This window comes from Pongo pygmaeus, chromosome 12 (genome assembly GCF_028885625.2).
Source record: "Pongo pygmaeus isolate AG05252 chromosome 12, NHGRI_mPonPyg2-v2.0_pri, whole genome shotgun sequence".
In the NCBI taxonomy this organism is placed as follows: Eukaryota; Metazoa; Chordata; class Mammalia; order Primates; family Hominidae; genus Pongo; species Pongo pygmaeus.
Window position 1 is genome coordinate 118,028,849 of NC_072385.2, and position 71,247 is coordinate 118,100,095.

At 45.2% G+C, this 71,247-nt stretch overlaps 1 protein-coding gene, 2 long non-coding RNA genes and 1 other non-coding gene across 6 annotated transcripts; 1 reads left to right on the forward strand and 3 right to left on the reverse strand.

The window, feature by feature from the left end:
• Positions 1 to 7,750: 7,750 nt before the first annotated feature.
• Positions 7,751 to 14,199, reverse strand: MYCN (MYCN proto-oncogene, bHLH transcription factor). 3 transcript variants are annotated; one of them, XM_063648939.1, is made up of 3 exons: positions 13,996 to 14,099; positions 11,888 to 12,794; positions 7,751 to 9,249 (listed from the first exon to the last, which is right to left on the reverse strand). In XM_063648939.1, exons 2-3 carry the CDS (start codon positions 12,675 to 12,677, stop codon positions 8,645 to 8,647), a joined length of 1,395 nt encoding a protein of 464 aa, XP_063505009.1. In that variant the 5' UTR covers positions 12,678 to 12,794; positions 13,996 to 14,099; the 3' UTR covers positions 7,751 to 8,644. The 3 variants fall into 3 exon arrangements, with proteins under 3 accessions (XP_063505009.1, XP_054332487.1, XP_054332485.1); XM_054476512.2 differs by lacking the exon at positions 11,888 to 12,794 and having other exon boundaries at positions 13,996 to 14,199; XM_054476510.2 differs by lacking the exon at positions 13,996 to 14,099 and having other exon boundaries at positions 11,888 to 13,664.
• On the forward strand, positions 12,309 to 14,834 carry LOC129030799 (uncharacterized). The gene is made up of 3 exons (XR_008500754.1): positions 12,309 to 12,590; positions 13,643 to 13,766; positions 14,388 to 14,834. It is a non-coding gene; the product is annotated as an uncharacterized LOC129030799 (long non-coding RNA).
• Positions 14,835 to 18,700: 3,866 nt separating this feature from the next.
• Positions 18,701 to 34,484, reverse strand: LOC129027062 (uncharacterized). Its single transcript, XR_008498164.1, has 3 exons — positions 33,820 to 34,484; positions 33,186 to 33,315; positions 18,701 to 18,949 (listed from the first exon to the last, which is right to left on the reverse strand). It is a non-coding gene; the product is annotated as an uncharacterized LOC129027062 (long non-coding RNA).
• Positions 34,485 to 51,087: 16,603 nt separating this feature from the next.
• On the reverse strand, positions 51,088 to 51,191 carry LOC129030988 (small nucleolar RNA U13). The gene has a single exon (XR_008500877.1). It is a non-coding gene; the product is annotated as a small nucleolar RNA U13 (small nucleolar RNA).
• Positions 51,192 to 71,247: the final 20,056 nt, after the last annotated feature.

Genomic DNA, 71,247 nt, shown 5'->3' on the forward strand with positions numbered 1-71,247 from the left:
AGCCCACTCACTCCTGAGGTTGTAACCACCCAGTGGGTTTACCTTGTCTGCTGTTTAGACAGAGCCAATTTATAAAGACAGGGAAATTGCAATAGAGAAAGAGTAATTCATGCAGAGCCAGCTGTGCGGGAGACCGGAGCTTTCTTATTACTCAAATCAGTCTCCTCAAGCATTTGGGGATCAGAGTTTTTAAGGACAACTTGGTGAGTGGGGGGGACGTCAGTGAACCAGGAGTGCTGATTGGTCAGAGATGAAATCATAGGGAGTCGAAGCTGTCATCTTGTGCTGAGTCAGTTCCTAGGTGGGGGCCACAAGATCAGATGAGTCAGTTTATCAATCTGGGTGGTGCCAGCTGATCATCAAGTGCAGGGTCTGCAGAATATCTCAAGCACTGATCTTAGGAGCAGTTTAGGGAGGGGCAGAATCTTGTAGCCTCCAGCTGCATGGCTCCTAAACCATAATTTCTAATCTCGTGGCTGGTGTTAGTCCCACAAAGGCAGTCTAGTCCCCAGGCAAGAAGGAGGTTTGTTTTGTGAAAGGGCTAAACTATAAACTAAGTTCCTCCCAAAGTTAGTTCAGCCTACGCCCAGCAAAGAACAAGGACAGCTTGGAGGTTAGAAACAAGATGGAGTTGGTTAGGTCAGATCTTTCACTGTCTCAGTTACAATTTTGTAATGGCGGTTTCAAGGTCACTAATCCACTCCCCCAATAAGCACATTAATCCATTTGAGAGGGCGGAGCCCTCATGACCTGATCATCTCTTAATAGGCAACACTATTGCATTGGGGATGAAATTTCCATCACATGAACTTGACGGGGCACATGTTCCAACCAGAGGGTGTTGACAGACACTGCAGTCTTGCAGCCACCTTTAAAGCTGCAGCCATTGCAAAGGACCAATGACCCTGGATCCTCAAAGTTGACAGGGAGCCCCGGAGATCACTGACTTCAGCCCGTTCTACTTATAGACAAGGAAACTGAGCAACAAGAAGTTACTTTCCTATTTCAAGGTTGAAAATAGTCAATAACTGATCTAAGACCCAATCCAGGGGCTTCTTCCAAACGAAGTGTTTCTGTGACTCAGGATTGCCTCCCAGTGAACCTGGAACAACATTTTTCCAGTGGAGGGACTGCTCTTTTGTCCTCTCTCAGGAAGATGGCTGAAGATAGCCTGAGTCACAAAACAAGAACACACAAAATTCAACTGATGTCAAGCTTTGTGAAGGAGTGGGCCTGTTTCCCCCACCCTACCCCGAAGGCCTGCTGATGCAGAGAAAAGTCGATTTTGTGTTGCCTCTTCCGAGCGAATCCCATTGCAAATTGTCTGTAGCTATCGGAGGAGGTTGTGCTGTGTGTGCTCTCCAAATGTGCATTGTACCAATAGGTCTGTGTGCTTCGACCATAAAAAGGCTCTGTTACCTCTCCTGGTCAAAGGTTTCAGGATGAATGTCTTGTAGCTTGATACATCAATATCAAAAGAGATCAGGTAACCCTGGTCAGTGGCCTATGAAGAGATTTCCTTTACAAGTAAGGAAAACTAATAAACCATTGTAGAAGGCGTAGATGTTCTGCGGCACTCAAATTCCTAGGCTCCGTCTTAAAATAGGCTTCAAAGCTCACATTCATTTGTTTCCAAGGTACCCGTTTTCAGGTTTTGTAAGGCCTCTTTTGAGGAACAAAAGTCTGCAAAGTTCTTGTTAAACTCAGGCTTGTGAATTTGTTCTACCGGTAAATGTTTTTTTTTAAAGGTTCTTTGCCCTGGTAACATACTGAGGAAATAGAGAGAGGAAAGATCCCATCAACATCAAATCATATTATTGAGCAGACTTAAACCACACCTGTCACATGCCAGACACTGTTCTATGTGCTGTATATAAATTAATTGAAAGCGGGGTGCAGTGGCTTATGTCTGTCATCCCAACACTTTGGGAGGCAAAGGTAGGAGGATCACTTGAAGTCAGGAGTTCGAGACCAGCCTGGGCAGCATAGTAAAACCCCATTCCACTAAAAATGGAAAAAATTTGTCGGGTATGGTGGTATGCGCCTGTAGTCTCAGCTACTTGGGAGGCTGATGTGGGAGAAACACCTGAGTCCAGGAGGTCGAGGCTGCAGTGAGCCGAGATCAGGCCACTGCACTCCAATCTGGGCAATCAGAGTAAGACTGTTTTAAAAAATATTAATAATAATGATGCCATCTCGCTAATAATCCCAGTGTTATCCCCTCGTTGTACCAGTTGGGGAGCTGCACAACCCCGAACCTGTGAATTTAGGAATCAAATTCAAGCCCAGGGAGTCTTTAACTTTTTTTTTTCTTTGAGATGGAGTTTTACTCTTGTTGCCCAGGCTGGAGTGCAATGGCATGATCTTGGCTCACCGCAACCTCTGCCTTCCGGGTTCAAGCAATTCTCCTGCCTTAGCCTCCTAAGTAGCTGGGATTACAGGCATGAGCCACCACGCCTGGCTAATTTTGTATTTTTAGTAGAGACGGGGTTTCTCCATGTTGGTCAGGCTGGTCTTGAACTCCCAACCTCAGGTGATCTCCCTGCCTCAGCCTCCCAAAGTGCTGAGATTACAGGCGTGAGCCACCACACCCAGCCAAACCCAGGGAGTCTTAACTTCAGATTCATACTCTTTTTTTTGAGACGGAGTTTTGCTCTGTCCCCCAGGCTGCAGTGCAATGGCACACTCTTGGCTTACTGAGACCTCCGCCTCCTGGGTTCAAGCAGTTCTCCTGCCTTAGCCTCCCAAGTAGCTGGGATTACAGGTGCCCACGACCACACCTGGCTATTTTTTTTGTATTTTTAGTAGAGATGGGGTTTCATCATGTTGGTCAGGCTGGTCTTGAACTCCTGACCTCGGGTGATCCACCTGCCTTGGCCACACAAAGTACTGGGATTACAGGCATGAGCCACCACGCCCAGCCCAGATTCATACTCTTAACTACTACGCTCAATGGTTTCTCCTCGAGACAATGAATGGAAACTTGGTGGGGTACACTTACCAATGTCCAGAAGGAGATAAGGGAAGCTTTTTTATTTTTTATTATTATTTTTTGAGACGGAGTCTCGCTATATCACCCAGGCTGGAGTGCAGTGGCATGATCTTGGCTCACTGCAACCTCCGTCTCCCAGGTTCAAGCAACTCTCCTGCCTCAGCCTCCTGAGTAGCTGGGATTACAGGCACCAGCCACCACGCCCAGCTAATTTTTGTATTTTTAGTAGAGATGGGGTTTCACCATGTTGGTCAGGCTGGTCTCAAACCCCTGACCTCGTGATCCACCTGCCTTAGCCTCCCAAAGTGCTGGGATTACAGGCGTGAGCCACCAAGCCCAGCCAGAAATAAGGGAAGTTAAGCACTGAACCGAGAAGCCTGAGGCCTGAGATCTGGTTTCTGAGCAAGCACAAGAGTGCCCAGGGCAGGACGCTGTCCCCACAGTCCCTGCCCCTCAGCTCCCAGGACCAGATGCGCCTTCCCTGAGCCTCCTACCTCCACTGTTGGCATCCCTGAATTCCTCTAGCCTTTCTACAGCATTTGCCACCATATTAGATGCTGTTTAATTTATTTGCTTATTATGTTTATTTGTACAGTTGTCGCTCTCTCTTAGACTATAAACTTCAAGAAAGCAGAGAAGATTTGGGAGAGTTTGTCATTTTTGTTCATTGATGTCTCCCAAGCCCTAGAACAGTGCTTGATACGTGGTAACTGCTAAATAAATATTTGTTGAGAGAGAGAATGGGAAAGAGGGAAAGAAAAAAAGAAAAAAGGACGCTGCCAGGCATGGCAGTGTGTGTGCACCTGTAGTCCCAGTTACTCAGGAAGCTGATGCAGGAGGATCACTTGAGTCCAGAAGTTCTGAGCTATAGCACCCTATGCCTACTGGATGTCCACACTAAGTTTAGCATCAATATGGCAACCTTCTGGGAGCAGGGGACCACCAGGTTTCCTAAGGAAGTATGAACTGGCTGGCCCAGGTCAGAAATGGAGCAGGTCAAAACTCCTGTGCTGATCAGGAGTGGCGCTGTGCCTGAGATTAGCCACTGCACGCCAGGCTAGGCAACACGGCAGGACCCTGTTGCAAAAAAAGAAAAATAAAATAAAGGAAAAATAGAATTCTCACAAACAGACTGTAGGTGCTTCCCCTGAAATGGGAGAGTAAACTAGTTGGCTTCTATGCCTCTTCCAAATCAAACAACCTCTGATTTAGAAAACAACACAAATCAGAATTTCCAAACATAGCCACCATAGGGATTAATGAAACTAAAACTCAGAAGACCAGATTCCCTCACTTATAATGTGGGAATGTAATAAACTGGTCAAAAATCCTCAAGGATTTTTGAGACTCAAGCATACAAAAACTTGGGAAGCTCTGCAGTGCTACATAGGGGTGGGAGGCATTGCAGCCTTTTTCACTACGAGTGTAGACCATCTGTGGCCTGAGGCAAGTGTCTGAGCTGTCACAGGCCAGGCCAGGGGTAGGCTCAGTGAACCTAGGCAAAGGACACCCTTCCTCCGTCAGATAGCCGCAAACTCAGCCACGAGGCCCCTCATATGCTTTCATTCATCAGCCCCTCAACCCCAGTGCCTCTTGGTTTCTCTTCTTGCCTTCTATACATCCCCAGGGCTTTAACTCTCTTGTAGAGTGTGGGCTTCTTGTAGACAGTCCTCTATGAGCATTTTATCTTCACTTCCCCAGAACTACCAGCATAGTCAGTACCAGACACTCATTGATGTCTAAGGATGCCTTTTCTCATCTGAATTAGCCCGAGAGCTTGTGAACTGGGGTTGGTGGGAGACCCACCCATAATGGAAATCCTCACCTCGCTCCTTCCCGTTACCGTCTATACTGCTGGCATCTGCTAAGGCTCTGTCACCTGTCAGTCACAGGGCAGGTGCTCAGATTCAGAGGCAAATGAGAGCCCTATCTGCCTTAAGGGAGCCCACAATTTAGGGGGTCCAGGGGGTACGTAAGGCAGCTAGAAGATAAGTGCACAGAGGCCGAGGGCTGGGAAAGGCCTACCTGGGGGTACAAGATTGAGAAGGATTTCAATTAATGGAATCTGGATAACCTAGAAGGAGGGATGTGGTGAAACAAGTCACGGATGAGAAACAGCCAGAGTCCAGCACGTGGAGGGCCATGGGCAATGGAGCTGGTGGGACCGGGTAGAAGTGCCTCCGTGCTGGGCTGGAGAGTTGGGACTCGATTCTGTAAATAGCAGGGAACTGGTGGAAGTTTGCATAAAGAGTAGGTGGTTTAGAAGGGTTAATACGGAAGCATAATGTAGGTGGACGGGCAGGCCAGGAGGTGGGGAGGCTACAGTGTGGGCAATGAGAAAGTGAATGTTATGGGAAGGGCACTGGGTGGGTCATAGGAGACGCCGGCTCTAGTCTCCCTGGGTTAAGCCATTAATTCCGGGTGGGATCCCGCACCCTCATTCTGTGAAATGAATTTCAATGAGATGATCTCTGTGCTTCGTCTCAGCTCTATGATTTATTGATCTAAATGATGTAGAGCTCTTTCCCGGTCTCAGAACTGCTCTTGGAATGTAGAGATGGTTTCTCATGTTATTGAAACAACTAGTTCAATTCTTCTGTGACTACAGCAATTACTTTATAGATAATTGCAGAGCTAAATTTGGTGACATTCCCTCAGCTAGGTCAGAAAAGGCAAATATGGGATTTTTTCACTTTAGTTTTAATGCTTTAGGTGCATATTTGTGGTCCACCTAATGCAAAAACGTTTCATGTTACATACTACATTATATACATTAAAAAGATGACTAACCTAACCATGGAAAACAAGAAACCGTAAACATTTAGAAGAGAATGACCACTGGAGATGTTAGAGGGGGTGGAATTTGGCTCTGAGCTTCCCAGCAGCCAGAGCAAAAAGAGAGCATAGTAGGAATTGTAGTTTAGTGGCCTCATTCATATGAACAGTTTTCTTTCTTCACGGTTAAGTATTCCATTTCATTGGACACACTCAGGTAGGCTCCTTATGGGAATCACAAATAGAGAAATTGGGATGACTGAGCTGGGCTTCAAGAATCTTAGGTACACAATTAATGTGAGGTTGCTTAACTTTCTTTTGGCTCTTGCACACACAGAGGGGCAGAGGCTGTGAGTGATTTGGGGCCTGTAAAATGCAAATGAACAGAAGTTTTTTGAATGACAATTCAAAAAGAAAGGGTGCATTATTTTTTAGTCTGGCGTTGGGGACTAGGAGAATTAAAGGGCATTTTATCTCATTTTCTATATGGCGAGACCATTAGAAAGCTGTCCATGGTAGTATCACCAACCTCATATCTCAAGGGTGTGTGATAAGCAGGATAAGGAGGACTGAGTTCTAAACTCCTACTTGCCTTTATAAAATGACCAAAGCGGCTGGGCATGGTGGTTCACACCTGCAATTCCAGAACTTTGGGAGGTCAATGTAGGTGGATCACAAGGTCAGGAGATCGAGACCATCCTGGCTAACATGGTGAAACTGTCTCTACTAAAAATGCAAAAAATTAGCCGGGCGTGGTGGCACACACCTGTAATCCCAGCCACTCGGGAGGCGGAAGTTGCAGTGAGCCGAGATTGCACCACTGCACTCCAGCCTGGGCACCAGAGCGAGACTCCATCTCAAAAGAAAAAAATAAAAGTGACCAAATCAGACAAGGACACATGGCTTGGTGTCTCCCACATGGCTTGATGTCTCCCATCTCTGCCCCTGACAAACTGTGTCCAGGCAAGCAAAGCTGTCTCATCTCTGGACCTGCTTTCTTCTCAGTGAAGCAGAAGACCTTTTTCTTTTTTTTCAGCTCACAGTTAAAAATCTGAGATGAACAAAACCCTAGAGAAATAACCGAGTACAACCTGACACTCAAAAGAGAAATAGGTTATTTGTACACTTTTAGTTCTGAGAAGCTGCTTACAAGCAAGGGTCTTATGTCCCAACAGGTAAACTATCTCCTTAACACACAAGTCTTGGCTCTGTCTTCTGGAGCCTGCAAGATTGATCCCATTTCCAAAGGGGAGCCCAAGTAACCAAGACACTGCTGTGTAATAGGAATGGCAAGTAGAGAGTCATGCCACCCATATGGGGTCTCCACTGTGACCCCAGGGTCTCTCCTGCACCTGGTACTTGCTCTGGACTACATAATTGTCACTTCATGAATTACACTTTGGTGAATCAGGTTGAGTTCATTGAAGGGAGGAACCCATTTCCATCTGTTTATTCTGCTTACCAGGCTTAGCCTAGCACCTCCACAGATCCTAGTGAAGGTTTTTAACAATGAATTATTGGAGACAAACTATGCTCTACCTTAAAATAGAAGACTGTCTGCCAATGGGACGAATACTACCAAAGCCCAATACAAGCGAGTTAAACAACACTGTGGCTGTTTTTACTTTTCTTTTAAAGGGACTGATCTGAGGTCGCAGCTTAATTCCACCAAGGAGCCACAGTATACCGAAGTGCTCTGTAAATTATCAAGTGCCATTGCTACAATGCACACAATAGTCACTAATAACATCTCTATTCTGCATAATCTTGGAGAACTGCCTTAATTTCCCCAAACTCAGTTCCCTCCACTTTAAGTGGGGACAGACTCATGCCCCCCAACCAGGATTGTACAGGTACAGAAAGGGCTATTTACAGAAACCAAATTCCCTCTATAAGTTATGGATTATTTATGGTTGTTCCTTAAGGGACAGAGTATAATGCCATTAAGGAAAAGGTTGAGTTGCATCATTTAATTTTAAGCTATTTATTTTCATAAACATGAGGTATTTCAAAGTGCTATAAGATGCAGCACTAAATATATACATTTTGAAGAAATTAAACACAGAACTTTGCATTTACCCAGTTCTATGCACCAAACATGAACAAATACATTAACAGGAAGAAACAGGCTAGGAAAAAGGCATATATATATAGTAAATTTCTTTACAAAAGTTTCTTAGTTCAAAAAGTGATAAAGTAATATCTACTCAAAACTTTCACAACTCATTTTCATACGAAAATATAAGTATCAAATTTAGTTATGTATCAGCGTCATACTAAAGTATACAGGCAGTGTAAGAATTAGTACAGTACATAACAGAGATTAACAATATATTTGTATACAAAACATGCTCCTCAAACATTGAGGTATTATTACAGTACTTAGGTATGAACTTCCAGTCTAATACTGGCCACAAAAGCCACCTCTCATTACCCAGGATGTATACAAAAGGCGGATGTGTCAATGGTATTTACAGAAATGTTCCCCAGGGGTATCAAATGGCAAACCCCTTATGTGGCATCTGCTGGAACTTAAGCACCATTTTAAAAAGAAGGAATGACTTTCTGTTGTTTGGAAACTTGGAACACATAAGGTGACTTCAACAGCCCCAGAGGCTCCCAACCGTCACCAACTTTTACTGCTGTCATGGAGGTGAGGTGGAGGAGGCTGCAGGGTCACCCAGCATCCTGGGATGCAGGCTCTCCAAGGTCCCAGCAGAACCCCACACTGGTGGTCCTGCTGCCCACCCAGAGCCGAACTCGACAGGGGACCGATTTGAAAGTAAACCAACATTCTTAATGTCAACACAATGTTTGTTTAAAAAAAAAAAATCAAAATGTGCAAAGTGGCAGTGACTGTCCAGTTTTGAGAAGCGTCTAGCAAGTCCGAGCGTGTTCAATTTTCTTTAGCAACTGCTGCTGTCTTGCCTGCAATTTTTCCTTTTCCAGCAAAAGCTGGTGCTCCTCGGCCTGGAGGGAGTGGACATACTCGGTGGCCTTTTTCAAAATGACCACCTTGGCGGCCTTCTCATTCTTTACCAGCTCCGGCACGTGGTCCCTGAGCGTGAGAAAGCTGGACCGAAGGTCGTTGCGGCGCTGGCGTTCCAGGATGTTGTGGTTCCTGCGACGCTCACTGTCCTCCGAGTCAGAGTTTCGGGGGCTCAAGCTCTTAGCCTTTGGGGGGATGACACTCTTGAGCGGACGTGGGGACGCCTCGCTCTTTATTTTCTTCTGTGGGGGCGCATCCTCACTCTCCACGTAGGGAGATGGGGCGGCATAGTTGTGCTGCTGGTGGATGGGAAGGCATCGTTTGAGGATCAACTCGCTGGACTGAGCCCTCCCGGGACCCAGGGCTGCATTCTTGGGACGCACAGTGATGGTGAATGTGGTGACAGCCTTGGTGTTGGAGGAGGAACGCCGCTTCTCCACAGTGACCACATCAATTTCCTCCTCTTCATCTTCCTCTTCATCATCTTCATCATCTGAGAAAAAGATGCTAGTTACTCTCATGTGAGAACCATTTGAATGAAATTCACATATATATCCCTGTTAATACGTATGCATATCTGTCTCTTCCGGCAGACCCTGGCATACTGCTATTTTTATGGGTCCATCAACATAGATGTGGACAGTTATGTATTTGTTTTAGATCTCTTTAAATTAAATATATCTGTAGGCCGGATGTGGTGACTCACACCTGTAATCCCAGCACTTTGGAAAGTGGAGGTCGGCAGATCACCTGAGATGAGGAGTTCGAGATCAGCCTGGCCAACATGGTGAAACCCCGTCTCTACTAAAAATACAAAACTTTGCTGGGCGTGGTGGCATGCTCCTGTAATCCCAGCTACTCGGGAGGCTGAGGCAGGAGAATGACTTGAACCCAGGAGGCGGAGGTTGCAGTGAGCCCAGATCATACCACTGCACTCCAGCCTGGGCAACAAGAGCAAAACTCCATATCAAAAACAAAAACAAAAACAAACCCCCTATGCATACATACATATACATATATGTATGTATATATTTTTTTCTTCCCCATACCCCAACTGTGCTTTCAGCCTCCATTCAAGACTTTAGCAGGTGGTAGAAATAAATATAAAGAACTTGGCCTTTAGGGTCAGACAGAATCCTGGCTCCACCGCAGACTAGTTACATGACCCTGGTCAAGTTACCCAGCCTTTCTAAGCCTCTGTTTCCTCAGCTATTAAATGGGGATGATACCACTTTGACAGATAATATGTAGACTTAGCATAGAGCTGAGCCTAGTAGACAGATGCTCAGTAAATGGTAGCTTTTATCATAATCACCAGTCTGCCCTGTGGACTTATTTACATTTCTAGCTCCACACTTAAAGAGTTGAGGCCTCTCATTTTAGGAGCCTCATTTAGCAGTTTACACATGGTTGTGTTTGATTTTAAGTCCTTAAACAAACTTGAGGAACAATTTAATTAACTGAAGGAAAAAAAACAACTTTTCGTCCACAAACCTGAGTTTTATACAATAAGCAGTTTTTCATTTAACAAAGATCAAATCTTAACTACAAAGCCATAATCCACAGTTGGTATAAACCCCCAAATGGGAGCAGCTCTCCTCAAAGCCACCAATAATAACAGCAACAACAAAAACGTGTAGCATCATGTGCGCATTCTTCCCCTCTCTCCTCATTGACTACCACGCTGGGGTAGAAAATTATTGTTTAAAATACAAGCATGAAAATCAAAACATATCTTCTGCTTGATCTGAAGGGGACCGGAAAGCTGAACAATTGTGGGATTTGTTCTAAAGCCGAAATGTGAGGCTGTTCCAGTCTGTGGGTCCCTTTAAGCCAATGTTTTGGTTTTCTGCCAAGAAGACAGCTGTTGGAAGGAAGTGCTTCCTCACCGAAAGCTGTCAAGGCGCAGACATTAAAGGGACAGAGCCGTTTCAAACTGGAGGCTTATCACCAAGTTTCCTTCCAGGAGCCTCAAAGATCTCTCCTCAGCCCAGAAGTAAATTTAGGCTTGTTATCCACCTGCATTCTGAAAACACTGGTTTTCAAAGTCCAAGGGGGGGTCCCAGCTCCCTACTCCAAGGACAAGGCAATGCCACTCTTTGGGTTGAGTTCTGTTCATCCAGACTCCCAGGGAAAGGCTTGGTTTTAACTCTTCCCTTCAGCTTAAGACACAGACAAATGCACACAATAGAACTAATCAGTGAGTCCTCCTAGGATGCGAGCATTCCTGAAGAGGCTGCTGAGTGCCTGCCCTCACCTTCAAGGGCACTGGGTTACAGATACAAACTCACATCTCAAATGTGAGCCTGGAATTCAGGCTGGAAGACAAAACTGGAGCCAGTTTTCACTGCACACTGGAAAGAGGAGGCCCCTTGAGAATGTACACAACTGCTGTTGCACTTGCAGCCAGCTGCTGAATGGAGGGAGGGAGGGTGCCCCCACCACCCCCAGCCTTTCAGATCCCGGGCCCGCCTGCTGGCCTCGCATATCGCCGCCTGCTGGCCACGCACCAGGAGCAAATAGCCCACCACCCACCGAGGATGGGGGAAGGGAAAGGTACCGACATTTGAAAAAGAAAAAAAAGAAAAAGAAAAAGAATAGAAAACCGGCTCTAGCCATCTGTGCAACCCTCCTATAAGTTCCTGCGCTTTAAACAGGGCTTTGTACAGCCCTTGAATCTTCTCGGGATGTCTTTCCCTCCCCTGACCTGGGCCGGAGAGTCCCTTTCACCCCTGCGCTAACAGGTTTCTGTCCAGGCAGTGCACCCAGCAACCCCCTAAACCTCCACCCGGTTTAGCCACCAACTTTCTCCAATTTTATTCCTCAGACTGCGCTGCAAAAGAGAGGTGGGGGACGGGGTGAGGGCCCGTGATGGCCTAGAGGAGGGCTCCCCAGGAGAGGGTGGAAGGAACTTTAGCGAAGACGAGAATTGGAGAGCACCCCTTTTGCAGCGGCCTTCTCTCAGCCCCTTCTCTTTATCCCAAGGAGAGACTTGCGGGAAACAGGACTCTCTGCCCGCAGCACTGCCTCCAAAATGCTCCCCAGGCCAAGACGTACGAGCACTAACAAAGGGGACGCGACCCGGGGTCCAGTGCCCCAGGGAGGCAGCCGGACCCGAGTTCAGTCTTTACCTGAATCGCTCAGGGTGTCCTCTCCGGAGGTACTGAGGGCCTTGTGGTCGCCGCCGCTCGTCTGGCGGCCGCCTGGGCGCGGAGGGGCGACCCCCGGGGCCCCGGCTGGGGCGGCGATACCCGCCCCCGAGGCGACCGCAGGGCCCGCCGCCGGGGCACTGGCCGGGGCTGCGGGCACTGGCGCCGGCTCGCGCTTGTTCACGGGAAAGGGGAAGACCACGGCGGGATCCACGCACTCGGCGGCCGGGTGGGCGAGCTCGGCGGGCAGGGCGGCCCCGGCGCGGCCGGCTCCCGCAGCCCCGCCGTGCCCGCGACCCGCAGGGCTGGCGGCGCCGGCTCCCGGGGACTGGGCGGTGGAACCGGCGGTCGGCGGCCCGCGGCCGTGCTGCAGCTTCTCGCTCACCGCGCGCTCCAGCTTCTCGCGGGCAGAGAAGCCGCTCCACATGCAGTCCTGGAGGATGACCGGGTTGGGGGTGAGGCCACCCAGTCCCCCCAGGCCGAACGCGTCCTCCTCGGCCGGGCTGCCCCACAGCTCGTTCTCAAGCAGCATCTCCGTGACCCAGCTCGGGGGCTCGGAGCTGTGCTCCGCGAAGCCACGGCTGGGCGACAGCGGGGGCGTGGGCAGCAGCTCAAACTTCTTCCAGATGTCCTCCCCCGGGGGGGTCGAGTCGGGGCCGCCGAAGTAGAAGTCATCTTCGTCCGGGTAGAAGCAGGGCTGCAGCGAGTCAAACTCGAGGTCTGGGTTCTTGCAGATCATGCCCGGCATGGTGGACGCGGAGCAGCTCGGCATCGGCTCGCCTCCCGGCCGGCGACTGAGGGCTTCTTTCCGCCCCGCTCGTTTTAATACCGGGGGTGCTTCCTTCCCGTGGGGGGCGCGGAAGGCGGGGGCCGGCGCCGACCTCCAACACTGCAACCGACAGACACACCAGAGAGGGTGGGCAAACGGAGCAGACCGAGGGGATAGGCAATGGGCTCCCCCTCTAACCAGGTTCCCCAATCTTCCTTCCAAGCACCCACTCTGCCCACCGCTCCCGAAGGTGGAGGAAGTTGTGCCTCTCGCTCCCTCCCTCCCTCCCTCCTTTTGTGTACAAGCTGTCTACGACAGGGGGTGGGAGGGGGCATGCAGATGCAGGGGGTGGTGGCGTGGCTCCGCAACTTTGGAAACTGCCATTTCATTCACACAAGGCACTGCCTGGGGGAGGGGGCTGTTCCTGGCTGCAGAATTCTAGCTCTCACGAGCACGCAGATAACCGCACTCGCAGCGGTGTGGGGCCGGCTGCTCAGGGGAAGCCCCGGGCTCTCCGACCCAGCTACCGGGTATGGTATTTGGAGTACCTTCTACCCCCTTTATAAAAATGCAACCTCAGGAGTGCAGATGATAGCAGGGGATTTAGAAAACTTTGCAAATAAAAAAAAGCCTTTCTCTAGACAGAGACCAACAACAGACACCTATATCCACAAATCCTTCCCCTCCCCAAATTTGAGCAAACGCCCCTCGGCATTCACCCGCTGCAGGGATACTCCTGCCAATAGCTTATTTGGAAGCTCTCTAAGCCCACCCCTGCTCTTCCAAACCCCCAACAACGTCCTCTTCCAGGGAGGGGGAGGCTGAGCCCCTGTTCCCGGGAATGGCAGGGGCGCCCGCGCGAGGAGGGTCGCCGGGAGAGCCGCCTCTCCTCCGAGCTGGAGCAGCCGTGACCCAGATTACGACCGCGGCGGCCTCGCCCTGCCTAACCCCCCCTCTTCTTCCTCCAGGGGCACCCTTTGGAGAAGAACCCCAGCCTGGGGTGGGGACGCACCGGCTCTCCGGCAGCTCAAACACAGACAGATCTTCTAGAGCAGGGGGAATTTCTTTTCGCAGAAGCCATTACTCCCCCCGGTAAGGGCTGCAAAAGGATTAGGGCGGGTCTCCTCTAGCCAGGATGCCTTCGGGGCTGGAACTGGCTTTTCTGGGAAAACCCAGAGATGGTTTTGTTTCGGAAGCAGAAACAGTCCCCTGGGCATATTCGGGCGCCCGGTGCGCACGTCGCAATCCCGTCCAGGGCTTGCCTTGCCCCGGCGCTCGTCGTCCTCTGGGCGCCGGGCAGTTTGCAAGCCCTGCTCCTTACCTCCCGCCGACTGCAGGGGATCCGGAGGCGATTCTGCGCGGGTGTCTCCGGGTGGGCCGGGGGGGCGGGGGTGTCCTCGGATGGCTACAGTCTGTGCGCGCTTGCGCCTGGCTAGCGCTTGCTCGGCTCCAACACAGTTCCCAGGAGCCCCCCGCATCCACCCAGCGCGTCCAGACAGATGACTGTCACTGCCTGCGCTTTGAAGCTCGGGGGATATTATTAACTGAAAAATCTGACACACCCGGGGGGCGGGGAGAGAAGGGGGCTGTGGCGCAGACAAGGGGGAGGGAGAAAGGAGAGGAAAGCGGCTTTACCCCGCCCTCCTGATTTCCATAAAAATCAGGGGAGGCGCCAAGGCTTTCGCGCCAAAAGCCACTTGCTTTTCTTTGCAGAGAGAAGGCTGCAAAGCTGGGAAGCCTGGGGTGTGCTCCTCCCGCCCTTTTGGACCCCCGGGCTTGCACCGGCTGCACTCTGAGAACCAGCTGCGCGCCGAGCGGTGCAATGCAGCACCCACCCTGTGGGCCTGGCAATTGCTTGTCATTAAAAGAAAAAAAAAATTACGGAGGGCTCCGGGAGTGTGTGTTGGGGAGGGGAGACCGATGCTTCTAACCCAGCCCCCGCTTTTCGTGTTGTGCAGCTGAGCGCCAGGCCAACGTTGAGCAAGGCCTTGCAGGGAGGTTGCTCCTGTGTAATCCCGGAAGAAGGCTAGTCCGAAGGTGCAAAATAGCAGGGAGAGGACGCGCCCCCTTAGGAACAAGACCTCTGGATGTTTCTTGTTTCAAATTGAAAGGAGTGGGGCGCCCCCCTTGTTTGAAAATAAATAAATAAGTGCGAGCTACGAGGGTGGCGCCGCGGTGGTTTCTTCGGCCGAAGGCGACACCTCGCGGAGACTGAGCAGAAAGCGGAGCTGCCCCGCCTCGGCGCGGACCTGGAGTGCGGCCACTCCGCAAGTCTCCCGCCGCCCCAGCGGGACTGTCCACGCGTCCTCACCACTGCGAAGGGGGAGGCGGCCTGGCTCTGCTTCCGAGGGGGAATGGGCGTACGTTCCCTGCAGCCGTCCCCAGGGCTCCCAAGTTAACCTTTTCAAAGCCACCATTCTCCCCAATTATGGGCAGGCGAATCTGATTTACCGAGATGGAAGTACTGTCCACACCTCCTGCGACCCAACCTCGGCTTAAAAAGCTTGATTACAAACTGTTGAAGGGAAAAAGGAAAACTGCTGTCACTACTTCGTTTCTTTGTGCCTCAGTTTCCTCAATTGTGAAATGGAATTAGTAGTGCCTTCTACCTGAGAGTTATGAAAGCTCTTATAAGTCCCCAGCCCATAATAGTTGTGTCAGCTATTATTATTATGATGACCACGACATGATATTCTTCCGGGGAAAATAACACCCCTCTGTCCAGCAGCAGTATTGGCCCCCTCCCTTCCCGCAACCATCAAATCCTGGCTTTACTTCACTCTGGTCTAGCTTTTCTTACAGGTGTATTTGTTTGCAGGGGGTCAGACATTATTGCCCCTGCCCTCCAAACTCTCCAAAAACAACCCTGGTCTCCTGGACAGCCTCCTTCACAACCAAATACACAGCGAGGTGGGATTTTGCCTTGAAAAACATTCCTTAGGCTTGTTTGGAGAGAGGGGAACCTGGCCCTGGGATTGGGGTGGGAAGGCTTCCCCACCTCCCCCTACTTTTGTCTCCAAACTGGAAATGCCGTTTTCCATCGCCCCCACCTCTTCAACTCACCATTGGATCTAGTTAAGGAGGAGGATGCTGAGGGTCAGGGGGCAACCCATAAAATGCTCACAGATTAGCATTTGTGAAGGCCTTTCCAGCCCTGACCCTGGATGCCTACAGAGCTCTAGGGAGAAAGATTCCCAGAGTTCTAGGAAGAGGCCCATGAATGCGGATGAGCTGCCCTTCCAAGCACCTTTATTATTGTTATTTCCCTCACAAATGTAAAAGCCTTCACCTTTGCAAAAGCCTTTTACAGCCCCACTTCTGCTTTTCCCTAGCCCCCTAATCGCCACCTAGCCCTCCTGCTGAACTCTCGCCTAGCATCCTGTCCTTTCCTGTCCAGCAGTCACCTCCATTTGTAATGATCTATGCCTGGGAGTATTTGTTTAGTGCTCACTTCCGTGACACTGTGGAAGACAGACTCAGTCTCCCTCACTAACCTGTGACCTGGGTCAGTTTTGCTCCAGAGGGGATCCTCAGGGCGCAGCAGTGTACCTGTATATATAGTAAGTACTCATGGTATTGTTCAAGACCAAGATCACTGAATGAGTCCTTCTAAGGTGGCCAGATCTTCTGTGGCAGGACTGTGAAAATAGGCCAGGATGGGTTCAGTTGCTCCGATTCAAGTCCTACATTTGTCCTTTCTCATCAGATGAATGACCATCACTAGGTCATTCACCCTTTGTCGAGGGACAAGGTGTAGCAGAAAATGGGGACAGAAGGACAGGAGACCTGGTTACTCTACATGCCTTTGAGCAATCATTTATACTTCCTGGACCTCAATCTCTAATCACCTGCTTCTAATGCAAGCCAGTAATTACTGACAAGTCTGAATCTGAAGGTTAACAGAATGATAAAATTCAACAAATATTTATTGGTTACCTTCATTTGTAAGTAGAAAGATAAAAGACTTTGTACATGGAGAAAACATGCTAATGCCGATTCTTAGTCTGCTTATAGAGAAGCCTGAAAATACCTCTTAAAAATGTTGAAATACTTCAACTATGTGAACACACACAAAACAAATCTTTGTATGGTTTCAAACCCAAGGTTTTGTTCGGTACTGCCGTGGTTTGAATGTGTCCCCCGCAAAAAACACATGTTGGAAATGTAACCCCCAGTGCAACAGTGTTGGAGGGGAGGTCCCCAAATGCCAGTGGGACCTAAGAGAATGAATTCAAAGACCAGTTGGAAAGTAGTGAAAGTATGATTTATTGCAAAGGGAAAAGTACACACTCAAGAAAAGGGAATGTGGGTGTACTCAAGAGACTCACACGAAAGGGGTTTTGGGGCTGCTACCTTTACGGGTTTCTTTAACCAAGAGGCGGAATATTCATGATCCTTCCTAGAAAAAGGAGGAGATTTCTCAGAACTGTGACACCACCTATTTTTACACCAAATATGGGTGTTCTCGGAACTGTCATGATGCTAGCGGGGTGTGTGATTTAGTATGTTAGTGAGTGTATAATGAGGTCCTAGGAGAAACCTAGGTCAAATCCAGTGCCATGCTGGGTTCAGTAGGTCTTAGCCAGCTTGGTCCACACTCTGTTTTTCAGGGTCTTATCAGCCCATGGCCTCTGCAGCCATTTCAACAGTTTCCTTTTGCTAGTCATGTGAAATTGCTGCCCAGAATCTTCTATTATTCTGCAGCCACCTTGTATTATTCCTGTCTCAGGACCTAATGTGAGGTGTTTAGGTCATGAGGGCTCCACTCTTGTGAATGGATTCATGCTAATTATATAAGGGCTTGAGGCTGGGAGTTTGATCTCTTGCTCTCTTTTTCCTTTTTCCTGCCAGGGGATGGTACACCATGAAGGCCCTCAGCAATTGCTGGCACCTTGATATTGGACTTCTCAGCCTCCAGAAACATGAGAAATACATTTTTTTCTTTATAAATTACCTATAAATTATAATAGTCTGTGCTATTAGGTTATAGCAACACAAAATGAACTGAGACAAGTACCCATCTACTACTGTGTCTGAGCCCCTGGGTAGGTTTGGAACAGAGGTAAGTTAAGGTGCAGCCGCAAGGAGCTCACTATGGACCAGAGAAGGAGACCCACATCTGAAATGGATGCCTCAATCTAATGACCAACTGCTAGGATAGAGTTATACACAGCGTTTCGTTTATAATTAAGGCGATTTTTGAGGGAGGAGAATATTTTAGTTTACAAATCTCCTCTTTACTAAGACACACACACAAAGAAACAACACACACATACACACGTTGAGAAGGGCCCAAACCGTGACTGGCTAGGAGAGCAACCGCCTCTAGATGGTTTTTCCAGATTGTGAATTAAAGATCTGCTGGGTTGGTCAGGCATGGTGGCTCACACCTGTAATCCTGGCACTTCAAGAGTCTGAGGAGGGCAGATGGCTTGAGCCCAGGATTTCGAGACCAGCCTGGTCAGCATGGTGAAACCCCATCTCTACAAAAAATATAAAAATTAGCTGGGCATGGTGGGTGTGTGCCTGTGGTCCCAGCTACTTGGGAGGCTGAGGCAGGAAGATCACCTGAGCCCAGGGAGGTCAAGGCTGCAGTGTGCCATCATCATGCTACTGCACTCCAGCCTGGATGACAGAGTGAGACCTTGTCTCAAAAGAAAAAAAAAAAGATCTACTGGGTCTGTCTTCAGGGACAAGAGCACAGTTTCTCCTAGGATCTTCACACCTTCTCCCTCAAAATGTGTACATTTTTACTGATTAAATAATTTAAAAATCCTTGGGATTGATTGACTTCATTTGGAAAACAGTAAAGCTAGCTCTCTGCCTAACCCAAATGCAAAAAAAAAAAAAAAAAAAAAAGGCGGGGGATGGGTGGGGGTGCTGGATGTAAGAATAATTTTACTACGATAAAAAGATGACAACAGTAATAGAAAATACTTGCCATATATATGAGTCAAAGTATATCCCAGGTATACAAAGAGCTCCCACAAATTGAATGGAAAAAAACAGGCAGACAGAAATATGACTCTAGGGTGGATATGAGCAGGTAGTTTACTGAATAAGAAATGCAAATTGTCAATAAACATAAGAAAAGATGCTCAACTTCACCGGTAGTCAGGGGAATGCAAATTAAATCTCAATGAGATTAACATTTTTGGGTCTAGCAGATTGGCCCAAAGTACTGGCCAGCCTGGGGAGTGGGGGCAGGGGCCTCACATACACTGTTGGTGTGCCTGTCCCAAGAGGAAAAGCAATTCCACTCTTCAGGATCCATCCTACGAGAAATAATAAGACAAACACATAAAAGCATATAAACAAGAATGTGTGTGGCTGCATCATTCTCAATAACAAAAATACTATAAGCAATCTAAATATCCATAACAAACACAAATTAAACAGAAGAATGGTGTGTAATATATCCATGCAGTGGAATTACATACACCCCCTAAAAATAATGTGTTAGATCTATAGTTGCAGACTTGAGGAAATGTTCCTGAACGTGAAGGAAAATAAGCAAGGTATAGGTCAATCTGTCTGGCATTTTGGATATATATATACTTAGATATATCTGCATCAACCCAGTAACAAATTTAGAAGAATGTGCACCAAGTTGCTAACAGGGGTTTACTTTGAAGAAGAGAATCAGTCAGGTGGAGAGAGAAACCTTCTTCTTGATGTAACTTTTATTTATTTATTTTATTTTTTTGAGACAGTTTCACTCTATCATCCAGGCTGGAGTGCAGTGGCGTGATCCCGGCTCACTGCAACCTCTGCCTCCCAGGTTCAAGTGATTCTTGTGCCTCAGCCTCCCCAGTAGCTGAGATTATAGGCACCCGTCACTATGCCTAATTAATTTTTTTTTTTTTTTTGAGATGGGGTCTCGCCTTATTGCCCGGGCTGGAGTGCAATGGCACAGTCTCGGCTCACTGCAGCCTCCACCTCCCTGGTTCAAGTGATTCTCCTGCCTCAGCCTCCCTGGTAGCTGGAATTACAGGCACATGCCACCACACCAGGCTAATTTTTGTATCTGTAGTAGAGACAGGGTTTCACCGTGTTGGCCAGGCTGGTTTCGAGCCCCTGACCTCAAGTGATCCACCCACCTCAGCCTCTCAAAGTGCTAGGATTACAGGCTTGAGCCACCGTGCCTGGCCTATAACTTTTTTTTTTTTAAGCAATGGGGTTATGAGCAAATTTAATTTCTTTGTTTTTGTTATTTTTCAAAAATAATTTTGTTACTTTTCAGTAAAGTTAATCATTTCAAGTGATGTAAGGGACCCTTTTGTGAAGGCTAAAGTCACCCCCAAATTTCTCCTTTGTTTCCCAGGCCGGTTGACATTTTTCCCACCAAACTGCTATTGAACTGAGTCAGCTGAGAGTGGGTTCAAAGAGACCAAGACGGACCAAAACGGGCACTGTTTTAATTAAGATTAGAATCATGCCCATCAAAGCCATTCAACGTATATGATGTTGGATGTGCCCAAGGCAAAATGCATAGTTTTTTGACATCTGAGGCTGGAGGAGAGTTTGAGACCCACCATTGAGAGAGTTTTGGAGGTGGGAAGTTTTATTTGTAATAGCATAATTAGGTTTAAAACAAAAATTATCTTCATTTAATGTCAGTAATTTGATTACTGATTTAGAAAATCGAAGTGTCCAGCAGACCCTGGACTGCCCTCAGAGACTAATTTTGCATCCTTGGAGGCAGCTCAAAGACCCCTTCCACTGTGAAGACTTCCCTCCAGCTTCATGCATTATGTAGATTTGAGAGAGGACTAAGATGGAGTGAGTCAAAATGCACTGCAAACCATGAAGAGCTACGGGGAATGGACGGTGATACTGCTGCTGTGGAGTTCTAATTCTCATTTCCCTTAGTTTCCTTATGCTAAAAGTCAAAATGGGAAAGATGTCCCTGGAGGCAGCTGCTCAGGGCCAGGCTCCACAGTTATGGAGTTTGGGAAGAAATAGGTTTCCCCTTGTGGACCTCAAACTTGAATTTGTCAGTGCACTGGAATGGCTCACAATTAGGGGATCCTCATCTTAGCAGGAACCTGTAAGAGCTACAGGGAATTCTGATGCCAGATCTGGCCTTTGAGTCCATTTGGCGCTGCCCCTTGAAACAGGCAGGCTCTCTACGAAGGACTGGGGTCTCCTTTTTCCGGGATTACTTTCCAGGCACAGTGACGTGCTTTGGGTGTGTCCAGATCACCTCGCGCTGTGCTGCAGTTTTCAGATCTTCTCCTCAGGTGATTACTTAGTAGATGGCTGGTCTCACCCACTCGTTCTCACCACCCATTCTTGCTAATTTCATTTTCCTATAATGCTGGATACATTCCTGTAGCCCCATGGACGGCCTGGGCCACCTGAGTATCTGAGTGGAATTGCTAGAATCTGCCTGCTGGCCCTTTCAGTTTCCTTGGACTCAGATAACAATCCCTGATAAATATCAGTGATTCTATCTGCTCATTTCCAGAAGCTGCTACTTCTGGCCTAGAAAGTCTTTTCCTTTCATTTCTGCTTATTCAAATTCTTTCCTCAAAGTTCAGCTGGAGACTGTCCTGGAAGGAATCTCGTCCTCCCTTCCCCTAACCCTACTCGTTCTCTGCCCCAAATCTCCATTAATCTTATACTGCCTGCCCCCAACAAGGGGGTTCTTTTTTAATTTTTATTATTATTTTTAACTCTTGTCTCCCAGGCTCGAGTGCAGTAGTGCAATCTCTGCTCACTGCAACCTCCGCCTCCTAGGTTCAAGCGATTCTCGTGCCTCAGCCTCCTGAGTAGCTGGGATTACAGGTGCGTGCCACCATGCCCGGCTAATTTTTGTATTTTTAGCTTTCTCCATGTTGGACAGGCTTGTCTCGAACTCCTGACCTCAGGCGACCTCCCGCCTCGGCATCTCAAAGAGCTGGAATTACAGGCGTGAGCCACCGTGCTCGGCCACGGGGGTTCATCAGATTCATGTGTGTGTGCGTGACTCCCCTAACAGGATGAGCAGTTCCTGAGTGCAGGACCCTTTCCCATGTTGCCTTTCCATCTTCTACAGCATCTGGTGCAGCGAATGCTGGAAAGAACAGCTCTGACACCAGATATGCCAGCGAATTCTGCTATGTTGGATAGTCCAACTTTTCTGAGTCTTCATTTCTCCATCTTTCTTTCTTTCTTTTTTTTTTGAGACAGAATCTCACTCTGTTGCCCAGGCTGGAGTGCAGTGGCACCATCTCAGCTCACTGCAACCCCCGCCTACCGGGTTCAAGCGATTCTTGTGCCTTAGCATCCTAAGTAGCTGGGGTTACGGCTCGAGCCACCATGCCCAGCTAATTTTTTTTTTTGTATTTTTAGTAGAAAAGGTGCTTCACCATGTTGGCTTCGCTGGTCTCAAACTTCTGGCCTCCAGTGATCCATCCGCCTCGGCCTCCCAAAGTGCTGAGATGATAGGCATGAGCCACCGCACCCGGCCATTTCTTCATCTTTCTTTTAGTATCATGTGAGGATTACACGAAGTAGCCATCTGGCTTATAATGGATGTCCAGTAAAGGTTGGTTCCCTCCCTTCCTTCTAGTCCCAGCCCTCCTGCAGGGGCTCCATGTACCCCGCAGCAATAGACCATAGCATGTGGGTCCTGGGGGAGCCTGCAGAAAATGGCTCTTTGTTTTAATGGGGCTGTTGAATCATTCTTTCTTCAACTGGAAATCTCTCTGGGCCACACCCCTTTACTCTTATTGGCTTGTCCGTAACCAAGTAACTTTAGGCTTGAAAGAAGGTACTGCAGAGTCAAGGTAGTATAAGGTGGTCCCAGTAAGAACACAGGGTCACCCGGGGAGAGGACTGGAGTTCTTCAAGTTTAGAATTGTGTCTTACTTCTTGAGGAATTTTAGATCGGTCCATTAACTTCTCCTGGTTCATAAAATCGGAATAATGAGCCCTATCCCTGCTTTTATTCCATACGGGAAAGATACCTGTAGGGCAGTGGGCTTAGATTCAGAAATGAAGTTTGATAACCTGGTTCTATTATTTCTATATGATCTTGGGCATGTCCATTTCCATGAGCCTCAGTTTTCTTACCTACAAATAGGGATAATAATATTCTTTTTACTGCAACAGAGAAGATAGGAAATCTACAATCAAAATGGGGCCATGTATGTTACCTTGCTTTATATTATGAGCTCTAAGAAATTGTAGAGGAAAAGGGCTTTATTCTGTTGGGCAGGGTGAAAAATGGTAAAACCTCTACACATGAACAGTGTGGGATCCTGTATGGAGTTCCTAAAGCAAGGCTGTTTGGGATGGACACGTTTGAATCCTCTTACAATGCTTATAATGGTCATATTTCCTGGTAAGTGGCATCAAATCCAAAAACCTGTCACAGGGACAGATGGCATTCTTAGCACAAAAGAGGAAACCAATTAGAAGTTAAAATACAGAAAAATGTGAACTTGTAAATGCTAACAAATTGTTTCAATGTGGAGGACTGTGTTGTTTTCCCTGACACTGGCCAAGGAAGGTCTCTTTCTGGTCCAGCTATGTTCACAGGGCACTGACTATTGGAGTCTGAAAGAAACCTTATGGACTCTCTCTCCTAACTGTCTTGATTTCAAGCTTGCATACCTAGCTTGAGTTGTTGGGCAGATGCTGCTGATTGCACCATGTCACTTTTACCGTGACAGACTGTGTCTTTGCAGCTCAGAAATGAGCTCTGAACAGTAGGCTTTAGGAAGCAATTTCTAAATACAAGCATTCATTTAGTCCATCAACAAACACTTGTATATGTCTATATATAACTATAACTTCTGCTTGCAAGGCACTTATAAGCCACACAGAAAAATCCAATGAAACTTATTGTGTGCTACAATTAAGGATGGCCCAGAGGAAAGAGACTCCACCCCTCCCTGGGGGAGTGGAACATAGTTTCACAGACTGGGAGGGACATTTGAGCTATAGGATGAGAAACAGTTTGCCCAGGACACAAGGGCAGATAGGATTATATTAGTCAGGATGGGTGAGAGTATGCTGTAGTAACAAACAACCCTCAAATCACAGCGGCTTAATGCAACAAAGCCTTACTTTTTGCTCTTGTTACACATTACAGCCTTCTTGTTAAAAGAGCAGCCCCTCGTGAAAGAGGGAAAACAGCCAGAAGGAATAAACCAAATCAAGCATGCGGTTGTTACACTCTATGCTAAAACCCCCCAATGGATCAAGGTGGCCCCAGTTGGATAGAATGGTTCGTTTGGAGGGAAAAGACCAAGAGCACGGGGTCAAGAAAGCTTCATAAACTGGAGGTGCTGAAAGTAAGTCTAGAGAAAAAAGCAGGGTCTTATTTTTGTTATTTGTTAAATAATCTTTTAAATACTAAGTCTTAATAGTGCAAATTTAATGGATTTTTATTATAATTATGATTTAGAGCAAACTGTTGAAGATATTCTTTTTTTTTTTTTTTTTTTTTTTTTTGGTGAGATGGAGTCTTTCTCTGTCACCCAGGCTGGAGCGCAGTGGCACAGTCTTGGCTCACGGCAACCTCCATCTGCCCTGTTCAAGCGATTCTTGTGCCTCAGCCTCCTGAGTAGCTGGGATTACAGGTAGGCACCACCACACCCAGCTAATTTTTTTTTTTTTGTATTTTTAGTAAAGATGACGTTTCACTAGCCTGGCCAGGCTAGTCTCAAACTCCTGACCTTAAATGATCCTCCAGTCTCGGCCTCCCAAAGTGCTGGGATTACAGGTGTGAGCCACTGCTCCCAGCCTGTTGAAGATATTCTAATTAATCCTAAATTAGTCCTGCAAGTTGTTTCATGAAAAAAGTTTTCTATATTAAAATACATATAGGTTTAAATAAAAAATGAGAGAGAGAAGTCTTGAAGAGAATGGTGTCTGTAGCTACAGCTGATTGGAATGAAGTCATTCAAGGATAAAAGCTTAGACTTCACTTCGAAATGCTTCCTCTGAACTGGCTGCTGTAGTGTCACCTGTGCCTCCAAGTACAATCTCCTCAAAGGCAATGGCAGCCATTACTAGACCTTTTTATTTTTCATGATGCATAGTTGTATCTGTCACAAAGGAGGTGCTCAAAAAATATTTTGTGGAATGAATGGACAGATTTCTCTCTGTTCTCCCAAAACAAGACTTATGTCTCTATGTACATAAGGAGAATGTCAGGACCGGGTGCAGTGGCTCATGCCTGTAATCCCAGCACTTTGGGAGGCTGAGACAGGTGGATCACTTGAGGTCAGGAGTTCGAGACCAGCCTAACAAACGTGGTGAAACCCCATCTCTACTAAAAATACAAAAACTAGTGGGGCTTGGTGGTGGGTGCCTGTAATCTCAGCTACTATTTTATATATATATATATTTTTATATATATATATTTATATATATATATATTTATATATATTTTTATATATATATATTTTATATATATATATTTATATATATTTTTTATATATATATTTATATATATATTTTATATACATATTTATATATATATTTTATATATATATATATTTTATATATATATAAAAAAATATAAAGAGAATATCAGGACCAGCAATCTGTAGAAAATTGAGGCAGCAGACTTGTAGTTTTCAAACTTGCTTGCAGCTACAAAACTTTTTATTTAAAAAATGCTAATTAAATATCTTCCACAGTAAGCTCAATTTTTTATTTTTTTAAAATTTTTTTGAGATGGAGTCTTGTTCTGTTGCCCAGGCTAGAGTGCAAGTGGCACCATCTCAGCTCACTGCAACCTCCGCCTCCTGGGTTCAAGTGATTCTTCTGCCTCAGCCTCCCGAGTAGCTGGGATTACAAGCACCTGCCACCATGCCCGGCTAATTTTGTATTTTTAATAGAGATGGGATTTCACCATGTTGGCCAGGCTGATCTCGAACTCCTAACCTCAAGTGATCCATCTGCCTCGGCCTCCCAAAGTGCTAGGATTACAGATGTGAGCCACTGCGCCCAGCCTCTCTGGGGATCTTGAAGGGTTTCAAAACCAGACTGAAAGCCACACATTCAGATCAATCAAATCACACAAACAATAAAACCCCCGCACTTTCTCATGAAGCCAGGAGAATGTTCTGGCTTTTGTCTCTTCCACCTGTAGAAATCAGCAGTTGTCTCTATTCTCCTTTGGGGATTGGAGTGTTCAGTTTCTCGATGAAGGAATGAAATGTTCACAAGAATAAGAACATGTGGCTCTCCTGAGAAGAGGGCTGGAAGAAGCCACTAGCTCCAGTATCCTCAAAAGAGCACTTCTGCAGGTCCAGGGTCCGGGGTTCCTCCAGAGGCACAGATGAGCTAAGCGGGGCTCCTAGGGCCTCGGGAAGGTGAGATCCCTGGCATGAGTCACCTTTTCGGCAGAATCTGCTTCAGATCCCTCCATCTGAGACTCATTTCTCACCATCCATGCTAGTGGCGGGGCTGGGGAGAATGGAGAGGATGTCCTGTTGGTCAGCATCTCCCTCCTGACTGACTGAAGACTCCTGACCCACTATAGTACCAGAAAAGGGTGACAGTACCCTCTCTGTGAGGGCCCCATAGAGAGGCTGACATGGGCTGTCAGTTCCTCTCAGCATTGCTAATCTCATTCAAAGATAGCCAGACTCCCAGGATTTGTCCCCACCCTCTGCCAGATGCAGTCCAGGGGAACAAGGTGTGTCTGTCCCTCCTGAGCAGGTCCCCTGACTTTCCCTAGGATGATGGGCTAGGCTGCTTGATTTGCTTTCTAAACATCATTGTCCTGTGCCAGCCACTCCAAAGCTGCATAGAAAGATGAGATTTCTTGGCCAGGCACAGTGGCTCATGCCTGTGATCCCAGCACTTTGGAGGCCAAGGTGGGCGGATCACCTGGGGTCGGGAGTTCAAGACCAGCCTGACCAACATGGAGAAACATCATCTCTACTAAAAATACAAAATTTCCCAGGCATGGTAGCACATGCCTGTAATCCCAGCTACTCAGGAGGCCGAGGCAGGAGAATCGTTTGAACTAAGGAGGTGGAGGTTGCAGTGAGCCGAGATTGAGCCATTGCACTCCAGCCTGGGCAACAAGAGTGAAACTTCATCTCAAAAAAAAAAAAAAGAAAGATGAGATTTCTTGCCCTTTTCCTCGTTTCATTCTATTTCATTATAGCACGAGATCAGCCTTAGGTAATTCCAGACTGTCTACCCACCTCTGAAACCATGAGGATGGATGAAAGAGATTTTCATTCTGTGAACTCCAGCACGAGTGAGTTCCCAGGCTCCCTCTTCTGTACTCATGGAGCCCCCAGCTGCCTCAATTCCAAGCCAATGAAGAGCTCCTGTAGCCCATACCACTCTTCAGGGCAGTGACATGCCCCAGTTGGGACAGAAGTCATGGTTGCCAACCCAATGCGGGTCCCACTTTCCCGCATTCACTGATTTCTAACACAGTGCCGGCTACATCACAGGGAGTCACGAAACACTGTGGACTATTTAGCCCTTAAGCCAGATGCCACAGAGCAGCATTCCTCTGAAATTGCGGAAGGAATCTCAGCTCTACTCGAGGCAGGAGGTCAGATGCCAAGGACTCACTTTGCTCCTTTTGATGGCTTACCCACTGGCCTAGACCCTTAAAGAATCAAAGTCCACCTTCCTCTACCTGACTCCCAACTCCTGTCCTTGCAGCGGCGTGTCAGCTTCTGTGAATCTCAGTTTTCTCCTCTTTAAAATGGGAATCGTGGGCCCCTCTCTCCTTGCAGGACTGCAGCCATTGCCAAAAGCAAGGTAAGTGACAGAGCACCACGTCATTGTAGAGGTGGTTGTCAATACTACATAAATGATTTCTGTTCATTCAGAATCCTCTAATTGTCTTATCTGGATTATCTCCCCACCTGCTGTCTGACCTCTGCCATATTTTCGAGATGAAATAATCAGATGTTAACCTGAATTTTTCCGTTGTCATCCAAACTTTAGAATTGTAGACTTAGGGCAAACCTTACATTTCACTGACATTACTTCTTTTAAAACCTTTTAAAAAAAATTATTTATTTATTATTTATTTTTGAGACAGGGTCTCGCTGTGTCTCCCAGGCTGGAGTGCACTGGTGCGATCATAGCTCACTGCAGCCTCGACCTTCCCGGCTTAAGCGATCATTTCACCTCAGCCTCCTAAGTAGTTGGGAGTATTGGTGTGTCACTGCACCCAGCTATTTTTTTTTTTTTTTTTGTAGAGACAGGGTCTTGCTATGTTGCCTAGGCTGGTCTCAGACTCCTGACCGCAAAGGATCTTCTAGCCCTGGCCTCCCAAAGTGCTGGGATTACAGGTATGAGCCACTGCACTTGGCCAAAAGCCCTCTCTTAAAAACCCATCTTAGTGATACCTGGCAGTGGCTGGGTGCAGTGGCTCATGCCTGTAATCCCAGCACTTTGAGAGGCCAAGATGGACGGATCACCTGAGGTCAGGGATTCAAGACCAGCCTGGCCAACATGGTGAAACACCGTCTCTACTAAAAATACAAAAATTAGCCAGGCATGGTGGTGCGTGCCTGTAATCCCAGCTACTCAGGAGACAGGAGGATCGCTTGAACCTGGGAGGCAGAGGTTGCAGTGAGCAAAGATCACGCCACTGCACTCCAGCCTGGGTGACAAGAGTAAGACTCTGCCTGAAAAAAAAAAAAATAATAATAATAATATTAATACCTGGCTGTGAAGAGGACGGAGCTGGAGCTCATGTCTATCATATAGTGTCAGATGCAAAAAGAAGTGGCAGAACAATGTGTATGGCATGAGTTCATTTTTGAAGGGAATACATCTTAACGTGCTTGTATAAGCATATCTGGAAGGTTGTACACCAAACCGTTTAGCAAAATTATTGGGGAATGGGACTGAGGATTGAAATGGAGAGACAGTGAAGAAATTTTCATTTGTTTTTCTATTGATGGTTTGAGTTTTTAAAATAACAATTGGGTGTCGTTACATTTTAATCTCACATTTTTAAACACTGACAGACACTTTAAACATATGGCCTTGAAATATTTTTTACTAGATTGTATATCTCTGTTCTTACTATTTAACTTTCTAAATAAATTAAATGAACATTCTCTCTCGTGTTTAAAATTAGGATCTACAAACCTGATCTTTCCATTTATTGAGTGCCTGCTACATCCCAGGCTGAATATAGGTGTTTTTGTACTTAATACTCACTCCAGCCTTGCAAGGTTAATTATTTTCATACCCACTTTCCATCTGAGGAAACTGGGGCCCAAGGTCACACGGTTAATAAGTGGCACAGCTGGAATTCTAACACGGCACAACCTGACTCCAAAGTGCACATTTGTTTATGAAGCTTCCCTGATGCCGTCTTTAAGATTGCATTTAACCTCGTGCACATAATTAAATTTTTTTTTATCAATACACACTCATGCATACAATTTGATTTTAAAATAAAATCTTTAATATTGTATAGTAATCATCTTGGTGGTCTTGGGGGGTGCTCATCCACCCGAATGAGCAAAGCTTAGGTAAGACCTTAAGGTGTGCTATCTTTCAAACAAATTATATCCAAGTGCAGCCACAAAAATTAACCAATCTATTCAGAACTCCTTTTGGAACAAATGTTTCTTTTTTTTTTTTTTGAGATGGAGTCTCACCCTGTCACCCAGGCTTGAGTGCAGTGGCACGATCTCAACTCACTGCAACCTCTGCCTCCCGGGTTCAAGTGATTCTCCTGTTTCAGCCTCCTGAGTATCTTGGATTACAGGTGCCCATCACCACACCCAGCTAATTTTTCTAATTTTTAGTAGAGATGGGGTTTCACCATCTTGGCCAGGCTAGCCTTGAACTCCTGACCTCATGATCCACCCGCTTCGGCCTCCCAAAGTGCTGGGATTACAGGCGTGAGCCACCGCACCTGTCCTTAGAACAAAGGTTTCTAAAATACTCTAAGTTTGTAGACTTATAACACCACCATGTGAAATGAAGTCCTCTACATATCTCCCAAGAGCTTCACCCTAATATAATCACCAGGGAGGAGAGTATGATATCTCATAAGCCTTTTGTTTTTCTCTCTTCAAGGAGTCAATTCTTGGAGGAATCTTCTAACGGGAAATGGAATTTTGCTGTTGCTCCAGAAAGTGAAATTTATAGCTGACAAGAGGAAACGACAGGGAACTCTATTCCAGTATGACATAAAGAATTTGGTAGCAATTAGAACAAGCCAATAATGGAGGGGGCTGTCTTGTTAGTTACTGAGATCTCTGTCACTCACAGGATTGAAAAAGAGACTGGTGAAGCATCTGACTTGCTATAGAAGGGATTTCTATCTTAGATAGGAAGTTGGACTAAGTTATTTTAAGTTCTGTTTCTTAACTGTATTTTTGTTTTGTTTTATTTTGTTTTGTTGAGATGGAGTCTTGCTCTGTTACTCAGGCTGGAGTAGAGTGGCGTGATCTCGGCTCATTGCAGCCTCCACCTCCTGGGTTCAAGTGATTCTCCTGCCTCAACCTCTCAAGTAGCTGAACTACAGGTGCATGCCACCACGCTCGGCTAAGTTTTGCATTTTTAGTAGAGACGGGGTTTCACCATGTTGGCCAGGCTGGTCTTGAACTCCCGAGCTTAGGTGATCTGCCTGCCTCAACCTCCCAAAGTGCTGGGATTCCAGGTGTGAGCCAACATGCCTGGCTCAACTGTATGTATTGCATTTTTCTTTCTTTTTTTGAGACGGAGTCTTGTACCATTGCCCAAGCTGGAGTGTGGTGGTACAATTTCGGCTCACTGCAGCCTCTGCCTCCCAGGTTCAGGCGATTCTCCTGCCTCAGCCTCCCATATACCTGGGATTACAGGCATATGCCACTACATCCGGCTAATGTTTGTATTTTTAGTAGAGATGGGGTTTCATCATGTTGGACAGGCTGGTATCGAACTCCTGACCTCAGGTGATCTGCTTGCCTCAGCTTCCCAAAGTGCTGGGATTACAGGCATGAGCCACCGTGCCCGGCCTTTATTTCTTATTGATAGACTAGCATGTGGTCTTAAGGAAGATCATCCCTGAGCTAATAAATGCTATGATCCAAATTAACCCCACAGTTGTGGTATGGGTTATGAAACGGGTTCGTTTTTGAAAGTTTGGATTTTAAAGACCGTCAATCAATTGTTTAGTCCTAATTAATTTTTCCTGAGAACATCTGACATATTAACATAAGTACCAATTAAAATTGAATGTTGGTGTAATCACCTTCTCAAATATTTGAACAATGTGATTATATAATATGTACCAACAAGATTAAAAAAATACACTTAGAGAAGTAGATGTGAAGGAAAAATAAGTATTGCTTCAGGGTTTGGAAAATGCAGTTTCTTATTCATCTCCCTCCCAGATTTCAAGATTCAAGACAAACTCTTGCCAGCCCCTCCTGCTGACTTCTGACAGCCCAGCACACCTAGGAAACTTTGAGCTGAGATATGCCCTCCAGGTGTCTGTGTCGATCATAATCAGACAAAGGATGTTCTGTGCTTTTCCTTAAAGTCAGTCTGCGTGAGGTCCTCCCCGTCACCTCCCAAGCTGGGCTGATGTGTTCACATTAGGGGTTTCTCATTCAGCCCAGGGGTGTCAGCAACACCAAATCAAGACAGACTAGTTGAGAGCCTACTATGCGCCGACTGATACCTCCCACATCTCTGTTTACATCCCCATCTTATTTCCTAGAAAGTCTGCACCCTTCTATTCAACACTGGCATAGCTTTCTGGAAATCCCAGAGATACACCACATCCAATGTGTCCCAAACAGAACTCATTATCTCTCCCCTGAAGACTACTCCTGCCAATGAATTGTCTCTTTCACTGGTACCCAGATCAGAAACCTGGCCTTTGGATTGGCTGCCTTCTTTTTCTTCATCTTGCATTTTTGCAGTGGCCATATTTTGTTATTTCTACTTCCATCCAAGCCTTATAGAAGGTATCACAGCCGGGCGTGGTGGCTCACGCCTGTAATCCCAGCACTTCGGGAGGCTGAGGTGGGTGGATCACCTGAGGTCAGGAGTTTGAGACCAGCCTGCCCAACATGGTGAAACTCTGTCTCTACTAAAAATACAAAAATTAGCCGGGCGTGGTGGCCATGCCTATAATCCCAGCTACTCTGGAGGCTGAGGCAGGACAATTGCTTGAACCCAGGAGGTGGAGGTTGCAGTGAACCAGATTGCACCATTGCACTCCAGCCTGGGCGGTAGAGTGAGACTCCATCTCAAAACAAAACAAAACAAAAAGAAGGTGTCAGGATGTCCATACCCATTTTTTAAATACTAAGAACTTGCCGCACAGTCAATGGAGAGTCACTGCTCCAATCTCCTGACATGCCTCTTTGCCCACCACTTCAGCCCCTGCCTCCATCCTCTGGCCTTCCCAAGATCCAGCAATCAAATGGCTAATGTCTGGCACAAGAGGGGGCTTCCAGGAACTTGCTGCAACAAAAGGTCAGTTTTGTTTGGCTGGGGCCTGGTAGTCCCTTTCCTTACTAGGTGCCCACTGCGCTCTGGGCCAGCTCCCTCATTGGACACAGTAGCACAGTGTCTAGGCCTGCTGTACTTTTTTTTTGTTTTAAGATGGGGTCTCACTCTGTCACCTAGGCTGGAGTGTAGCAGGGTCATCTCAGCAACCTCTGCGTCCCAGGTTCAAGTGATTCTCATGCCTCAGCCTCCTGAGTAGCTGGGATTACAGGCATGCGCCACTACACCTGGCTAATTTTTGTATTTTTCAGTAGAGACGGAGTTTCACCATGTTGGCCAGGCTGGTCTCAAACTCCTGGCCTCAAGTGATTCGCCTGCCTAGGTCTCCCAAAGTGCTGGGATTACAGGCATGAGCCACTGTGCCCAGCCAACTATTAATCTTTTTTTAAAGGATGGGGTTCACAAGGGCAAAAATGCGTCAGACCCAATGAAATCCCAGTGCATCCTGCTCTCAACTGCAAGCACTGCGTTCCTCCTTCTCGATGACCTCCTCCATCCACTTCCTTCCTCTTTTGCTCACTTTTCTTTTTCCATGCACATTTGTTGATCACCTACTGTGTGTGCCAGTTCTGAGGATTCAGAAACAAGGAGGCCCCACTCGCTGCCCTCTGGATGCTCCCAGCCCAGAAGGCACGAAGATGCAGACATGCCCAACTGTGGTACCCTGTTGTCAATGCTCCATAGGAGCCCAGGAGCGCCAGAGAGAGAGACAGAGAGAGGCCTGCTCCAGCCATGCAGGGTGAGGGAGGCCTCCCCAAAGACATGATTTATGAACCCCAGGAGACAAGCACACCAGTGACCCTGCAGAACTCCCCTCACCCAGGATGGGAAGGCACAGGGCTGGAGACACTTTGGGGTTTGACATTCTCTTCTCAGCCCTGTCGATGTCCACACAGCTGAACCCAGCACTGTCTGCGATGGGTCCCCTTTTCCGATTTTAGAGGGCTAGTGAGGATTCACTCTTGGTGGTATCAACCCGGGCTGTGAGAGTGTCTGTGTCCCTCGAGAGGACCAGCACTACTCACCTCAGAGGAGGCGGCCCCTGGCAATGGAAGGGCCTACCTCTGGGGGAAGCAGGAGGAGGGGGTGCAGGCGACCACAGAACTCAGCCAGAGGCAGCTGTGTGTGCTTTGGTGCTCAAGCCTTCAGGGGTCCAAGGCTGCTGGGGTGGCCACTACACTGGTGCTTAGACCTTAGCAGAAGGGAAGGCAGGGGTGAGGACACTTGACCAGATGCGATGCTGGCTTGCAACCCCAGCAGCTCCCTGTTCTGCATCCCAAGGCAGCCTCCCTTATCTGTCTCCTCTTCTCCCCTCTGCCCCACCCACACCATTGGCCCCAAAGACTGGTCCTGCCCCAAGCATTTCCTATGTGTTCACCCCTCTGAGCCTCTTCTTCTCCAGCTGTGATGTGTGACTTGGCCCTTGAAGCCCTCAAAGTTCTTCAGTGAAAGCCAACTGTATTCCTCCGGCTGGAATTACCTGTGACTTTCTCTGTATTCCCAAAATGTGCACAAAACTTATAATGGTGTGTGATGGCCCTTAGATATTTTGGTATAATTTAATTGCATGCATGTGTCTTGCTGCCTGGGTCAATTTCTTTGAGATCAGTGACTACATGTGATCTTTGTCTTCCCAGAGACCAGCACAGACCCATCAGTGAAGCCTGTTCTCAACAAACGCTTGTAAATGACTCACTTCTTCTGGGGTCTGGAGGACGATGGATCCCAGATCAAGTTGCTTGTTGCCTCATTTGTCAAGTTCTGCCTGTACATCGGCTGTTCTTCCTTACAATAAATCTGAAGATCAGAAACACGGTGGAACAACAAGCATGCAGGACAAGTCCATCCTGCCCATAACACCCTAGAGCAGGCTCAAAGCAGGAAAACAGCATGAGTCACATTCAGCAACAGACACGCAGGGAACCCTGCTCTCCCCTCTACCCTGAGGAGAAACAACAACACCTTCCCTGCCTGGGGAAACTCCTACTCATGCTATCCGTCTCAGATAGCAGCTCCTCTGCGAAGCCATCTTCCACTCTCTCAGAAACAGTCAATTGTTTCTTCCTCTGCCTTCTCTCTTGCCTCTATTAAGGTGTTGAGCAGATAGTATTGAAATGATCTCCTTGCCTATTTGGTATTTTCCACTATGGCAGACACATATGGGAATCAGTTCTGGGAGCACAATGGTTTAAAAGGAGGCAGACCACCAAACATCAGGAGAAGAGCAGTCAGCATAGGGAAGGACCGGGAAACCTGTGCCCCATGAGCCGACTGAGTGTTGAGTTGGTCCCGGACACTGCTGTGTCTCGGTGTAATTACCAATGGCACCCATGTTCATTCTCAAAAGTGTCCTGGTTTAGTCCATCACATATATAATCACCCTCCATGCGAGAAATATGTAAAGAAGCCACAGGGGTTCGACCCACGGGAGCCTTGGGGAGTCCATCACTGTCTTCAGTCATTCAGGGTGCAGCCACATGCGCTGCGTGGCCTCAGGGGACCTGTGGGAGAGGATGATGTAACAAAAGCCTTTCCCCTAGTCTCTGTTTTGTTTACTGTTGGGCACCCCGGGCTTGGCACCATTCCTGGAATATATTAATGTCTTGATAAATATTTGTGGGAGAGAGGAAGGAAGAGAGGGAGGAGGGGGGAAGAGGGTACAATCTGGCAAAGAGCTGATTGCATTGCAGGCCCTGTCCCCTCAGTGGGGGCGCCCGCCAGAGGCTGAAAGACCCCTTGCTGGGGACGGCACGGATGGTGTATGGGTTGAATTGCACCCCCCTCCCCTGAAAAGGATATGTCCAAGTCCTGACCCCCAGTGCCTTAGAATGTGACTGTATTGGAAATCTGGCTGTTGCAGGTGTTAGTTGAGACGAGGTCATACTGGAGTAGGATAGGCTCCTAATCCAATATGACAGGTGTTCTTACAAAAAGACAGTCATATGCAGACAGAGGCCTACAGGGAGAAGTCCACGTCTAGACAGGCAGAGGCTGGCGTGATGCAGCTACAAGCCAGGGACTCCCAAGATTGCCAGAATACCACCAGGGTCTAGGAGCAGACAAGGAAGGATTGTCCCAGAGGTTTCAGAGGGAGTCTGCCAACACCTTGATTTCAGACTTCTAGCCTGCAGAACTGTGAGAATACATTTCTGTTGTTTAAGCCATCCGGTTTGTGGGGGTTGTTTATGCCAGCCCTAGGAAACTAACACGGAAGGAATTCTGCCTTGGGTGGGAAGATGCATGAGATGGATGATCTCTGGACTCACTAGGCTTCCATCTCGGAGCCAGGCAGCAGTGATGGATTTGCCTCAGGCAGCCTTGCAGACCCACTGTGCATCCATTGAGCTCTGCACTGGTGGTCTGCACCCAGGGAGCCAAGCACAGGCTCATCTGAGCTAACTGCAGCACCAGCATCCTGAAACCTCCCTTCTCTGTCCAGCCGGTCATGGGCTCAGGGCTCTTTGGCTCCTGGAACTTCAGAGTGATGGAAACTCACAAAGACACCCAAGTCCACCCCTCCCTCACACCGCCAGACTCCAGGCCCAGAGGCGTGGGGGATACCTGGACTCTTTCCCTGCTCTGTGCTCTTTCCATGTTGTTACAAGAAATAAGTTTGTGGTCTACTCATTGTTTTCCAAATAAGCCTCAACCTTACGTGTAGGAATCCCCTTTGCCAGAAATTCCTCACCCCAGCCTTCTCCTTTCAGCCTGCCAAGATGCACTAAGATAGGAGACCACTTCCTTCAGCTGATCTCCTGTCCAGGGGATTTCTGCTTCCCTCCATTCCCAACCCTGCCCGCCATGCAGAATCCTCTGGCCTCACTCCCAGGCAGTCAACCCTTACCTACCGCTTGTCATGGGCTACTTTGCAGGGTGCTAAAATGACATCTTCTTTCATCTCTATTCTTGTTCCTGCTAGTCATTCAATCACCCACAGATATATATTGAGAACCTACCTTATTGCAGAAGTTAAATTGTCAATAAGAATAAAAAGACTATAGTGTTGTTGGGAACATGGATACTTCAGCATTCACTTACAATACAGAGTCCCAAGCAGAAAAACTGGAAAAATACAGGCTGCCCTTGAGGTCAGAGCTGGAGAGAGTGGTGGGGAGCTGTCAGGCAAAGTCCACAAGTGCCCCAGTCCTCCTCCCAGACCTCACTTCTCACCACTGGCCCCTTTCTCTCTGCCGCTGCCTCTCTGAATGTCTTGCTCTTTTCTCCACATTCCAGCTTTATTCCCACAGAGGTTTTGCACATATTTCCCCTAACCTTGAACATCTGTGTCCCGCCTATTCTTCTTTGCATGACCAACTCCCTTACTTCCGTGTTCCCTGCGTACCATATCCAAAACAGCACCCTGCCACTCTCTAGTTCCTTCCCTGCCCCACTGTGCTTCAGAACAGTTGCCATTAACAGAAATTAGATATGTCATTTGTTAACATGTGCACTTGTTTCTTGGCTGTCTCCCTACTAGAATATAGCACATCTTTCAGAATATAGTGGGCACTCAGTCAATCCTGAGTGAGTGAATGAATGAATGAAATGAATGAAGTGACCGCCAAGCTGAGTTAGATGAACAAGATTCCTGGCTAAGGGAAGCACATTGAAAATGGAAAGAGTGGCACACTCAGGAGAGAAGCTCCATATGGAGGAAAGAGGAGCTGGAAAGTGTGAATGGACCCAGGAGAGAGAAGCAAGGATCTTCTGAGCCATGCTAAGCTTCTTCCCAGGTTCCCGGGAAGCCACTGAACGTTTAGGCAGAGAAACTGAGCCATGTACACTGCCTACAGCGTAGAGAAAATGTTGGAAGACAACAAGAGTGCAGACAACCAATTAAGATGCAGACATCTGGACGAGAGAAAAAGAGGGCCCAAGCTAGAGTCATGGCCGAGAGGCTAAGGAGAAGTAGATGGGTCCTAGAAATACTCAGTAGGGGCCAAGCATGGTGGCTCACGCCTATAATCCCAGCACTTTGAGAGGCTGAGGCTGACAGATTGCCTGAGCTCAGGAGTTCAAGACCAGCCTGGACAACATGGTGAAACCCCATCTCTACTAAAAATACAAAAAATTAGCTGGGCATGGTGGTGAGCACATGTAATCCCACCTATTCAGGAGGCTGAGGCAGGAGATTCACTTGAACCTGGGAGGTGGAGGTTGCAGTGAGCTGAGATCATGCTACTGCACTATAGCCTGGGCAGCAGAGTGAGATTCCATCTCAAAAAAAAATAATAATAAAATAAAATAAAAAGAAAAAGAAATATGAAGTAGGTAGAATTATCAGAACTCAAAGGATTGAAAGCCCACGTGGAATGGCTCACAGGCTGCATGCCACCTTTGATAGTGAGTTCTGTGAAGGCGGGCATTTGTCCGTTCTGAGTCTCCCATGGCTGGCATACTACCTGCTGAATACGTGTCTCTCACTTCTGTTACTTCCCACTCCTTCGATGTGACATAGCCACCTGCACTAAGTGTTTGAGAGCAGAGATTAAAGGGGAGAGAGAGCCTTCTATTTTGGTCTTGTCATTAAACCAGCTGCCTCCAATTATTTTTAGAAGAAGGACAGGTAAAAATAAACGTATAGGAATAGTCGCATGTCTGTGCAGGAATAATCACACATCTTTGAGAAGGGGAAAGCAGATGTAAGATTTATTTTCAAATAGTAAGGACCAGCATTTTACAGCTGCAATATCCTTTATTCCTCAGAACAATCTGTCTGGTGTTTGGATTACTAGCTCCATTTTACAAAAGAGAAAACTGAGGCTATGACAAGCTAAGTAACTTACCCAAGGTCATCCAGCTGGAGACCCTGGATTCACACCCAGCCCTTCTGACTCCAAAGCCTGGTTTCCCTCCACTACAGTACAATGCCCCTCCCAGATTTCTGATGTAGACACCGTGGGAAGTAGGGGTCAAGAAGAACAGTGGATTTAGAGAAGGCCTTACCCTGGAAGTCTCTGCCCTGGTATTTACTTCTAGCACTTTGTGTGCTTTGAGGTTCTGTGATAAAGGTGAGCTCTAGGATGCTCTCTCTGGCCAATCCCATCCTATCCTTGGCCTATCCTAGCCCTAAAGCAAAGCTCCCTTAGAAGGGACTGCCAAGTCCTCCTGTTTCTGTGCAAATGGGAATCACACCGGCCACCCATGGCTTCCTTGGGGCAGAGAACTGAGAGCTCTGGACCAAGAGGCAGCCCCTTTTCTGGGTGTAAACTGCCTGTCCTGCCAGTAGAAATTCCAAACTTAGGATTAACAGTGGCTTTCTCAAGTTCACTGAGAGTGCCAGACCTTTCTGAGAAGCGGGTCGGGGTGTCATACTTACACGGCATACCCTGGGGCTGTAGGCAGCCCCACAGCCCCCATGCCCACCCGGCAGCCTAAATGGCTCAATCATACTTAAAAATGCTTTAAGTGCATTTATTGAGTTCTTTCTATTCACTAGACTCTATGACAGATGGGAAGCCCTTGAGTTTTTTAAAACTGAACTCCTTTATCATGGGTTGGGTTCATCACTGACTTGATCAGATTGGTTAATCTAGTAGAGCTCCATTTTCCCTCTGAGACAAATGGAATAATTTTAACATCCATCTAATCTTTATCATCCTTATAAGCATGCAAAGTAATATCTGCACAGTACTTGGCCCATAACAGGCAGTGAATGGTGGTTGTTATTAGTATCAATAACTACCAACACATTGGCCATATAGTAGGTGCTCAATAAAAATGTAAGGATTGGAAATTAGGCTCAAAGTGTTTGCTTTAATTCCCCATTTGAATTCCACCCAGAGCGGGGAAGATATGGGAGAAGAAAGAGGAAATCCAACATACTTGGTGTTTGGAAACATGACATCCAAAAATATCTGTTTTCTTTTCTTTCTTTCTTTTTTTTTTTTTTTTTTTTTTTAAATAGGGTCTCACTCTGTGGCCCAGGCTGGAGTGCATGGCACAATCTCGGCTCACTGCAACCTCCGCCGCTCTACAGGCACATGTTACCACACCCGGCTAATTTTTGTATTTTTAGTAGAGTTGGGGTTTTGTAATGTTGGCCAGGCTAGTGTTGAACTCCTGACCTCAAGTGATCCTTCCTCAGCCTCCCAAAGTGTTGGGATTATAGGCGTGAGCCATTGTGCCTGGCCCCAAAAATGTCTGTTTTCTTTCTTCTTTTTCTTTTTCTTTTTTTTTTTTTTTTTGAGACTGAGTCTCACTCTGTCACCCAGGCTGGAATGCAGTGGCGCGATCTCGGCTTACTGCAACCTCTGCCTCCTGGGTTCAAGTGATTCTCCTGCCTCTGCCCCCCGAGTAGCTGGGATTATAGGCATGCGCCACCACGCCTGGCTAATTTTGTATTTTTAGGAGAGACGGGGTTTCTCCATGTTGGTCAGGCTGGTCTCGAACTCCTGACCTCAGGTGATCCGTCTGCCTCAGCTTTCCAAAGTACCGGGATTATAGGTGTGAGCCACTGTGCCCAGCCTAAAAATGTGTGTTTTCAAGTCACAACTATTTTCTTTCCTGCAGCTGTCAGGGGCTAGAATTACTTAGGAACTGTGGCCAGCTTTTTGGGAGATGAGTTGGTGGAGGAAAGACCTACTTAGATGAAAAAGATAACACACCAGACGAAAGGTCCCTCCAGTGCTTATGTCATCTGGCAGAGCCCCCTAAGTTAGGAGGAGTTTCCCTTGTACCTGACAATAACATTTTCTCAAAATAAAATATGTTGAGGCTGAGAAGTTTATCTTGGCTGAGCATTGTACCATTAACTCAAGATTAAATGCATCCTGTCCAAATTCTTTTGCTACTTGTAATGGGTCTCAGGCTTGTGGTCTCCAGATGTTGATTCTATGGGTGTCCCAAGAAAAGAAGCTAATTGCTCTTTGCGGTAGAAGCATGGACGTGGGGCTGTGGTGGCTGTCCCGGTGCATTCCCTACGGTCCCCTGCAGAGCCAAGGCAGGACTCCTCCAGCCACCGCAGCTTTGCCTGCTGAAATGCAGAAGGTTGGCGGAGGTTCAGCTGGGTCCCTCCCTGCACACTATATTTAGCTGAAAGCAGCTGCCATGCGGCCCCTCCGGTGGGGTAGCCCAGTCTCACAATTGACTCATGTGGGGGAATAAAAGCCTAGCCCTTCGGTGCTTCAGTTTGGGACAACGTCAAAGTGCCACCCCAGCTCCAGAGCTCTGAGCCCTATGAGACTGGCGGAGGCTGTTGTTGTGAGGGCTTCAGAATTGAACTTCTTCTGGCCACACTTACTTTCTTTCTTTTTTCTTTCTTTTTTTTTCGAGACAGAGCCTCGCTCTGTCGCCCAGGCTGGAGTGCAGTGGCGCCATCTCGGCTCACTGCGACCTCCGCCTCCCGGGTTCAAGCTATTCTCCTGACTCAGTCTCCCAAGTAGTTGGGATTACGGGTGCACACCACCATGCCCGGCTAGTTTTTGTATTTTTAGTAGACATGCAGTTTCTCCATGTTGGCCAGGCTGGTGTTGAACTCCTGACCTTAAGTGATCCCCTCGCCTCAGCCTCCCAAAGTGCTGGGATTACAGGCGTGAGCCACCGCGCCTGGCATGTTTACTTTCTTCACTCCTCTGCAGGGGATAATTCAGAGGATGTTCCCTATAAACTTACCGCACATGCATCTCCAGCTCAGAGATGTTGATGCCAGGAAGGGTTTGAGGAAGCAGACTGTGTATGGGATTTTGAAGTTTGATTACTCATCAGCCAGTTGACCATGAGAACCCCATCCCTTGTGGCAGTGGAGCACTGATTCCCCCAAGCACGCTTTGCAATTGGTAAAACTTCCATGATACACTTGGGTGGAACAGCTATGGAAAGGAATGGACAAGAGGTGCAAGACCTCAGGAGTTTGAAAGGCTGGTGAGGAGGGGCGAACAATGGAGTGAGATGGCTGTTGCTGAGAACCATCAATGCATTTGAGAAAGGCAGTGGAAGGCTGAGAGTGATTAATCACGAAGGTAAAGTGTGACAGCCATAGGACCTCGTTGGTAGCGTATAAAGGGACCATTATCTCTCACAACTTGAGGGCGGAAAAGGCTGAGTATCAGGCCCAGGATTGAATTCATAAGAGTTGTGGCGCCCCAGAGATGGTCAAATTCTCAAGCCTGTGGAGTCGATGATGCCAAGGTCAGGGTCCTTGTGCCAGTGCTGTGAGACTGCAGCACAGTTCAGTGCCTCCCTCCCTCTGCCCAGCCCTGCTGCCTTCACTCCTCACAAGAGCACCCCAACAAGAATCTTCCTGTACCCTAATCTCAATTTCAGAATCAGCTCCTCACAGAACCTCATGTTGGACAGGGCAGATGGCCGTACCAACGAGGAGTCATCAGTTCGCCACCAGCAGGGCTCAGCCTGGGTTTGGATGACTTTTTTAGTTTCACCTCAGTCTTTGTAGTTACTATTCTCTGCACCTGAAACACTGTTTCTGGTCTTTCCACAGCTCTTCACCCAGGGTTCAGCTCAAATACTGCTTCCTCGAGAACATTCCTTGACCACTTGCGCTGAAGTATTCCATGTCATGCCTGCTCAGTTTCTGTATTTCACATGACCCTGTTTTATTTGCTTCGCAGCCTTGACAAGCATTTGCAACTATTTGCTCATGTATTTGTTTATTTTACTTTCCATCCCTCCCCCTAGAGGTAAGTTTCATGAAGCCCCAGGCCAGTGTTTAGTGTTGTGCTTGGGAGCTATATAAATATTTTTGAAGGCAAAATAAATAAAAAAATAAAAATTAAAGAAGGAAAAGGAAGGATGGAAAGAAGAAAGGAAAAAGGGAAGAGTACTGGGTTCAAATTCTGACTTTGGGTTGGGCATGGTGGCACACACCTGTAATCCCAGCTACTCAGGAGGCTGAAACAGGAGTATTGTTTGAATCCCGGAGGTGGAGGTTGCAGTGAGCTGAGATCACGCCACTGTACACCAGCCTGGGTGACAGACCAGGCTCCATCTCAAAAAAAAAAAAAATAATAATAATAATAATAATAATAATAATAATTCTGACTTTGGTGAACCTAGAAAGATTCTTTGACTTCTCTCACCTTTTGATGCCTTCTATGGGGATCAAAATGGGATACAAATTCTTTTTGAAATTCAATGAGAGAATTTGGGCAGAGAGTCCACATTTTGCTTCTTCCCCTGGACCCATCTAGAATTCTCTTTAGAATAGCACTCAAGTCTTTCTTGTCTTTCTTCTTACTCACCTTGCCCTTCTTTTACCTCTTGCTTCTCATCTAAAGGGCAGATGTTCAGAAAACTGAAGTTACCAAACAGGAGATGTTTTTGAGAGATTATGTCGTAAGCATGAAAGGCAGCCTGTGAGCCAGAGCAGGAATCTTACCCCGGGCTTCGCTGTTTTGTGTGTTTATATTTGTTATTGTTATTGTGTGTGTAGGAGGGGCTGCAGGGGCCTAACCTTACAGTAGTCAGCGGGCACCGGTTCTCCAGAAGCCCAGCTGCTGTCCTGGAATGACTCCGTGGCGGTTTCCCAAGGGAAGGCTGCTTCTTCCAACGCTGTGTGCCAGGAACCTGGCCAGCGGCTCCCGTCTCTGGGATTTTCCATCTGGGTTCCTACCTTCTTTTCAAAGTCTTGTCCTCCACTTTCTTGAGAACTAGCAATGGGATGGGTTTTGTTCACCTGCATTTATTCACTCATTTATTTTATTCTTTATGGAAGTAATAAATGGTCTTGGAAAGACCCAGGACCAGTACAAATTAAACCGGGGGAACATAAAGAGTTGAAATCACTGTTTTAATTTGTAGTCATGTTCTCCCAGGACTTTTTCCATACAGTTTCTTAAATTTAATTTTATCATGTCTAAGGGATATTTACAAATAGTTTAAAAACCAGAGAGTGTTGGCTTTTGACAACAACCAGCAATCTAAGGCCCCAGACTTCCCTCCCGATTCCCACTCCGTAGAGGCAATGGTGATTATTCCGTTCAGCTCTGTCTCTGCTATTTACCTCCCTCAGTCTAAATACCATGCTTACATTACCATTTCTTCATCTACTAGTTTTAGGTTTTTGCGTTTTGACTTCTAGGTGTGGTGGATGAGATTTTACACCTCTTCCTCTTGCCCTAACGGCTCAGCCTTACACCAGTTCCCACTCCATCTCCCCAGATATATTCTACCAATTTGGCTAAACCATCATTACTCACATTTTTATGTCTATATTAATATATTTGGAATAGAGTCATTTTGTCCTACTGTTACATTTCTTGTCTTATACAACTTTTTTTGCTTTCTTTGCAATTAATAATTGCCTCATGTTGTTTACTAAGCTTTCTATGTATCTATCTCTAATTCACCCCCCCACCTCTCCGGTAGAACTGTATTTCCTCAGTATTTTTATTTATTTATTTATTTATTTTGCGACAGAGTCTCACTCATTCAGGCTGGAGTACAGTGGCACAATCTTGGCTCACTGTAACCTCTGCCTCCCAGGTTTGAGCAATTCTCCTGTCTCAGCCTCCTGAGTAGCTGGGATTACAGGCATGTGGTGCCACACCCGGCTAATTTTTGCATTTTTAATACAGATGGGGTTTCACCATGTTGGCCAGGCTGGTCTCGAATTCCTGACCTCAAGTGATCCGCCTGCCTCAACCTCCCAAAGTACTGGGATTACAGGTGAGCCACCCCGCCCAGCCTCCTCAGTATTGTAATGAGTGCCTTCAAACACAGAAGCCGGCTATGTCTTCCATTTGTTCCTTGGAAATGTCCTCCCTGGAGCACCCCATCCTCCTTCCTTCTCCAAACTGGAGCGACTGCTCTCTCATGCCCAGCTGGGATCTAGGCCTCTTCCCCAACAACTCTGGAAGCCTTCTCATGTAAGGGATTTTTTTTACTCTTTTTTTTTCACTCTTTTTATCTTTAACAGCTTATTGAGGTATAATTAACAGAGAGCAAACCTCACATGTTAAAATGTACAATCTGATGAATTTCGACACATGCATACATTTGAGTAACCATCACCATCATCAGAATAATGAGCATGTCTGTCACCCCCAAAGCTTCCTTGTATGTCTCTCTCTCTTTTTTTTTGAGAACGAGTCTCTCTGTTGCCCAGGCTGTAGTACAGTGGTGCCATCTCGGCTCACTGCAACCTCTGCCTCCTAGGTTCAAGCAATTCTCCTGCCTCAGCCTTCCCAGTAGCTGGGATTACAGGCACCTGCCACCACGCCAGGCTAATTTTTGTATTGTTAGTAGAGACGAGGTTTCACCACGTTGGCCAGGTTGGTCTTGAACTCCTGACTTCAAGGAATCTGCCCGCCTCGGCCGCCCAAAGTTCTGGGATTACACAGGTGAGCCACTGCGCCTGGCCCCTTGTGTCTCTTTGTCATCCCTCTCTTCTGCTTCTCTCCCCATTCCCAGGCTTTCTGTCAATATAGAGTAGTTGGCATTTTCTATAATTTTATTTTTATTTTTTATTTATTTTTTTTCTTTTGAGACAAAGTTTCACTCTTGTTGCCCACACTGAAGTGCAATGGCACAATCTCAGCTCACTGCAGCCTCCACCTTCAGGGTTCAAGCGATTCTCCTGCCTCAGCCTCCTGAGTAGCTGGGATTACAGGCACCTGCCACCACACCCAGCTAATTTTTGTATTTTTAGGGGTTTCACAATGTTGGCCAGGCTGGTCTCGAACTCCTGACCTAGGTTGATCCATCCACCTAAGCCTCTCAAAATGCTGGGATTATAGTCGTGAGCCACAGTGCCCAGCCTAGAGTTTTATATAATGGATTCATACAGTATGTACTTGTTTTTATGTGGCTTCATTTACTCAGTATGTATACATATACATATATAGAGAGTATATATATATATAGAGAGAGAGAAGAGGCCTTGCTATATTGCCTAGGCTGGCCTCGAGCTCTGGGCTCAAGGGATCCTCCCACCTCAGCCTCCTGCGTAGCTGAGAATAGAGGCCTGTGCCACCATGTCCAGCTCTCAGCATAATTATATTGGGATTTACCTGTTGCCATTTCTTTTTTTTCTTCTCCCTTTTTTTTTTTTGAGATGGAGTTTCACTCTTGTTGCCCAGGCTGGAGTGCAATGGCGCGGTCTCAGCTCACCACAACCTCCGCCTCCCAGGTTCAAGCGATTCTCCTGCCTTAGCCTCCCGAGTAGCTGGGATTACAGTCATGTGCCACCACGCCTGGCTAATTTTGTATTTTTAGTAGAGACGGGGTTTCTCCGTTGATCAGGCTGCTCTCAAACTCCCGACCTCAGGTGATCCACCTGCCTCGGCTTCCCAGAGTGCTGGGATTACAGGCATGAGCCACCGCACCCCACCTGCATTGCCATTTCTATCACCAGTTCATGGCGTCTTATTGTGGAGTAGTAGTCTGTTGTTTAGATGTCTCATACTTTGCTTATTCATTCCTATTGAGGACATTTGGGTTGCTTCTATTGTTTGGCTATTACAAATAAAGCTGCTATGAACAGCCATGTAAAATTCAGTGTATGGCTATATGCCTTCATTTCTCTTGGATAAATACTTAGGAGCTAGGTCATATAGAGGTGTATTTTCTTATTTTATTTTATTATTATTTTTTTTTTGAGACAGAATCTCACTCTGTTGCCCAGGCTGGAGTGCAGTGGCACAATCTCGACTCACTGCAACCTCCGCCTCATGGGTTCAAGCAATTCTCCTGCCTCAGCCTCCCAAGTAGCTAGGATTACAGGCGTGCACCACTACACCCAGCTAATTTCTGTATTTTTAGTAGAGACAGGGTTTCACCATGCTGACCAGGCTGGTCTCGAACCCCTGACTTCAGGTGATCCACCCGCCTCGGCCTCCCAAAGTGCTGGGATTACAGGCATGAGCCACCACTCCTGGCTATATTGTTGTTTTTTAAGAAACTACCAAATTATCTTCTATATTAGTCTGTTTTCACACTGCTGATAAAGACATACTCGAGACTGGGAAATTTACAAAAGAAAGAGATTTATTGGACTTACAGTTCCACGTGGTTGGGGAGGCCTCACAATCATGGTGGAAGGCGAGGAGGAGCAAGTCACATCTTATGTGGATGGCAGCAGGCAGAGAGAGAGCTTGTGCAGAAACTCCTGTTTTTAAAAATCATCAGATCTTGTGAGACCCGTTCACTATCACGAGAACAGCACGGGAAAGTCCTGCCCCCATGATTCAATCATCTCTCACCAGGTCCCTCCCACAGCATGTGGGAATTATGGGAACTACAAGATAAGATTTGGGTGGGGACACAGCCCAGCCATTTCACCTTCCAAAATGTTTGTACCATATTAACTTCTTACCAGCAGTGAATGAGAGTTCCAGTTGTTCCACATGCTTACTAATACTTGGTATGATCAGTCTTTTAAATTTCAGGCATTCTATTCAGTGGTATCTATTGAGGTTTCAGTTTCCATTTTGTAATGACGAACAATGCTGAGCTTATTTTCACGTGCATATTTGCCGTCCATATATCTTCTTTATTGTTCATATCTTTTGCTCATTTTATTGTGAAGTTGTTGGTTTTCTTATTATCCAGTTTTGAGAATTCTGTGTATATTGTGAATACAAATGCTTTATCACATATGTGCTTTGCAAATATTCTCCCCTAGCCTGTGGCTTATATTTTGTAACAGTGATTTTGAAGAGCAGAACAGAAATTTTTTCTTTTTTTTTTTTTTGAGACAAGATCTTGTCCTGTCACCCAGGCTGGAATACAGTGGTGCAATCATAGCTCACTGCAGCCTCAAACTTCTGGGCTCAAGCGATCCTCCCACCTCAGCCTCCTGAGTAGCTGGGAACGCAGGCACATACCACCATACCTGGCTAATTAAAAAAATTTTTTTAGTCTCACTATATTACTGAAGCTGGTTTGGAACTCTCGGCCTTGAATGATCATCTCAGCCTCCCCAAACTCTGGGATTACAGGCATGAACCATCACACCTGGCTTGAAGAGAAGAGGTTGTTAATATTGAAGTCCATTTATCTGTTTTTGTTTTTTTCCCCTCATGTATTGTGTTTTTGGTATTGTATCTAAGAGATTGTTGCTTAACTCAAGACCACAAAGATTTTTTTCTATTTTTTTCTTGTAAGTTTTTTTGTACTTCTAGGTTTTACATTTAAGTCTCCAATCCATTTTGAGTTAAATTTTGGGTATGGTGTGATGTATGGATCAATGTTCATTTTTTGCATATAAATAACCATTATTTTAACACCGTTTGTTGAAAAGACTATCTTTTTGCTCATGAATTAACTTTGTTTGTCTCTTGAAAATCAGCTGTCTATATATATGTGGGTCTGTTTTGTCATATTTAACTATTTGTATAGTTTAAGATTATTACCACACTGTCTTAATTTTTATAGCTTTACAAGTCTCAAAGTCAGGTAGGACCAGTTTCTAGCTTTGTTATTTTTCAAAATTACTTTGATATTTTACATTTTTAAATTTTCATGTTAATTTTAGAATTAATATGTTAATTTTCTTTTTTTGTTTGTCTTTTTTTTCTTTGTTTGAGAGAGTCTCACTCTGTCACCCAGGCTGGAGTGTAGTGGTACAATCTCAGCTCACTGCAACCTCTGCCTCCCAGATTCAAGTGATTCTCCTGCCTCAGCCACCTGAGTAACTGGGATTGCAAGCATGCACCACCATGCCTGGCTAATTTTTGTGTGTTTAGTAGAGACGGGGTTTCACCATGTTGGCAAGGCTGGTCTGAGACTCCTGGCCTCAAGTGATCCACCGCCTTGAACTTCCAAAGTGCTGGGATTACAGGAGTGAGCCACCGTGCCTGGCCAATATGTTAAATTTCTACCAAAGAAGCTTGCTAGAATTTTATTGAAAGTGTGTTGAGTTTGGAACAATTTAGTGAGAACTGACCTCTTAAGGATATTGGGTCATTCAATCCATGAATATATATTTCTCTCCACATATTTAAGTCTTCTTTAATTTCTTTCAGCAACGTTTTGTAGTTCCCAGTATATAGGTCTTACACATCTCCTGTCAGATTTATCCTTTAGTACTTAATATTTTTGGTGCTATTATTGTAAATGGTATTAATTTTACTTCAATTTCTGCCTCTTTATTGTGAGAATCTAGAAATACCACTGATTTTTATATATTTAGTCTTGTGTCCTGCAACTCTGCTAAACTCATTTAATTAACATATGTCTATTTCTTTGGAGTAAATGTCTAGGAGTGGAATGTCTGAGTCATATAGAGGTGTAATTTTACCCTCTATATGGTAGTTCTAGTAGCTTTTATGTGGATTCAAAAGAATTTTCTATGTAGATGATAACATCATCTGTAAATAAACACAGTTTTCTTTCTTCCTTTCCAATCTAGATACCTTTTAATACTTCTTGGCTTTATGCGATGGCTTCAACATTCAGTACAAATGTTACATAGAAATGGTGAGAGGGGACATCGTTGCCTTGAACCTGATTGTAAGAAGGAAACATTCAGTCTTTCTATGATGTTAGTTGTAGAGTTTTTGTAGATGCCCTTTATCTGATTGAGGAAGTTTACCAATGTTCCTGGTTTGCTGCGAATTTTTGTCAGAAATAGGGGTTGGGCTTTGTCAAATGCTTTTCCTCCCATCTACTAGAGATAAACATACGCTTTCTTGCTTCATTTTGGTTTGGAGTTTAGTCTGTTGACGTGGTGGATTACATTACTTGATTTTCAAATATAAGAACAAACTTGTATTTCTGGAATAAACTGCATTGGCTGTTGATGTATTATCCTTTTTATACATTGTTCGATTAAATTTGCTAAAATTTTGTTAACAATTGTTGCATATGTTCATGAGGGAAATTGATCAAGTTTTCTGGTAATGCCTTTATCTGGTTTTGATATTATTGAATGCTGGTCTCATAGAATCTGTTAGTAATTATTTTTTCTGATTCAGTTTTCTGAAAGATTTTGTGCATATGTTTCCTTAAAAGTTTGCTGAAACTCACCAGTGAAACCATCTGGGCCTGGAATTTTCTTTGTGGGAAAGTTTTTAACAACAAACTCAATTTATTTAAAAGGCATAATGTCATTATGTTATCCATTTCTTCTTGAGTAAGCTTTGGTAGTTTGTCTTCCTAGAAATCTATCTACTTCATTTAATTTTTCAAACTTATTGGCATAGAATTGCTCATAATATTTCTTTATTATCCTTTTAATACCTAGAGTATCTGTAGTGATGTCACCTCACTCATTGCTGATATTGACTATTTGTGTTTTGTATATTGAAGTCAGAATAAAAATGTAGAGCTGAATCTCTAAACTTAATGTTTTATTTGGGAAGAGAAAATTGTAATTCAGGGCATACACGCAGACCAGGTGGCCTTTGGTATGCCTGAAGAGCAAAGACAAGGTTAGAGGTTTTATTAAAAAGAAGAAAAAATGTCACGTATTGCTCTTTGAGAAAGTTCATTGCCACTAGTAAGGGTTTGTAAAGCTGGGAAGCCCGAATAGGTGAGCAACAGTGATGGGCAAAATTAGTTCTAGAGTTGCAGCAAATTATCTCAGAAGCTATAGATAAAACTGGTTTTAGGTTACAACAGACAGTTTCAGTAGCCATACTTAAGAGAATTACATTCTCGGAGTAACGTTTTATACCCTGAGTGATTTTCCTCCGCTGGCTTCTTGACTCTGTTTTAGTTGGAAATGACAAGAATAACCCAATTCTTATGATCAACTTTCACATTTATTTTTTCCTCATCAGTCTGGCTAGAAGTTTATCAATTTTATTGATCTCAAAAAGCCAGCCCTTGGTTTCACTGATTTTCACTATTATTTATATGATTTTCTATTTTATTAATTTTTTTTTTTTAGACAGTCTCACTCTGTTGCCCAGGCTGGAGTGTAATGGGGTGATCTCAGCTCACAGCAACCTCCATCTCCTGGGATCAAGCAATTTCTGACTAATTTTTGTATTTTTAGTAGAGACAGAGTTTCACCATGCTGGCCAGGCTGGTCTTAAACTCCTGACTTCAAGTGATCCACCCACATCGGCCCCCTAAAGTGCCGGGATTACAGGCGTACTTTATTGATTTTTTTCTTTGATCTCTCTTTCTTCTACTTTCTTTTCTTCAGTTGCTCTTGTCTTTCTAGTTTCTTAGTGTGAAAGATGAGGTCCTGGATTTGAGACTTTCTTTTTTATTTAATCATTTAGTATTACAAATTTCTAAATACTGCTTTGTTTTCATTTTCTTTTAGTGTGAAATCTTTTTAAATTTACTTTGAGACTTCCTCTTTCAATCACAGATTATTCAGAGGTGTGTTATTTAGTTTCCAAATATTTTGGATTTTCTAGCTATCTTTGTACCATTAATTTATAATTTCATTGGTCAGAGAATATACTTTGTAAAGACTTGAATTTTTAAAAGTATACTGAAGGCCAGGGATGATGGCTCACTCCTATAATCCCAGCACTTTGGAAGGCCGAGGCAGGCGAATCACCTGAGATCAGGAGTTCAAGACCATCCTGGCCAACATGGTGAAATCCTATCTCTACTGAAAATACAAAAATTAGCCAGGTGTGATGGCAGGTGCCTGTAATCTCAGCTATTCGGGAGCCTAAGGCAGGAAAATATCTTGAATCTGGGAGGCAGAGGTTGCAGTGAGCCAAGATGGTACCACTGCACTCCAGCCTGGGTGACAGAGCGAGACTCCATCACAAAAAAAAAAAAAAAAGTATACTGAGACTTACTTGTTTTATGGCCTAGATTATGGTCTATCTTGGTAAATGTTCATGTGCACTTGAAAAGCATGTATATTCTGCTGTTGCTGGGTGGAGTGTTCTATGAATGTCTATTAAGTCAATTTGGTTGATAGTGTTTTCAAGTCATCTGTATTCATACTAATTATATGTTTTCTTGTTTTATAATTATTGAGAGAGGGTCAGCAAGTTCTCAGACCATAATTGTGGACTTGGCTATTTCTCCTTGCAGTTCTATTAGTTTTTGCTTAATTTATTATTTAATTTAATTTAATTATTTCTCTTCCCATCAGAGAGGTAATGTGCCAATGTCTGAACAAAATTTGAGGGAGGCACATCTCACACATGCATGTGAAAACTCAATCATCATGCTTATGAACTACAAAAGGGTCACTTCATTTATTTTTTTAATTAAAAAAATTTTTTGAGACAGGGGTCTCACTCTGTCACACAGGCTGGAGTGCAGTGGCACGATCTCAGTTCACTGCAACCTCTTCCTCCCAGGTTCAAGCAATCCTCCTGCCTCAGCCTCCTGAGTAGCTGGGACTACAGGTGTGAGCCACCACACCTGGCTAGTTTTTTTGTATATTTTATAGAGATGGGGTTTCGTTATGTTGACCAGGCTGGTCTTGAACTCCTAGCCTCAAGTGATCCGCCAGCCTTGGCCTCCCAAAGTGCTGGGATTACAGGCATGAGCCACTGTGCTCAGCCACTTTATTTATTTTTAAGCTTGGTTATTAAGGCATGTAAGTATTTAGGATGTTGTAACCTCTTGTGTATCGACCTGCTGTATAACCAGTAATATTCTTTGCCTGAAATCTACATGGTTTTGTATTAATATTAATATAACCATTTCATTTACTTTTGATTACAGTTAGCATAGCATATCTACTTCCCTTTTTTTGCTTTTATCTTATTTATATCTATATATTAAAATAGGTTTCTCATAGGCAGTCTGTCATTGGGTCTTGGTTTTTTTTCACTTTTGTTATTATGGTAAAATTTACATAACATAAAATTTACCATTTTAACCCTTTCTAAGTGTACAATTCAGTAATAGTAAGTACATTCACAATGTTGTACAACTGTCACTGCTCTCCATTTCCAGAACTTTTTCATCATCCCAAATGACTCTCTGTACCTATTAAACAATATCTTTCCACTCCCAGCCCCTGGTAGCCTCTAGTGTACTTTCTGCCTCTATGAATTTGACTATTCTAGGTACCTCATATAAGTGGAATCAGAATATTTGTCCCTTTATGTTTGGTTTCTTTCTTTTTTTTTTTTTTCTGAGACAGAGTCTTGCTCTGTCGCCCAGGCTGGAGTATAGTGGCATAATCTTGGCTCACTGCAACCTCTGCCTCTCAGGTTCAAGCAATTCTCTGCCTCAGCCTCCTGAGTAGCTGGGATTACAGGCGCCTGCACCATGCCCAGCTAATTTTTTGTATTCTTAGTAGAGATGGGGTTTCACCATCTTGGCCAGGGTGGTCTTGAACTCCTGACCTTGTGATCCACCAGCCTCGGCCTCCCAAAGTGCTAGGATTACAGGCGTGAGCCAGCACGCCTGGCCTGGCTTCTTTCACTTAACATAATGTCTTCAAGGTTTATCTATGTTGTAGCATACGTCAGAATTTTATTTTTTTAAAGCCGAGTAATATTCTGTTGCATGTATATACTACATTTTGTTAATCCATTCTTCTATCAATGAACGTTTGGGTTATTTTCACCTTTTTATTTTGAGACAGAGTCTCACTCTACCACTCAGGCTGGAGTGCAGTGGCACGATCTCGGCTCACTGCAACCTCCACCTCCTGAATTCAAGCGATTCTCCTGCCTCAGCCTCCCAAGTAGCTGGGATTACAGGCACACACCACCCCAACCTGGCTGATTTTTGTATTTTTTATAGAGATAGGGTTTCACCATGTTGTCCAGGCTGGTCTAAAACTCCTGAGCTCAAGTGATCAGCCTGCCTCAGGCTCCCAAAGTCCTCGGATTATAGACCATTTTCACCTTTTGTTTTTTGTGCACAATGCTGCTGTAAACACTGCTGTACAAATACCTGAGTTCCTGCTTTCAATTCTTTGGAAATTGAAATATGCCTGGAAGCGGATTGCTGGGTCATGTGGTCTCACAATGTTTAACTTTTTGAGGAAACTTCCACAGTGGTTGCACCATTTTTAATGCTCCCACCACTGATGCACCAGGGCTCCAATTTCTCAGCATCCTTGTCAACACTTGTTATTTTCTATATTTTAATGCTGTTTTGTTTTTAATTTTAACATAACAGTCATCCTAATGGGTATAAAGTGGTGGGTCTTACTTTTTAACCTAGTCTGACAATATCTGCTTTTTAATTAAGGTATATGTTAGTTACCTACTACTGTGTAACAAATTACCGCAATACAGAATAGCTTAAGAACCAAACATTTTTTCATCTTTCAGGTTTTGAGGGTCCAAAATCTGAAGCAACTTATCTGGGCAGATCTCTCTCATAAGGTTACGATCAAGACGGGGCTGCAGACTCTGAGGATTTGACTGGGGCTGAAGAACCCACTTCTGAGCTCATCCAGGAGGCTGTTTGCAGGAAGCTATAGTTTCTTACCATGTCGGCCTCTCCATGGGACTGCTCTCAGCATGGCTTTCCCCATAGCTGATACCGATACTGGGAAAAAGAGGAAGAGAGAGAGAGAAAGAGACAAAAAAGGGAGAGAGAGAGAGAGAGAGAAAGAAAGAATGCAATGCTGCTCTGTCCTTAGAGAGAGAGAGATAATGCAATGCTGCCCTGCCCTTTATGGCCTAGTCACCAATTACACATCATCCCACCTGCCTTATCCTTTGCTTAGTAAGTCACAAAGCTCAGTCCATGCTCTATGGAAGAAGCTCATATGGTGGTGGAAATACCAGGAGATGGGCCTCAATGCTGGCCGTCTTGGAGGCTGGCAACCACAAGATATTTAGACCATTTACATTTAATATAATTATTGATATGTTTGTGTTCAATTCTATTATCTTATTTTTTTTATTTCTACCACCTGTTCTTTGTTTCATTTTCCCCCTTTTATACATTATTTTTAATTCATTGAATATTGTTTATGATTCCTTTGTAACAACTTTGTTAGCCTGGTAGCTATAACTCTTTGTGATGTTATTTTAGAGGTTGCTTTACAGTCTATAGTATATATCTTTAACTTCTACAGCTGTCTTCAAGGGATATTATACTACTTCATGTATCAGAACCTTACAACAATGTACTTCTATTTTTTCCCTCTGGGACTTTGTGGTATTATTCTCATATATTTTACCTGTATATATGTTAACAACAAACATCAAAATACATTGTTAATGTTTTTGCTTTAATCACTTTTACATTTAAAAAATGTCAATAACAAAAATAATATTAGCCTTTATATTTATCCATGTATGTACCTTATCTAGTGCTTTTCATTTTTTTGTGTAAATCCAGATTTCCATCTGGTATCATTTTCCTTCTGCTTGAAGTATTTCCTTTAACGATTCTTACAGTGCAGGTCTGCTGGTGATGAATTATTTCAGCTTTTATATGTCTGAAAAAGTCTTTATTTTATCCTTGTTTTTAGAAAGATAATGTCACTGCATGTGGAATTCTATGTTGACAGTTTTTCCTTTCTTTCAATGCTTTAAAGATGTTGCTTCACTATCTTTAAGCTTACATTGTTTTTAATGAGAAATTTGCTATTATTCATGTGTCTTTTTTCCATTGTATACAATGTGCCCTTCCCCCATCCCTGGCTAATTTCAGGATTTTTCTTTTCATCACTAGTTTTAAACAATTTGATGATACTATGGCTTGGTATGGGTTTTTTTTTTTTTTCATGTTTGTTTTAGCTTCTTAAATCTGTGGGTTTATAATTTTTATCAAATCTGGAAGATTTTTGGTGTTATTTCTTTAAAAAAAAATATATATATACTTTTTCTTTTTGAGACACAATTTCACTCTGTCCCCCAGGCTGGAATGCAGTGGTGCAATCTCAGCTCATTGTAACATCTTCCTCCGGGGTTCAAGCAATTCTCATACCTCAGCCTCCCAAGCAGCTGCGATTACAGGCACAGGCCACCACACCCAGCTAATTTTTGTATCATTAGTAGAGACAGGGTTTCACCATGTTGGCCAAGCTGGTCTCGAATCCTGACCTCAGGTGATCTGCACGCCTCAGCTTCCCAAAGTGCTGGGATTACAGGCGTGAGCCACCTCACCTGGCTTCACATATTTTTCTGTCCCCCGCTTTCCTTTTCTTTGGGAACACTGGTGTCCAAGTCACTCACCATCACATTTCCCTTATGCTGTTCTCTGTAAGTCGCTCACTAAGCACAGCTCACACTCGATGAGGGGTTTACATGACAACATGTGTAGCAGGAGCTGTGGATCATTTGCTGGTGAAGTATGTTTTACAGTAGCCCTCACTTATATTTGATTGCTTGAAGTTGTCCTACACTTCACTAATGCTCTGTTTATTTGTGTTTCAGTCTTTTTTTTCCTGTGTTTCATTTTGAATACCTTTTATTGATGCATCTTCAAGTCTGCTAATCTTTTTTTTCTGTAATATATAATCCGCCATTATTCCCTTCCAATATACTTTTCGTATCAGATATAAAAAGTTTTTCTCTTTAGAGATTCTGTTTGGATCTTAGTTATATCTTTTGTCTCTCTACTAAACTTGTTCAATCTTTTGTCTAACTCCTTAGAGATATAAAATGTGGTTATAACAATTTTTTTTTTTTTTTTTTTTGAGTTGGAGTCTCGCTCTGTCTCTCAGGCTGGAGTGCAATGGTGTGGTCTCGGGACACTGCAACCTCTGCCTCCCAGGTTCAAGTGATTCTCCCAACTCAGCCTCCCAAGTAGCTGGGACTATATGTGTGCACACCACCACTCCTGGCTAACTTTGTTGTATTTTTAATAGAGACAGGGCTTAGCCATTTTGCCCAGGCTGGTCTCAAACTCTTGAGCTCAAGCAATCTGCTGCCTAGGCCTCTCAAAGCGCTGGGATTACAGGCATGAGCCACCGTGCCTGGCCCTATAATGATTTTAATGTCTTTTTCCACTATTTCTATCATTTGTGCTATTTTTGGGTGAGTTTCCATAAATGAGTTTTCTCTTCATTATGGGTTTCATTTTCCTTTAAATTGGATCCCAAATATTATGAATTTTATTAGTGTTGGGTGCTGGATATATTTTCATTCCTAATAATATTTCTTTTTTTCTTTTCTTTTTTCTTTTTTTTTTTTTTTTTAACAGACGAAGTCTCACTATGTTTCCCAGGGTGGTCTCGAACTCCTGAGCTCAAGTGATCATCCGCTTTGGCTTCTCAAAGTGCTAGGATTATAGGCATGAGCTGCCATGCCCGACCTTTAAAAATATTGTTGAACTTTGTTCTGGGATGAGGTTAAATTACATAGAAACAATGTGCTCCTTTTGGTTCTTGCTTTTAATCTTTATTAGGCTGGAACAAAGCAATAGTTAGTCTAGGGTCAATTTTTCTCCCTGACTGGGGCAAGATCCTCCTTGGTACTCTAGCTAATGCTTTATGAATTATGAGCTGTTCCAATCTGATGGAGCAGGCATTGGTCCCAGCACCGTTCCCTCTAGTGCTTTCTTTCCCTGACCTTGGGGAGTTTCCTCACACGTATGCACTGGTAAGTACTCAATTGAATTCTTAAAGGAACTCTCTTCAGATCTTTGAAGTTCCCTTTCTGTGCAGCGCTCTCTACGCAGGTATTCAATCCTATGAATGTTGGCTGCCTTGGTTTTTCCAGGACATTTCCCCAGATGTCCTGCTTCGTCTCTTCAAACTCAGAGAATCCCTTGGTTTCTGTCTGGATGTGTCCTCCCTACCTGTAGGGCTCTATTTGTTTCACTGGTCTTTGTTACCCAATGTCTAATGTCTTCAGAGCTGTTGTTTCTTACATTTGGTCTGGTTCTATATTTGTTTCAGGTGGGAGGGTAAATCTAGTTCCTAGGATTCCATCTTTGCCATGTCCCGTGTCTTTTTCTGTCTTAACTCTCATTTTGATGGAGTATTTTCTGCAGAACTTCCTGAGGAAGAATTTATGGACATAAGCTTTTGAGATCTTTCAAGTCTGAGGTTTTTTTCTCAATTTACATTTGATTGATAATTTGGCTGGGTATAATATTCTATATTTGAAAAATATTTTCCCTCAGAATGTTTACGAAAGTACATCCATGTGTTTTTAGCTTCTAGTTTTCTGATTGATTCCTTCCCCTTCTGAAAAAAAAAAAAAAAAAAAAAACAGAAAAAACCTTTCAGGATATCTTTTTCATACTTACTATTATCAAATTTTATATCAATGCGCTTTTTTTTTTCAAATGTCCAACATTATGTTGGGCATTTAGAGAACCTTTTCTATTTAAAAATGTCATCTTCAGGAGACCGAGGTGGTGGAATGCTTGAGCTCAGGAGTTTGAGACCATTCTGGGCAACATGGTGAAACGCCATCTCAACAAAAAAGTACCAAAAATTAGCCAGGCATGGTGATCCACACCTGTAGTCCCAGCTACTTGGGAGGCTGAGGTGGGAAAATTGCTTGAGCAGAGAGGGTCAAGAGTGCAGTAAGCTGTGATTGCATCATTGCACTTCAGCCTGGGCAACAGAGCAAGACCCTGTCTCTAAAAAAAATATATATATATACACGTATATATATGCGTGTATATATATATATGTGTATATATATATATTCATTCTTTAGCTCTGGGAAATTATACATATATTCTTTAGCTCTAGGAAATTGTATCTAGCTGGTCCTACTGAAGGAAGTCAGATTCACTTTTCTTCTCTCTTCTCAGTCGGATACCATTCATCTCTCTGTTTTCACATTTTTAGAACTTTTTTGGCATCTCTTACTAGCTGCTGTCTCCTAGTTTGCTCAGCTTACTGAAGAAAGGTTATTCTTCTCCCCACTAAGTCAGTTACTACTAATTCATCTGTTTTGCCACTTCTAGAATTTTGTAGATATCTCTTGTCCACTGTCATCTCCTCTCTTATTCTCTCTTCCCTCGTAGTTTGTGCCTTTTGCATTCTTTTACTATCATGTTGGTGGGATTCCAGGAGGGAGTGGAGAGAATGTGCGTGTCCATGGGGCATTTATTGGAAAGACAAGGCAGGGGCCCAGGTAATCAAACTGTGCATTGTGGAAACATGTGGTGGTCAAGAAGCCCAGAGTCCACTCCCTGCTGGCCAGAGCTTGCTGACTTCCATTGCCCAGTCAGGACTAGTTCAAAGAAGAGCAAGGAGGAGACCACAAATGTGCCAACAAAGAAGAGTATATGCCCCCAGACTTAGCTATAGAAATTCATTTAGTTTATTCCAAATGCTTGTATTAGTACCTGCTCTGTGCAAGACCAGGGAACAGCCCAGCCCGCCCAGCTCCAGAGCTGCCATTCTTAACCACTGATTGTATTCCATACCAAGAGAGATAAGAGCAGAAACTTCACCTGCTACTTTTTCCTCTTGTGAGATATCTTAGTAGCTTCTCTTCTTGAGTTGCTCAGAGCCTGTGGCCAGAGGCCTTGCGTCCTGCCTGTGTTAACAGCCGTTTGATATTAAAGACTGATGGAGGCGGAACTACTTGCTAATCTAGGTTTTCTGGTGGTGAACTTTAGATGAACAATGCCCCTTTGATCTTCGGAAGCAGGCCACAGGATCCTGCCTGCTTGGGGCTTGCTGGGCACAGGCTGTGGAGATCAGTTGGAGACCCTAAAGAGTCCAGTTTCCCCAGCTGCAGGTTGGAGTGATTTGCATTTCAAAGGCTCTGGATAAACTGCAAAGGAGCACATTGGGGAAAGATTGCTTCTAATTCCTAATGACTCAAAAAGGCTTGGTAATCGTTGGCCACCCAGCTGAAGCCTGCCCAAGAGTGAGTTTTAGACTGAAATAAGAGAAGGTAAACGCAGCCAAGCACTAGGGGAAGCACATGGGGAGGTTGAAATGATTGGAAAAGAAAGCATTGGAAAAGAAAGCATGGGGAATGAAAATCAGAAGCACCGTGTTAATATTTTACCTGCATTTTCATCCGTTTTCTTTCATTTCCAATATAAGCGCAGGAAGGGCCTTTTGTAATTATCTGGCTGACATCAGATGAAACATGGTGACATGGTTTCACAAATGGAGAAACTTTAAAGGCCAGATATCTTGTTTATGGCCAGATGGGTGAAGCTTGATTCAGGATTGGAAGCCAAGTGTCCAATCTTCTAGTCCTGAGTTCTTCCCCTCTACAGCTTAACTATCTGAGGACACCGCAGATATTAAAGCAGGCTGGCCAGTTTGGGTTTGGAAAGTATCACGATGAGACACAGAGGAAGAAGATTATGTGGAAAAGGTCTAGAAATATATGATTACCCTCTCCATTTCTCTTGCTTTGTGTTTATTTTGGAAGTTTTAGAGTTTTCACAACTATGATAACAATATCTATCAAAAGCTTTAGAACCGTGTATTTTTAACCTCGCAATGCGTTTGTACAAATTTATTTTCCAAAAATAATTGAGATATGCATAGAATTTTAGCCAAAGTAATGATAATCTCTGTCCTTTTTGTTTTTTTTAAGCAAAAAAATTGGAAAGAAATATCTGATAGTAGGGGTGGAATTAAGTAAATGTTGATACATCCATGCAATAGACTACTGTGTAGCTATTAATATTAGAGTGACTTTATAGAACGTATTTAATAAAATAGAAAAAAGTTTTACATATAAATGAAAAAAGTAGGTTACAGAAGAGAATGTAACACAATAATCCTATTTTTGGATAAATAATATATACATGAATGCAAAAATAACTAGAAGTATATATAAAAATTTAATAGTAGGTATCTTGGGTAATGGGATTATTGTCTTTTTGTACTTTTCTACATTTTTCACATTTTCTAGGTCTGAATATGTATTACTTTTTTATCAAATAAAAAAAACCTGTAACCTTCTCAGAATGACAATAAATTGCCAGATAATATAACAGGACCATTTTTTTACTCACTGCACTTGAATAAAAGTGTGGTATTTCTACGGATCAAGTCCTAAACACTCTGTAATAGTTATTCTTTTATCCCATCCTGCTGGGTCAGCCACTTTTCATGTGCTGGTCCTACACTTAGAATTTAAAAAAAAAAAATTCAACTAAATCGTTGTGTTTGTTTGTTTGTTTGTTTTAAATCACAGACGAATCCCTATCAGACAATAGATAAAAGAAATGTTTAAAGCTTTGAAGCAGAGACAAACAAATCATTAGGGATCTTGCTTTGCAAGTTTTAAAAAAAGATACATTAACTGTCCCCACTGAGTGACTTCAAAACAAAGCCCGCAGTATCAATCTTGATAACCTTCAGACAATTTTACCTTGCAGGTTTCAAACCAAACAGTAATAAAGAATTTACAAGGGCAGCTCTGACTATGAGGTCTGAAGCCAACTGTTGCCGAAACAAAACACGGTTGGGGAATTTGCAGGGTGAGCATATCAACCAAACGAGCACACTTCTGCAAATTCAAGAGGGTGAAATTGTCATGACACGAGGCAACAGGCAGAAATTGGAACTAAGGAGAACTGGGAATTATAATCGACCTATGAATTTTGCTTCTTTCTAAAGGCAGTTCTGTTTGAGAGGCTATGTGGTGTGAGAGAGTGATGGAATGTGGGGCTTGGATGTGCCCTTGGAAGCCGACCACCAATGCAGCCACCTCATTGCCTGATGGGGAAGCTGAGGTGCAGACTGGGGAGGGCCTAAGCTGAGGTGCAGACTGGGGAGGGCCTAAGCTGAGGCCACACTAAATTTGTGCCAGAGGCAGCTCCTAACTAATGATCCAAGGCTAAATGCCTTTCAATGATTGTTTTCTGCAAAAGAAACAAAATCCTTTCACCAAAGGCCATGCAGAGGCCACTAAGGCATTCAGACAAGAGGCAGCACGCAGAAGCAGAGAGAGACCTGTCAGAAAGCCCTGGCTTGCATCCCAGCTTTGATTCTGGCTTTTTGACTTGGGAGCAGTCACTTAACCACTCTGAACATCAGTTTCTTCATCTATAAAGTTGGGAGGGTAATAACTCACTCAAATGGTTGAACTGAGTAGCTGTGGCAACCACCGTTATTATTCAGATTGTACATTGACTTTGCTTTTGCATCGTGGTAATACATAGACAATGTAAGATTTATCATTTTCCCCATTTCTAGGTGTACAGTTGAGTGACATTAAGTGCATTCACATTGTTATGCAACCATCACCACCATCCATCTCCAGAACTTTTTTATTTTCTCAAACAGAAACTCCATACCCATTTAAAAAACAACTTCCCATTCTCCCCTCTCCCTAGCCACTGGCAACCAACATTTGACTTTCTGTCTCTATGAGTTTGCCTCCTCTAGGTACGTCACGTTAGTGGAATCATATAGTATTTGCCTTTGTGTGTGTGTGTAGCTTCTTTTACTTGTCATAATGTCTTCAAGGTTCATTCATGTTATAGCATGTGTCGGCATGTAATTAGCATGTAATTCCTTTTGAAAGGCTGAACAATATTCTATTGCATGTACATACCACATTTTGTTTATCTATTCATCTGTTAATGGACATTTGGGTTACTTACAGCTTTTGGCTACTGTGAATAATGCTGCTATGCACATAGGTGTGTAAGCATTTGTTTCAGTCCCTACTTTCCACACTGTTGTGTGTATACACAAGAAGTAGAATTGCTAGACCATACGGTTGTGCATTGACTATTAAGAGATGCTTGCAAATAGGACCGTGGGCAGGTTATGAAAACTTTTTGAGTGTCCTTGGAATAATAACTCTGTTAGACCCTACCATAAACACAATTTACTATAAGTGATGATAAATAAGATACAGGTTTTTATTTTTTTATTTTTTATTTTTTATTTATTTATTTTTTTTGAGACAAAGTCTCACTTTGTTGCCCAGGCTGGAGTGCAGTGGCACCATCTTGGCTCACTGCAACCTCTGCCTTCCGGGTTCAAGCGATTCTTGTGCCTCAGCCTCCCCAGTAGCTGGGGTTACAGATGCACACCACCACGCCTGGCTAGCTTTTTGTATTTTTAATAGAGACGGGGTTTCGCCTTGTTGCCCCAGGTGGTCCTGAACTCCTGAGCTCAAGCGATCCACCTGCCTCAGCCTCCCCACATGGTAGGATTACAGGCGTGAGCCACCGTGCCCAAAGCCAGATACAGATTTTTAAAAATGAGCTGGTGCCGCAGGGTTGTAAACAAGCTGGGGTAACCAAAAGCATTTGTCCTTTTGAGAAGGTCTCAGTAGGTCTCCTCTGCTTGTGCAGAATCCGCTGTTCCAGCGATTTCACTTCCCAGCCCAAAGTGCCCCTCACTTCCCTCCGGCAGATTGTGCTTCTGGAAAGTTGTGTTTAGTAATATCTTAAACACTCATTATTCAAGGAACCCTGCGGTGGTTCCTTCTGTAAAAGCAAGGCTCTGTTGGTGAAGGAAATAACAAGCTCTAAATGACTTGTAATAAATTAGAGCTTTGATATAAAAAGCTTTGACCTATATGTAGAACTTCACAGTTGACAGAATTCTCTCACCTCTGCTTGTCTGTGTCATCTGGTATTTATCGGGGTGAAGCTGTGAAGGGATCCTTTTCTACAGAAGAGAACAGGTTGAGCATTGCAGTGGAAAATATCACTCTGGAGACCCACGTTCCTGCCTTCAAATTCCTTCCCTTCTACTGACTATGCAATCTTGGCTAAGTTACATCTCCTGTCTGGGCCTCGGCTTCCTTAGCAGGAGAATGGAGACAGTAGCTACCTCGTGGGGCTGCTGGGAGGGGTGCAAAGAAGGCTGTTCTGCTAAATCAGGAGCAAGATATTAATATGAAATCTCAGAAATCATATTCTACAAGTAACTGTTTTTGTGAGAGTGTCAGACCAGCAAAAATAAAGTTATTTTTTCCTGCAGAAATGTTAGTAATAAAGGTCTTTTCATTACCATACTTTTCTAGCTTTCAAACTACATCCCTAAAGATTACATTGAGCTCCCACTTGCAAGCTAGGGCCTGTTCTTAACAAGAAAGTAGAAAATTCTACAAGGAGCAAGATATTTCAAAAGTGGAAATTGTGATCAGTATAATGTAAATTGTTCCCTAAGTAATGGCTGCCTATATAATCTACAAGATAAAAACTGGAAGTGGTTTTCTCTAGCAAGGGTGGCGGGGGGCTGTCCCTGCCCCACAGGAATCAGGATAACTGCCCTGCCGTGTCTTCGGCACTTTAGAATTTTCACATTCTTCAGAATCCCCTAGCATGGTAGGTAGGCAGTGCTGGGACCATTGTCCGCATTTACAGCCTGCAAAACTGAGTTCCAAACAGGTAAAGCCACTTGGCTTAGGAGGTCCAGATGACAGGTGGATAAGAGGTGTCTCCTCTCTCCACCCCAGGCCTGCGGGTCCCAGGGCTATGGGCGTCCCTTGGCATTCCTATCTCTCTGTCCGGGGCCACCCTGCAGGTCTCCAGTGGGAAACCCTTGCACCCTGCCCAGCTTCAGGCAATGACAGACTGAGGGCAGAGGGAGCCCTTTGCGGGGCTAAGACTGAGAGCTGGGGATGGGTGGTTCTTTCAGGGGGAGACCTAGTTTGTGAAACCATAAAGATCCTGAGTTCATAAATACATAATAACTGTCATTCTAGATGTTTCAGAGCCGATTGTGCAAGAACGGAGGAGGCAGCCACCTGCCTACAGGCCAGAATGGAATTCCCCAGTGCAGGAAGCAGCCTGGAGAACAAAGCAACCTTATCTCTGGCGAGGCAACTGACGCTTCTTGGGCTCCTGCTCCCTCCTCCGCACATGGCCTGCTCCAGCCTCTGGGGTCCACCATCTGGGAGCTGCAGCCTGGATGGGGGTGGGGCTCCTCGATTAGCTGGTCCCGCAAACTGGAACATACTTGGAAACACTTAAACATTTGTTGAACGAAGGACATTCACCCTCTAAGTCTTGGTGATTTCATCTGTAAAATGGGTATAATAATAGGGCTTAATTTGGTTCTGCTGTGAGAGTTGAGTAAGAAAAATCAGTAAAGCAGCCTGGGAATGTGGAAAACATGCCGCCGGTCGGTGGTGATTCTCACTGTGACTGTCATTACAGGGGGAGCAGAGGGGACAGCTTTGTCTTCCGGGTCTGCCCAAGAAGGCCTCCTGCCTTGGTGAGCCCGAGACTGGGTGTGGAAGGAAGCAAAGTACTGGATCTTCTGGAAGAGGAGACAACAGCATGGTAGACGGAGAGGACCATGGAGGCAAAAGCAAGGAGCGGGAGCAGGATGGCGGGGGTCGGGCCAGGATGGCAGGGTAGGGGCAGAGTTGGCAGCACGCTGGCTGCCAGGCCCCTTCCTTGGTCTTTATTCAGAGCCAGAGAGAACACCCCTTCATTGTGGCTTCTCCTGAGGCTCAGTTCACAACTCAGGAGAGAAAGTGTACACACTGCACACGTCAGCTTCAAACTTCTTGCAGCCAAGAGGCCAGCTTGGATTGGAGCGGGCTTCTCATGCTTAATGTGCATAGAAACCACCTAGGCTCTTGTAAAAATGCAGATGCGGGTAGCCTGGGGTGGGCCCGAGGCTCTAACAGGCTCTCAGGGACGCTCATGCTGCTGGTCCTGGTTCAGGGACCACCCTTTGAGTATTGGGGCTGCAGACTAGCAACACTCCTGGTGCCCTGGCTCCCAGGATCCACAGTTGATAGAAAATGAGTTATTGCTACATTGTTTGGCCAGGATGGCCTCCCTTCCCTATGTCTCTCTCTCTCTCTCTCGTGTGTGTGTATGTGTGTGTACACGTGCACACTTTCTCTCCATCTCCATCCGCTGCTCTGCTCCTCTCTGGTTGATCTCTTTTTCTCTGATCCCGCCTCCATCCCTGTCTCTCTGGGTGTCTGTCTCTCTGGGTGTCTGTCTCTCTGGGTGTCTGTTTCTCTGGGTGTCTACCTCTCTGGCTCACCTCCACGGCTGTCTCGCCATGGGTGTCCCCCTGACTGCAGGGTGCTCAGGCATTGAGTGCCATCTGCCCATCAGTCTGCCTGTCGGAAAACTCCTCTGGGGTCTGGCTGACGATGAGCACTGTCACGTGGCAGGGAGGGAAGCAGAGTACTAACAACTGGTTGACAGCTGGTCACAGCTGGTGACAGCTTGGGCAGGCCTGGGCGTGGGAAAACACAATTCAGGCAGCAACAGCTGGGACGGGGACCACACTCTGAAGATGAGCCGACAGACTGCCACACAGCGTGCGAGGGGCAGCGCCCAAGCCCCACTCCTACCAGCCCGGCCACCATCCCTTGGAGTGAAGCAGATGCCAGGGATGGCTCTGAGTCTTTCACACTCCTGACATCCATAGCCCCTGCGGGGAAGGGGCCACGGGCAGCTGCTCCCTAGCTCCTGCTCCCACAGAATGTGGATTGTATTTGGGGGGGTTCAGAAAGGGTAAGAAGGAGCATCTGTGTGCATCCATGAGAACACTCCTGGGAAGCTGTGTGTGTGTGTGTGTGTGTGTGTGTGTGTGTGTGTGTGTGTGTGTGTGTGTGTGTGTGTGCATGCCTGCAGATAGCGCGCTAAAGGAGAGGGGCATTGCATCAGAGAGCTGTCCCAGCTGGAGAGCTTGGGGGCCTGCGGCAGGGATGTCATAGATGAATACAGTGGCTGCAAACAGCACACACCAAGAAATACAAACACGGGTTGTTATCATCGTCTTCATTATTGCTGCTTTAAACACCAACATTTTCTCTTATCCATTTTGAATAGAAACAATTATAAAATGTGCTACAGATGTCCTACTTTCTTAATCCAGGGACACTGAGTATAAGTAACCCGAGAGCATGAACCGCTCCTGGAGAGGCAGGCACAGCCCTGTGTGGGGAACCCTCAGGCGTCTCATTGCAGAGAACCAGGGTTGCCAGAGCTTGGCACAAAGTAAGAGCAGGCAAGCTCTCAGTGAGGGGCCAGGGGCTTTTTAGGCGAGAAAGGATATGGCACTCGGAGGCCACAACTTTGTTCAGAGGCTCCTTTTCTCTTGTTTAGCTACTTTTGGCTGCTGGTATGTGTGTGTGTGTGTGTGTGTGTGTGTGTGTGTGTGTGTGTGTGTTTGAGACGGAGAAAGAAAGAGAGAGAGAATGTGCCACAGACTGGCCACTCCCCAGTAACTCAGACCCAATGCTGCCTGTCCTGGCAACCCAGCCTACCCTGTGCGTCTGTTTCACAGGTGAAGGCTGCCTTCTATGTGTCCTCTGTAGAGACCAAACTCAGCATTTCCTCATTCCCACCAAGGACCTGTGGGAACACAAATGTTGACAGGGGGCCCCGTCACCACTGTGCTCGCTTGGGCACAGCCGGTGCTGGAAAGTGAGACCAAGGAGCTATTTGGCAATTCACGAAGTGAAACAAATGTGCTGGAAAGCCTCCTATGGCTCCCCACTGCCTTTAGAAGAAAATTCAAGCAGTTCTCCGAGGCCCACCAGGCTCCACGGCCCACCCCTCTCACATCTCCGGCTTCCAGCCTTCCTTGGCCTACCAGGCTCCCACACTTGCCTTTTTTTTTTTTTTTTTTTGAGACAGAGTCTCACTCTGTCATCCAGCCTGGAATGCAGTGGCGTAATCTGGGCTTACTGCAACTTCCACCTCCCAGGTTCAAGCGATTCTCCTGCCTCAGCCTCCTGAGTAGCTGGGATTACAGGTACACACCACCATGCCCAGCAAATTTTTTGTATTTTTTTAAATAGAAACAGGGTTTCACCATGTTAGCCTGGCTGGTCTCAAACTCCTGACCTCAGGTGATCTGCCCGCCTCGGCCTCCCAAAATGCTGGGATTACGGGCCTGATCCATCTCGCCCGGCCCACACTTGCCTTCTTTCATTTTCCCCAAACATCCCAAGTTCCTTCTGCTCACAGCCTTTGCGGTCATTGTCCCATCCACCTGGAGTGTTCTTCACGCCTGTCCCCACCCTGCCCGAGGCTCGCTCATCGTTCAGCGTCAGTGTCGCTCTCTCGAAGAGGCCTTTGCCAGCCACTCTACCCAAATAGGGCTCCTGTGTTCCTCCTGTAACAGTAAGCATCACAATTTGGATTCATTTTGTAATCTCCTCCCCACACCTCCACCTAGACTGTAAGCCTCCGGGGGCAGTCACCCCATCTGGCTTGTTCTTATCTCGGTCCTAGCATTTTGTCCCCAATATTCAATAAATATTTGTTGACAGAATCAATGAATTACAAACATTGCGCATCTCAGAAGTCCAGGCCTCCCAGAGCATAGAGGCACTCTAACATGACAGAAAGGGATGTGGATGTCCTTAAGGAAGGACTGGTCACCCCAGACCCTGAGGGCTCCTGGGCTTAGCTTGCTAAGGAGGAAAAAAATAGTTTCTCTCCTCAAGAAGTCTGTGGCTCAGTGGGGGAGTGTTCTAGTTTCTATGACTGTATCAAATATTACCCCAAAACTTAGTGAGTGTGTAAAGCAACCGTTTGTGTGCTGATTTTGTGGACCGGAAATTCAGGCAGGACGCAGAGGGAAGAGACTCTGTTATCTGCATCCTCCTTAGCAAGCTGAGCGGAGAAGGGCTCTGCTCCATGATGTCTCAACTAGGAGGAAACTCAAGTACATGGCCTGGGATCATCTAAAGTTTGTTCTCTTACATGTCTGGTGGTTGATGCTGGCTGTTGGCTGGGGGTCTCGGTTCCTCCCTATGGGATTCTGCGTGTGAGCTAGTTTGGGCTCCCTCACAGCATGGTGGCTGATTTCAAAGATAAGCTCCTAACATATCCTAGTGGACACTATATTGTCTTTTATGAACTAGCTTCAGAAATCATGAACATCACATCCACTACACTCTATTCCACAGGCTGTCACAATGTCACACCTATGTTCAAGGGGAGGGAAAATAAATTCTCTCTCTCTCTCTTTTTTTTTTTTTTTGAGGTAGAATTTTATTCTTATCACCCAGGCTGGAGTGCAATGTTGCCATCTCAGCTCACTGCAACCTCCACCTCCTGGATTCAAGCAATTCTCCTGCCTCATCCTCCCAAGTAGCTGGGATTACAGGCGTGCACCACCACGCCCGGTTCATTTTTGTGTTTTTAGTAGAGATGGGGTTTTACCATGTTGGCTAGGCTGGTCTCGAACTCCTGACCTCAGGCGATCCACCCTTCTCGGCCTCCCAAAGTGCTGCGATTACAGGCATGAGCCACCACGCCCGGCCAGATTCTAACTTTTGATAGGGGGTAGCAAGTTTCTGGACAACCATGTGAGACTGAAAATATTGCTTTGGCCATTTTTGCAAAATACAATTGGCCACAAAGAAGTAATAAATAATAACATAGGATGAAAAGGGGACACTAATACCCTCTAAAATTTCCCATCATGGGATGGGCTTGGTAAAAGTAATCATCACAGTAGGTATAATGCAGACAGCAAGTGAAAGCTATTTTAGGTTGACCACCTACTTACATAACAGGTGGATATTTTACATCTATTATCTCACTTAATGAGATAACATTAGTTGAGATTTTCACAGCTTACAGAGCTTTTTGACACATCATATTTTTAATCCTCATCACAAACCTCCCAGCTCTGAAGTCTCTCCACTTTATGCATGAGAAAACTGAGATTCAGAGCACCGCAAGGAAGCCTCGCCCCGGCCCCCAGAGCTGAGAAATGGTGGTGCTCTAGGCACGTAACATTCTGTGTTCTGGCCCCTAGCCCCACAGCAGATCTGACGACAGACAGATTGGGATAGGATTTCAGATTCTTTAGACCAGGGCAAAGATGTTGACAATTTAATATCATTTTGCACTTTGCAGCTGGTATGAAAACAGACGCTTTGCTCTGAGAGGCTTCTGTGATTTCTTCCCACAAGACACCCTGCTGTCTCCCAAGTGGTTTCTGTGCCTGTTGATACTGCAGCCATTTTAGGTCAATCCCCAAATCAAATCCTGATGAAGTTTCCTCCAGAGAGCCAGCCTCACTTTCTCAACAGGCGTGGTCTCCAGCGCGTGCTCACTGATGACGGAGGCTTCTAGATTAGGCCAACTCTGTCCCCACCACTCTCAAAGATAAGCATCCTAAAATATCCTAGTGGACACTATATTGTCTCTGGTCAAGCAAGAGAAGTGAGGACAAGTCGTTTCACCTATTTGAGCTTCAGTTTTGCACTGCTGAACGGGAACAATAATAGGGGCCCCACCGGCCTCCCATGTTAGCAGGAAAGTAAATGAGCAGGTGGAAGAAAAGGTTGATCCTGAATCATCACGCCCTGGGCACATCATCTGATTTTGGTTGATAAAGGAGCTCATCAGGGAAAGCTCACTCTCTTCTTTTAGGGTCAAGGTTATGAATATGCCTATTAAAAGCTATGTGTGTACTACGTTGGGTAAAGCCAACTACTATTGATTAGGTCATAATTCGGTTATTAACAAATAAACCAAAAAAGTATAGTGGCTCAAATAAAGTGTGATTTTTCTTTTAGAGACAGGGTCTTGCTCTGTCACCCAGGCTAGAACTCCTAAGATCAAGCTATCTTCCTGCCTCAGACTCCAGGATGACTAGGACTATAGGTGTGCACAACCACACCCAACTAATTTTTTTATATTTTGTAGAGACAGGGTCTTGCTATGTTGCCCAAGATGGTCTCGAACTCCTGGCCTCAAGCAATCCTCCTGCCTCAGCCGCCCAAAGTACTGGGATTACAGGTGTGAACCACTGTGCCTGGTCTGATCTTTTTTTCTCTTTCTCATTCATGTAAAGTCCAAAATGTATATGCCCTTGTAAAGTACAAAATGGATATTCCTCATGACTCCCCTCCAAGCTCTAATTCAAGATGCAGGCTCTTTCTGTCTTGTGGCTCTGCGTCTTTAATCATGTCCCTTCATCTACACATGGGCATCAAGCCAGTGGAAGGAGAATGAGAGTAAGGTGGGGCATCTGCCTCTTAACCCCACTGGCCCAGGAATGACCCATATCATTTCCACTCATGTTCAACTGTGACAGAGATTGGATGACACACAAAGTCTCCCATATCTACTCCTTTACAGGCAAAGTTTGCCAAGCCCTGATGTATGCATATGGACATACTGCCTTTATTGGCACACTACACACTGTTCTACTCCGTGATTGCTGGCGATAGCATCATACTAGAACTTACAGACCCACATTTTCAGTGGATAATTGTAGTCATCCTATGTGCATTACATAATTTATTTATTATTATTATCATTATTTTTGAGACAGAGTCTCACTCTGTCACCCAGGCTGGAATGCAGTGGCACGATCTTGGCTCACTGCAACCTCTGCCTTCCAGGTTCAAGTCATTCTCCTGCCTTAGCCTCCCCAGTAGCTGGGACTACAGGCACATACCACCATGTCCAGCCATTTTTTTTTTTTTTGTATTTTTAGTAAAGACGGGGTTTTGCTATGTTGGCCAGGCTGGTCTCAAAATCTTGACCTCATGTGATCTGCCTGCCTCAGCCTCCCAAAGTGCTGGAATTACAGGAATAAGCCACCACACCCGGCCACGTAATTTATTCAAGCTGTCCTCTCTTCCTGAAGATAAGGTCATTTTTAGTCTTTTGTCATTAATTATACCATAAATGAAGATCCCGGTACAGATCCTGGTACAGATCTTAGTCCTGTAGGATGAATCTCTAAAAATTGGATTGTTCAAAGGGTATAGGCACTTACTTTAATAGCTGTATTACAAATGAAGAGGTGGTATCAATTTATACTTCCACCATCAAGCCTGGATTCTTTCCCTGAAGCAGCTTCAACAAATATAGTATATACTGAGACTTTTAACTTTTGCTATTTTTTTTAGGTGAAAACCACTATCTTTTTATAAACCAAATTTGTATATCTCATCTTATGAATGGAATTGAACATCTTTTCCGTGGTATTCATTGGTATTCCTTTCATATGCAACTCTTAGTTTTTTGCCCTTTGCTCTTTTTTTTTAAAACAGGATCTCACTCTGTCACCCAGGCTGTGACCACACCTCACTGCAGCCTCGACCTCTTAGGCTCAAACAATTCTCCCACTTCAGCCTCCTGAGTAGCTGGGACTACAGGTGCATACCACCACATCTGGCTAATTTTTAAATTTTTTGTAGAGATGGGGTTTTGCCGTGTTGCTTAGGCTGGTCTCTAACTCCTGGGCTCAAGCTGTCATCCTGTCAGCCTCACAAAGTGCTGAAATTACAGGTGTGAGCCACTGTGCCTGGCCTGACCCAGTTTTAACACTGAAAATGTCATGTGCTGGGAACCTCTTCAGTCTCAGGTAAACCAGGATGGTTGGCCACTGTAGCTGGGTTATTGCTCTTTTTTAAGTCAATTTGAAGAAATCCCAAAAACATTATAGATATGAGCTTTTTGTATTTTTCCCAATGTATTTAGTTTTCCTTTTGTGTCAAATGTTTTCCATGTAGAATTTATT

What these genes read in the sequence shown, in the direction of transcription:
- MYCN (XM_063648939.1), bottom strand. Translation starts at nt 12,677, where the DNA reads ATGCCGAGCTGCTCCGCGTCCACCATGCCGGGCATGATCTGCAAGAAC. An exon ending in GGACACCCTGAGCGATTCAG is followed by an intron (nt 9,250 to 11,887) that starts GTAAAGACTGAA and finishes TCTTTTTCTCAG; the next exon opens with ATGATGAAGATGATGAAGAG.